Source organism: Lytechinus pictus, chromosome 18 (assembly GCF_037042905.1).
Source record: "Lytechinus pictus isolate F3 Inbred chromosome 18, Lp3.0, whole genome shotgun sequence".
Lineage (NCBI taxonomy): Eukaryota > Metazoa > Echinodermata > Echinoidea > Temnopleuroida > Toxopneustidae > Lytechinus > Lytechinus pictus.
Window position 1 is genome coordinate 26,118,091 of NC_087262.1, and position 72,089 is coordinate 26,190,179.

The 72,089-nt window shown below is 36.2% G+C and overlaps 2 protein-coding genes and 2 long non-coding RNA genes across 4 annotated transcripts in view; all 4 read right to left on the bottom strand.

Moving 5' to 3' along the window:
• The window catches only part of LOC129281298 (uncharacterized), a 15,458-nt gene extending 9,866 nt beyond the window's left edge, over positions 1-5,592 (bottom strand). Inside the window, exon 1 of the long non-coding RNA XR_008586510.2 lies at positions 5,429-5,592. This is a non-coding gene — a long non-coding RNA (uncharacterized LOC129281298). The remainder of the gene's footprint in view (positions 1-5,428) is intronic.
• A 20,855-nt stretch (positions 5,593-26,447) lies between these two features.
• Positions 26,448-31,406, bottom strand: LOC135157482 (uncharacterized). The gene is made up of 2 exons (XR_010296482.1): positions 28,907-31,406; positions 26,448-26,781 (listed from the first exon to the last, which is right to left on the bottom strand). It is a non-coding gene; the product is annotated as an uncharacterized LOC135157482 (long non-coding RNA).
• A 1,238-nt stretch (positions 31,407-32,644) lies between these two features.
• LOC129281268 (putative deoxyribonuclease TATDN2) lies at positions 32,645-46,227 on the bottom strand. The gene is made up of 2 exons (XM_054917208.2): positions 46,045-46,227; positions 32,645-36,829 (listed from the first exon to the last, which is right to left on the bottom strand). Exons 1-2 carry the CDS (start codon positions 46,184-46,186, stop codon positions 34,617-34,619), a joined length of 2,355 nt encoding a protein of 784 aa, XP_054773183.2. The 5' UTR covers positions 46,187-46,227; the 3' UTR covers positions 32,645-34,616.
• Positions 46,228-68,109: 21,882 nt separating this feature from the next.
• LOC129281781 (cell division cycle and apoptosis regulator protein 1-like) overlaps positions 68,110-72,089 on the bottom strand; it is a 15,210-nt gene continuing 11,230 nt past the window's right edge. The window contains exon 4 of the mRNA XM_064113134.1: positions 68,110-72,089. This exon is cut by the window's right edge and continues 308 nt beyond it. The gene's annotated coding sequence lies outside the window, so the exon portion shown is untranslated.

Genomic DNA, 72,089 nt, shown 5'->3' on the forward strand with positions numbered 1-72,089 from the left:
ACAAGATATGGCAAAAGTCTAATTGTTTACATATTAAGGTTAGAAGTTAGAGACACACTTCATAACTGGTATTCTGTATAATTTTGTAATTTTTGAGGGGGCTTTTCTTACAATATTTATAAAACAAAAAAAAATTAAGAAATTGTTTTTCTACACCAGATAACAATAAATGAATATTTATCAGTTACTACTACCCACCACATCTAATCAAACACAAATAAGTTGATAGTAAAGGTTATTTTTATTCATGGCTTTAGTATTTGACATTACACTAGCGTAACGGACATGACACCCTTATGAAGTGAACGACATTGGCACTTCTTCGTTTCAAAATGAAAGAAAATAATATGAATGATGAATGTAAAAGTTCAGCAAAGTGCTAACATTCTTAAGAAAAACATGCAGATCTTATTGGCAGGTTTTCTAATAGCTAGCCTACAGGGGAATAGAATACAATGCTTATAAGTTATAGTACCACTATGGCACACTAAATTGAGAAGACTGAATCTCATTTTTTGGTGAAGCAAAAAAAAAGGAACAAAACATGCATAAATCCATGTTGAACACATCATAAAAATGTGTTTTATGATAAAGAGTATGTCAGTTGAGTTTTTTTTTATATTCAATAATGATATTAAAATGCACTTGAAAGTTTAAAAAGCAGTACATGGAAACCAGTCTTTCATTAGAGTTGAAAGGAATTTGGAATGTTTGTAAATCACTTCGGAGAATTTCTTTTAAGAACTAATATCATCCTGAGTATAATCATTTTCGCATCAAATATTGGACGTTCTAAGATATCTACTACTTGATTATTCAAAATTTTTTTTTCCTTTTCATGACAGTAAGAGAATGAGTTCCCTGTTTTTCTGAAAATTTCACACCATGTCCATCTTCTTGTTAGGTGGTCACATGGGCAACAAAGTATTTTTGTATTTTCTTAGTAGAAAATTCAATTCACACAGAGGTATTCACTTGTACTTCCAAAGAGAGGATGAGGTTGATTGTGGCTCATCATCATCAATGTAAACATTAATCAACTATTTAAACAAGTGGAATGCCTCTGGCGGTCTCACCTGCATCACACGATTCAATATAGCAGCAGTGCTGACTTTGAAAACTACTATAAAATAATTGTTCACAAAAAACACCATTCATATGATACAATACTACGTTCATTGACATAAATTGACCTTGATCATGTGACCTAAAAATTGTCAGTGATACTTGATTACCCCTATATCCACATTTTATACACTATATCTATAAACTTTGGAAGTTATGACAGCAATCTAATAATTACCTCTAAAATGGCCAAAGTTCAATGACCTTAAATGACCTTTGACTTTGGTCATGTGACCTGAAACTCTCATGAGATGTTCAGTGATACTTGATGACTCTTATGTCCAAGTTTTATGAACTAGACCAATTGATTACAGATCATGTGACCTGAAACTCGCACAAGATGTTCAGTGATACTTGGTTACTCTTATGTCCACGTTTTATGAACTAGACCAATACACTTACAGGGATATGATGGTAATTCAACAAATACCCCCAACATGGCCAAAGTTCATTGACCTTAAATGACCTTTGACCTTGGTCATGTGACCTGAAGCTCGCACAGAATGTCTAAAGATACTTGATTACTCTTATGTCTAAGTTTCATAAATCAGATCTATAAACTTTCAAAGTTATGATGGTAATTCAACAGATACCCCCAATTTGGCCAAAGTTCTTTGACCCTAAATGACCTTTGACCTTGGTCATGTGACGTGAAACTCAAGCAGGATGTTCAGTAATACTTCATCAACCTTATGTACAAGTTTCATGAACTAGGTCTATATATTTTCTAAGTTATGATGACATTTCAAAAACTTAATCTTAGGTTAAGATTTTGATGTTGATTCCCCCAACATGGTCCAAGTTCATTGACCCTAATTGACCTTTGACCTTGGTCATGTGACCTAAAACTCAGGCAGGATGTTCAGTAATACTTGATTAACCTTATGGCTGAGTTTCATGAACTAGGTCCATATGCTTTCTAAGTAGTGCTGTCATTTCAAAAACTTAACCTTCGGTTAAGATTTGGTGTTGACGCCGCCGTCGTCGGAAAAGCGGCGCCTAGTCTCACTCTGCTATGCAGGCGAGACAAAAAAAGGAAAGAGACCTCTTGGACTTAATTTGCTTTTTGTAGAGACAGGAAGGATGAACTGTTTAAAATAGCCACATTTTTTAATTGTTTGCAATTCACTATTCTATTTTTTAAGTGATGGAAAAAATGCCAAATTTGATCAATATTGAGATTTGTCTATTGAAAAATCAAACTTTATAGATTACTTCTTAAGAAAATTTGACTGCTTAAGGCAAGCACATAATAGGCCCGCCTATAACATGGAAAATGGAGTTATCTGTCAAGTAAGAAAAGTGGAAGGTGGTGACTTCACCTTTGACCTTCTAACCTCAAAATCAATAGAATTCCAGGGATCCATGCCAGTATCATACACACCAAATTATATGAGCCTAGGTAAAGTTAAACTAAAGTTATCACGTTTACAAGGACAGCAGAAGGGTAAGATGAAAACATGTCACTGTGACCTTGACCTTTTGACCTCAAAATCAATAGGCTTCCTGGGATCCATGCTAAAATCATACACACCAATTTATATGAGCCTAGATAAGGTTAAATTGAAGTAATGGCATTTACAAGGAAAAGTTAACGGACGGACAAATGGACGAACGGACACCGAGCGTGATACTATAATACGTCCCGTCTAGGACGGGCGTATAAAAACGTGATATATGAATACCATTTGCATGTATTATCATAACTGATTTAAACAAAATTGTGAAATCTAACACCTCTTGATCTCCATGTGCGATTTCTGAGACGCCTGCTTGCAATTTTTTTTGCGGAGATCGTCCGCGAAGGTGACAAGATTTGAGGTGGGGGGGGGGGGTTTCCCAAGCCCCCCCCACTGCCCAGTATTTTCATGGAGCAAAAGAGCCCAGTTCACTAAGGGTTAATTATGCACATTTTTTTAACGTGCAGCTCACTGAATTTAAAAATTCAGGTCTTGTGCTTTTTTTTTTGACCAAATTTGTGACGTTTTCACGGTTCCGAATTATGCAACATTTTATTTTGTAAGTATATGTATGTCAGACCCAAAATTGGTCAAAAACATGATTTTGTGCGCAAAGTCAACCCAAATATTGTAGTGTTCTTAGCCAAAATTCATAAATGCATCATTATTTCTCCTTTTACTGATTAAACTAAATCCATTTCATCTTGTTTATGGTCAAAATAAAGTTCTCGACAATTTCCATTGAAAAAAACAAAGACATACATAAGAAATTTAGAAAACAATAAAATACATACACAAGACTAGGAATTTGACGTGTCCAAAGGACACATATGACCCCACTTAACGCGATCAGAAATTCATTCAATATGATTGTACTTAATATCGTGTGCAGAAACCAATATAATTTAGACCTTTGAACCAACTCGCATATTTAATGAGCTGTGACTTTTGACCTTTGACCTACGGACTCCGAATTCAAAATTAGCCTGTATTTTGGTGTCATCTACCTACACACCAACATTTTTTAAAAATCCATTAAACATTTTTCGAGTTATGGCGTGGAAACCAACTCGCATATTTAATGAGCTGTGACCTTTGAACTACGGACTCCGAATTCGATATTAGCCTGTATTTTGGTGTCATTTATCTACACACCAACAATTTTTAAAATGCATTTAATATTTTTCGAGCTATTGCGCGGAAACCAACTCGCATATTTAATGAGCTTTGACCTGCAGACTCTGAATTCAAACTTAGCCTGTATTTTGGTGTCATTTACCTACACACCAAACTTTCAAAACCCATTAAATATTTTTCAAGTTATTGCGCGGAAACCAAGTGGGGGACGGACGAACAGGGGGCAACGCTTAATGCCCCCTTCTGACTTCATCTGTGGGGGCATAAAAATGATTGCGATATTGAAATTTATTTAAAGTACATTTGATCAGAATCCTATACAGAGTTTGTTAACACAAAATTAGCATTTTGGGGGCCTAATTCAATTAATTAGAGCAAACTTTTTATTTGACACATAAATTAGCATAATTAATTAGGAATGAGATTTTACAAAGAATTTGATATTACAATTTTGTAGATTACGCCATGGGCAATGCATGTGAAGATTTTTGTCGCGATCACGCGATTGACAGCTGAGATCATAAGGGGGGGGGGGGGACTGAATCAGCTCCCCAGTCTTAGGCATTGAAATAGCCCAATCATTTAAGGGTTACACCTCTCCCGAGTTACAATCTTGAAACCCAGAATTGAGACCCATTGAGTTAGAAATCCTTCAACACACGTGGAAGAAACCTCATCTGTCTCCCAGACCACAGAATGCCCTCATGTGCGAGGGAAGGCTGATAATCGCAGATATAAGCAGCCACTGAATTGCTTTAAAGAAAGGACTATGCTGGGTAAATGTTACTCTCCTTGACCAAAATTGTCTTTTGTAAATGGTTCAGTTGAAAACGAGCCTTCGTATCCCAAAATAAACTTTAAAGCATGAAAATTGGACTGGTGACAGTCGAAATATTAAAATGAAATATAGTAAATAACCCCCTCAAAACAAACATGATCGACTTGTATTTCGGAGGGAGTAGCAAAGATATATTGTTTACACATAGCCAATCACCAGTTCTTGGCTGTGGTTTTATATTTGACTGCAAGCACAGATTAATTCTGACTGGCTTGAATTTCTGGTCATTGCTGATTCATTTTCATGTATATCATCTTTATTTTGTTAATAGGACTTCTTATATTGATAGTTACCCCATATATAACTTTGAATGGCTTACAAAGACGGAGTATAAGCCAAGATGATTTATTCAGTGTCGATATGTCTCTCGATCTGGTGAGCTGCAAGCACTTTTTTGTGTGTCTGCATGAACAAGCGCATATGGTCACATTTAAATTGAAACCCTGACTTCTGAGTTTAAACTGTGTGCAAACTAAAGAAACTCGGAAGTCAGTGTTTCAATTTTAACATAGGCACATACATGACATATCGTTATTATTCACTGGTCTTATTCCAAGACCACTGTTTCTGCCCCATTTATTTTCTTGGGGTTTGGCTGTACCTTTTTCTTTCATAGAAGATTTGGTACTTCACACTGGGAAATCAGGTTGGGGTATAATAAGTGGATTAATTTTGATTATGCTGTATTTTCAATGATATTATGTGGTATTAGATTTTGGGTTTAAATTTTCTTTAAATTGGTGATTAATGAGGTATACATTTTTTCTCACTCACTCGATAGGTAGATGAACACCAATGATGTAAATGATCTCTTCTAAATCTTTCTCTAAGATATAACCACAATGATTCTGATCAAAGATCAACCTACCTGAGCTCTTGATAGATGAACACCAATGGTATACAGTATCTCTTCCAAGTCTCTCTCTAAGATATAACCACAATGATTCTGATCAAAGTAGATGCAAGATAGAATCATCACTCTCGGCTTGCTCTTCTCATCTTTACTCTTCTTATCTCCTTTCTTCTTTTCATCTGCAAGAGACACATGAGCAAAAAGGGTCTTAGACCATACGTTGTAATGTTAACAGATTGATGTTGATTATAACCATTTGTAAATGATTATATGTAAAGCTGGAGCCTAAAATGTTTTAAAAATTATTCTTACTGAATAAATTTACATAGGTATTGACACAAAAATATTTGAATAATTCTTAAGTTAACAACAAAGAAAGCACAATTTTTGTGTACCCTGCATAATATTATGAATTGCTTGTACCCTTTCAAAGTTATGGTAATTCAACATATACCCCCATTAGGCCAAAGTTCATTGGCCTTTGACCTTGGTCATGTTACCTGAAATGCGCATAGGATGTTCAGTGATACTTGATTACTCTTAGGTCCAAGTTTCATGAATCAGATCCATAAACTTTCAAAGTTATGATGGTAATTCAACAGATACCCCCAATTTGGCAAAAGTTCATTGACCCTAAATGACCTTTGACCTGAAACTCAGGCAGGATGTTCAGTAATACTTGATTACAGTTATGGCCAAGATTCATGAACTAGGTCCATATACTTTCTAAGTAATGCTGTCATTTAAAAAACTTAAACCTTTGGTTAAGATTTGGTGTTGACGCCGCCGTCGGAAAAGCGGCGCCTATGGTCTTACTCTGCTATGCAGGTGAGACAAAAAAAATGAAGAAGTAGGGGCTTGATTTGAATGGATTTTCATCTCTGTTGACACACAAAAGAATCATGTTCTGTATTGACCCTTCATGACTATTTCTGCTCATTTTGCAGCTTTCAATTCAGACCTCATCCAACACTTTTGAATCCTGCTTTTTTGTGATGGCATGATCATGACAAGCATGGTATCATTTTAAAGAGAATTAAATGATTTTTTGAATGATGTCAAATATGCATTGTGTGAAATTGGGTATTGGGAGAAATTAATGGCTAAACTCAGATTTACAAACTTTTTTTGAGGGGTCTATCTATCTATCTCTATTATATCCCTCTTATGAATACTCTAGATAAACGATTGGTCAATTCGTGATCATGTAACAAAGTATAATTTCAATAGGAAAACACATCGCTGCAAATAGCTCCGTATATTTTTTAATATACTTTCATGGGCAGAACTGCAAATGCTCCTCGATATTTTATCTCAAAGTTGAACTACGCATGCTCCCTGACTTGACGCAGATCATTCGCAATCAATCATAAATGAAGTAAAATACAAGCTCTCGCTCAAATTACATGTACTTACCGAAAATTATAAAAAAAACTGTGGAATTGGGTCTACATTACAATGCAGAAAATTTTAATTCCGACGGCCATTCATATAGGATCCTGAAAGGGAAATGAAATTTTTGGAACAATTGGGCCTGTGTTAAAACAGAAAAAAATCAAAGAATAAGATCAAAGAAGGTTTGAGAAAAATCAGACAAATGTTGAGAAAGTTATGAGCATTTGAATATTGCGATCACTAATGCTATGGAGATCCTCTCATTGGCAATGCGACAAAGGTGTGTGATGTCACATGTGAACAACTTTCCCTTTAATGGACTATAAAATACCATCAAAATGTCTCTTTTGGCTCTTTCTTCTGGTGATACCAACTCTTTATCCATAATGTATTCTTTGAAAATCTGTATTGCATGCCCTCCTATAGAAAGAATATATGATCTACTGATAGAAGTGATAAAAGAGGCAGTTGGAGTGAAATATATACAAAAGTAATGGGAAAGTTGTTCACATGTGACATCACACATCTTTGTCGCATTGCGAATGGGAGGATCTGCATTACGATAATGATCTAAACTTCAAATGCTCATAACTCTCTAAACATTTGTTTCATTTTTCTCAAACTTTCTTTGATTTTTCTGTTTTCGCACAAGCTATCTTGTTCCAAAGGTTTCATTTTCCTTTAAATTTGGAATAAACATACCTAACAAGGTGAGTCAAGAACCGATACTAATTTTTAGAGCATATATTTAGCCTGCGTGTATTTATTTACATTTTGAGTGCAACTGCAGCAACGGTCCACGCAGCACAGCGGACCTCTCATTAAGTGCAGTTGGGTAGAAGATGTGCGCAGCCTACCCAGGAACTGTTTAGCATTAGCTCGACAGGCCTAGAGTAGGACTAAGTCCGGCAACGTTAGATTTGGTCTAGGTTGGTTAAACATCAGCAAGGACTAGGTCCACAAGTTAAATAGGGATATAAAACAAATATATCAAGCGTTTCTTTCGAAAGCATAGTGGGAATTACTAATCCTCGGTTGGACTGGCAATGTGACTATTGTTCCTTCGAGGCTTCGCCCCTTGGGAAAAATAGTAATTGCCAGTCCAACCTCGGATAAATAATTCCCACTATACTTTCTCAAAGCCTGGTATATTTGTATAATATCTATCTATCTGTTTAAACATATCTATCTATCTATCTATCTATCTTTTCGTTTTTTTCTTTCTTTGAAATCACCTTTCTTTCCTTTTCTCTTTTTTGAGTCTTTATTTTTGCTTTAATTTTCCTTTCATCTTTTCTCTCTTATCTTTCTTTCTTTCTATCTCTTTCTTCATTTCTTTGTTTCATTTTCCTTTTTTCACTCCGGTTCCTTCACTTTTTAATTTTTTTATTCCTTTTCTCTTTCTTTCTTTCTTTCATTTGTTTTTTCAAACTTTTTCGGTTCTTTATTCCTTCATTATATCTTTTTTAATAGGCCCGGGACTTTCGGGTATTTTTGTCTCTGGGTACCTGCGGTAATTTTTGGGCGGGTACCCGAAAATCGTGTCGCATGAAAAAGACTGAACAACCGCCATAACACAGGTAAATTCATCCAGCCACTGCCGGAAGCCAATTTATGAATGAAAATACAGTAAGCATGCGCAGTGCAAGCCTCCCGTGCCCCACACAGTATTCCATCAAAACAAGTCTGCAATACTCTTATTACCTCGTACATAAATCGACCTAGAATTCCACTTTCCTGTTTTTATATGAATTATGAAAGGTTTTTCTCGCAGGATCTGTTTTTTCACTGATATCACACGGGTAAGCAAATTTTTATTTCTTTTCCATCAAAATCTTACGAAGTAGCGTCGTATTGCATCGTGTTCGTGAGTTTGTAGAATCTATAGCCACGTGCGCAAAGTCAATAGATTTCCGGGTTTCGGAGCGTTAAATGCGCCAGCTAATCACAACCATGTTACCATTATCAGTTAATGATGAACTGAAAATGGTAACAGGAATGTGGTTGGCTGGCGCTTCGTATGCTCAAGCTGCAAAAGAAACATGGCGATGATTGAACAATCTCAGTCACTTGAGTAATTGGTGAGATTCAAAATGAGACTTGTGTACTTTTGTGATGAGGTACAATCATGTCGTACACTACGCAATACAAATCATATACATTTACGTATACTGGTATTAAAGCAATTTCGGGTATCATGTATTGATTTTTCTACCCGAGTACCCAAGACTTCAGGGCGGGACCCGGGTACCCGGGTTTTAGTCCCAGCCCTACTTTTTAAACTTTTTAATCTTTTCTATTTCCTTTAAGTTTTTTTCTTTCCTTTTCTTTCTTTATTTTTCCTTCATTTTTTTATTCCTCACTTTATCATTGATAATCATTCTATTTCTTCCTTTTCTTTCTTTTATTCATTCTTTTTTCTTTTTTAAAATTTTCTTTTAAGTTCTTTTTGCTTGCTTTCTTTCATTTACTTTTTCTTTCTTTCATTATTTTCTGCTTTGTTCCTTTCCTTTTTTTTTATTTCTGCATCATTCTGACCATTTTCTGTCTTCTTACTTACCTACTTACTTTTTTTCTTCCTGTTTATTCTTTATTTGTACCTGCTTTATTTACTTTTTTTCTTTACCTTCTTTTCTTTATTTGACATATGTGTAGATCATTTCAAATACGTTGATGATCTCACCTTTGTTGAGACCCGTTCTGTGAGAGCACTGTCAACGCTCTTGTCTGCACTTACTGAACTTCATGAATGGTCAACCGCAAATGGAATGCGTTTGAATTTACAAAAGTGTTTCACAATGGACATAAGTTTTTGTAAAAATGTACCAAACCCGACGGTGCTCTCACTACATGATGTGTCTCTGCATCGTAGCAATACTTTGAAATTACTTGGTGTCTATATCCAGTAGGATTTGAAATGGTCTACACATGTTGAATATATGGTCAAGCGCGCAAATAGTCGTTTATATGTTCTTCACACTTTGAAATATCATAGTCTGTCAGTTCAGGACCTTATAGTTGTATATACTAGTTTTGTGATACCAGTTGTTGAATATGCTGTACCTGTATGGTCAGGAGCACTAACAAAACAACAAGTACAAGTCATCGAACGTATTCAGAAACGTGCCCTTAGAATCATTCTTGGAGCAGCATATTCTTCATATGAGCATGCTTTACTCCAGTCAAAACTGATCTCTCTTGAAGATAGACGGGTCAAACTCTGTCTTGCGTTTGCGAAGTCTATGCAAATCCCCACGTCTAAATTGTATCACCTTCTACCTCAAAATAGGACTTGTCAATATCAGACTAGACGCTCGACCGGAATAGTAGAGATGCGATGTCGAACTTCACGATATAGAAATTGTTGCCCTTGTTGATTCGGCACCTTAACTCTAAAAGAATTGATTAAAAGGAGTAGTTTTGTTTGTATATATCTTCCCCTATCGTTACATGTATAATAATATAAAAATAAGAATGGCTGAGGATTCAAGAACTCATCATGTTCATTGGACTCTTTAAATGTGATATCATTACAAGATTGTTGTTTTTTGTAAAATGTAGATTACATAATAATTATAATGTTGAGTTCTTTTTATGTTGGCGAACTAAAGTATCATTTCATTTTACTTTGTTAATCAAAATATTTTTCTTTCATATGAGCAATTATTCACTGATACATGTATCTAGTCATAAACTTAAAATTTTAATTGAAATCACAAAAATTGCCAAAATATGTATTATTGCAGTTTGTATGAAAAAATGTGACCTAATTGCTTCTTCGCCCTTTTCTCTCTGTTTCCCTTCCACCATCAATTTCTTCTCTTCTCTCTCTCTCTCTGTCTCTCTTCCACTATTTCTATTCCTTTCTGCTTTCCAATTCATTTCCTGTATCCACTCATCTCAGTTCGGATAAGTTTATTCTTAGCTAATAAATGTGAACATTATATGCATGTATTTTTTTATAATTCTAAGTTATCATGCCTTGCCATTTGTCACACAAATCATTAGGACATTGTTGAGCATAGCCGGGTGTGATCCCCTCTCTCTCTCTCTCTCTCTCTCTCTCTCCTTCTCTCTATTCTCTTTCGATTTTTTTTCTTCTATCTCCCTCTCCCTTCCTTTTTCTTGCTTTTCTTCTACATCTCACATTCCATCTCTCAGCTCTATCTTTCCCTCTTTACAAACACACTCACTTAAACCCATATTCTTGTATTTTTTTACAATCTAATATCAGGTATAAATTACATATTTTTTTTACAAACGAGAAAATCTAAAATGATCATCGTAACACATTAGGTATATTTACATGTATTTTGCATATTTTCAAATTTTTTTATCGATCAGTGAGTATCGATTTTAATTTATTTATGATATACTTTGTTACATATATGTCTATATTGAAATTTGTTCGTAGTACTATAAGTTATCTTTACCTTGTTACTGATGATTTTGTTTGAAATGTAAACTTTCGCAATTCGGCTTTTGCCGCAAAGAAAGTATTTTTAATAAACCATTTTGAATTTAATTGAATTGTGCACGTGTCTCAAAATAATAATCAATCATTGCATATAAAATGCCCATTTTGTGCAATGCGTCAGAAACAGAGTACGCACAGCGCCCATGATATTCTCATGACATAAGGAAAGCTTCTATTGGTTAAACTGCTAATATATAGTGCATTTTGATTGGTAATATCTTAAAAATGGGCGTGTTGAAGATAAGAAGGGGGCAGTCCTTACAGAGATAAGAACGCGTTAAGAAGATTTTCAGTATACCGATTTGCAATGATTTTAGCATCTTCTCTCAATGAGATAAGATAAAAGATATGAACAAAGATAAGAACGTTTTCAGAATACCAGCCCAGGTATCCTTTCTTCGGAAGACAACAAGAATACACTTGTCGAAATGTCGAGTTTCAGTGGTCCTTTTGTAGGACCAACAATTGCCCACAAATGAATACATGGTGTACTGTGAAACCCACTACACTTAATGCACAGAGCGAAGTTGGCTCAGTGAAGTGGGCTCAGTCAGTAAAGCGTCAGTCCGTCGAACCAAAGATCATGGGTTCGAGTCCACCCCGGGCGGATGACTGAAGCCAGTGTGTTGTGTGTAAACGTCTCTCCCCTGTTTCTATGCAGGTTATGTTACAGTGGAAAACACTCCGTCTCTCGGATAGGACGTTAAATGGAGGCCCCGTGTAGAGGAGAATCACCACCTTTGCACGTTAAGTGCCCACTGCACTATTCGAATAAGAGTAGGGGAAACCCCGGTGTAGTGGTCCACCTGCATTCCCCCAACCAGTTATATCGGGAGGAGAGACCTGCGGGTCACAGTTCTGTGTGCGCGCCCTTCTAGGCGACCCAGATTGGCTGGCTCCTCCAATGCGCCTTTGAATGTCTTTGACAGATATATGGCGCTATACAAATGCTGTGCATCATCATCATCATCATCATCATCACATGAGTGTTATGGTGATGCAGCGCACCCAAGGATATTTACAATATGTGACAAGCACAAGGCACTAGTGCTGAGTGCTCTTGCATAATATTTTGAAACCTGAGATGTCTGCATTGTCACAAACATCACAAGAGAAGCAATCTTATTGGAAAGAGTAAAATGAGAGGAACAACTTAAAAAAGTTTCATCAAAATCGGTTTTGAAATAAGCAAGTTATGGACTTTAAAAAAGTCTTGTACTTTCTATGGGGATCCTCAAATTGGCAAACGTGCTTCAAAATGGCTGATTTTGTGGACAACCCTGCATTTGTTTTGTACACAAATTTTCTGATATTCCCTTTATTTTACATATTTCACATTATCTCCTGACCTTGACATATGTGGTGTGAATTATATTTTCCCACGATGCTCAGAAGGAGGCAAGATGCAATTTGAAAGATAATGAGGAAAATCTGAAAATTTGTGTACAAAACAAATGGAGAGTTGTCCACAAAATCAGCCATTTTGAAGCACGTTTGCCAATTTGAGGATCCCCATATATTTTGATCATTTCATAGGCGATTTGATGATACTTTTTTAAAATTGTTCCTCTCATTTTAACCTTTCCAATAAGAATGCTTCTCTTCTTGGGTTTTGGTTTCCTTTAATACTATATGGTTCAGTCAAGTTGGTCCTTAATGTCAAATCTGTAAAAAATGAAATAGTATATATTTCAAACAATAAAAACAAAAGAAATAGTGAGTGAGAGATATCATCGTTTGTCTTATTTGCAAGTCATTGAGTTGTGCATCTCACTGTTTTGTGAAAAATCAAAACTTTAAAATGTCATAACTTTCTTATTTCACATCCGATTTTGATGAAATTTTCAGTGTTGTGCTAGTTTGATTTTTCTCTATTCATTCAAATCAACATTTTTCTGGGGTGGACTTGACCAATATAGCAGCAGTGTGCAGTTTGAAAACGACTATAGAATAATTATCCGCAAAACACACCATTGATATGATAATGGAATACTATGTTCCTTGACCCTTGATAAAATTCGACCTCCATCATGTGACCTAAGACTTGTGCAAGATGATCAGTGATACGGGATAACCCCTATGTCCACATTTCACCTATAAACTTTCAAAGTTATGGCAATTCAACAAATACCCCCATATGGAAAAACTTCATTGACCTTAAATGACCTTTCACCTTGGTCATGTGACCTGAAACTCAAACAGGATGTGAAGTAATACTTGACTATCATTATGTCCAAGTTTCATGAACTAGTTCCATATATTTTCTAAGTTATAATGATATTTCAAAAGACCCAGACCGAATCCAAAATTGAAATTGACAAATCATATACCAATACCAATCTAAATCTAATACCCCTTTCAAACTAGCCTCTTCATTTTCCCCGGCGAACTTCTCCGGCACGCATTCCTCACTTCCCCGGCAAAGAAAAAAATGTACCCTTTCGCACTGACACATCTTTCCCAGCGAAGGTTGACGGGTGATTTGCTTGGGCGGAAGTGCAGACCTGGTGTCAACTCTTTCCTTATTAATAACACAGATACCTAATCAATTTCATCAGTGAAGTTTTGGACATGACGGCTGGTAAGCACTTCTCAGCTGCTGCTGCTGAGTAGCTCACTCGGCACATCACGTGCATGCAGAAGAACGAACAAAAAGAAAATTGTAAACATTGCTTCTTACCGATTACAAAAAGGTGTAAAAAAAAAATTTCAACATATTCTAGAAATATTAGAAGTAAAAAAAAACAAATAATGTTTATATTTTAAGCGCATTTTCAGCATGTAAAATAATGCTTTTATAATAAATATCATTAGTGAAAAAAACACTGTATGTTCGAGGGTATTTACCTCTATGGAATGATCGAAACGCTTTATAAAGCGTGGCCTTCTACATTTAGCCACGGAAATAATAGCTAGCTAGCGCGCGGAATCTCAGTTCAGGGGATTTCGGGGAGAAAAAAAATGACCTCTGACGTCATTAAAGAGGAGAAGTTCTCCGGCTAGCTTTCATACTGGCTGTTTCACCGGCGAAGTTCGCTGGGGAAACAGTTTCGCCGGCGAAGTTCGCCAAGGAAGTTCTCCTGTATACCTTTCATAATAAACTACTTGATACAGAAATGCAAACTATATGCATTTTCACCACTTAACAGCTGGATATTTGGCTTAACAATAGCTTCAATTATCAGGCTTTGAAATACACCTTGTAAATGCTTTCGCTGGCCTCAAGACCGAGTTGTACACATAAAAAGTGGGTGATTTTACCCTCTTTCAGATTACGCATTTTATTTCTTCACTTCTATCACATAGAGATATCATAAATATCTTTTTCTAAACTAGCTTGAAGTGATGAAATCTATGGCTTTTGACTAGCTTTCATCATATTTTATTTCCTGCTCATTTGGCACAGCTTTTTGAAATATATCTGCAATCAGAATATGTGTAACCAGTTTTCCTGACATAGCAATATAGAAAAGAAAAGAAATCACAAAAATCTAGTGAAAAGTTGTAGGTTCCCATCCATTTGAGCACTGAATAATTGTCATCGTCATTTCTTTCTGCAAATTGAAAAAAAAATCGAAATCAGAATCTGAAAAGCAGAAAAATAACCCCTTTTTCAGTGTACAAGCCTATGGAATCAAAATACTTCTCACACAACATGATGTCTCAGTCTTGAAGCAGGAGAAAGGCAATGGAAAGCCATTTGTCCTATTCCCCGCAAAGCCGTTAAAGGACAAGTCCACCCCAACAAAAACTTGATTTGAATAAAAAGAGAAAAATTCAACAAGCATAACACTGAAAATTTCATCAAAATCGGATGTAAAATTATGGCATTTTAAATTTTTGCTTCATTTCACAAAACAGTTATATGCACATCTCGGTCGGTATGCAAATGAGGAACTGATGACATCACTCACTCACTATTTCTCTTGTATTTTATTATATGAATTATGAAATATTTTTATTTTCTTGTCATTGTCATGTGAAATGAAGTTTCATTCCTCCCTGAACACATGGAATTCCATTATTTTAACATTTTGTGCTTCAGGCAAAGAGGTCCTAATCGTCAAATTTGTAAAAATTGAAATATTGTATAATTCAAACAATAAAAAACAAAAAGAAATAGTGAGTGAGTGACATCATCGACTCTCTCATTTAGATGTAACTGGCTCGTTAATATAACTATTTTGTTAAAAATAAGCGAAACTTTTAAATGTCATAACTTTCTTATTTTACCTCTGATTTTGATGAAATTTTCAGCATTGTGCTTGTCTGATTTTTCTTTATTGATTCAAATCAACATTTTTCTGAGGTGGACGTGACCTTTAAGCAAAATACTCAGCTGTTAAGTGGTGAATATGCATAAAACTTACACTGTTGTCCTATGCTTACATATTTCCCATTTGTCAAATTGCACTTTTAGCTTCGGTCTGGGTCTTATACCTTCGGTGAAGATTTCAATGCTGACGAGCGCCTATAGTCTCGCTCTGCTATGCAGGCGAGACAAAAATTAGCATTCTAGGAGCTTTATTCAGTGAATGAGAGCAAAAAGTATGATTTCATGAATGAATTACATGTAGCATAATTCCTTCATATGAATTAAAATGCATGAATTTAGTGAAATTTACAGATGCAACTGCTTAGATCATGCCATTCTCTACCATCATGCAAAATTTCCTTGTGATCATGCGATCTGCGGCCAAGAACTTAAAGGAGAATGAAACTCTTGGAGCAAGTAAGCTTTTGTGAAAGCAGAAAAATCAAAGAATAAGATCAACAAAAGTTTGAGTAAAATAGGACTAGCAATAGAAGAGTTATGAGCATTTGAATGTCGAGATCACTAATGCTATGGAGATCCTCCCATTGGCAATGCGACCAAGATCTATGATGTCACAGATGAACAACTCTCCCCTTTTGGACACTGAAAATATATCCGAAAACATCTCTTTTTGCTCATTCTAATCATATGACAAACGATTCATCAATGATATAATGTTGTGAAACCTCTGTACTTGTCATCTCATAAAGAGAACACCTCACCTTGTGATAGACTCTATAAAAGTGAGAATATAAGTGAAATTAGTACTAAAGTAACACAGTGAGCCAGACTGGTTTGGGGGATTCGCCGTTTTTTCTCCCTTTTTCCCCACAGGAAACGGCTAGAAAAGGGCTAGAAAAGGGCTAAAAAACGGCGACAAAAAAAGTGTACCGACTATGGAAAGCTAACTGTATGCCACAATGATTTTCATCAGAATAAAATAACAAATACCTCCATTCGGGAAAACGGCTACAAAACGGCGAATAAAAGGCGAGTACTTCCCTCGTGGAAAACGGCTAATAAATGGCGAATACCTTCCTTGTGGAAAACGGCTAATAAAGGGCGAATACCTCTCTTGTGGAAAACGGCTACAGAATGGCTAATAAAGGGCGAATATCTCCCTTGCGGAAACGGCTACAAAACGGCTATTATAAGGGTGAATACCTCCCTCGGGGAAAAAGCCTTCAAAACTACTAATAAATGGCGAAAGGCACAAAAGTAATAATAAATAAGACTAAACAAGTACAAATCAGCAAATTGCCTTACGGTTTACTTACATTTAAATGATGAATACGTATGCATATTGGTTTTTTTTTTCTTCTCCCAAACTCAACCAAAATCACATTCCATCCTACAAGGGCTTGTCTCCCAAAGTAGGTAGGATTTAAAGGCGTCTTGTCCCCGGGAAAGATCGAGACTTCACTGACGTTGATGTTCACATCAACTGGACAGACGTATCCCCATACTCCGGTACGGGTGTAGGATTGGAGCTGTGATTTTCCCCATTTCTTTCTCTGTCATCTCAATCCTAGGTTTTTACTTGCATACTAGTCAGCCTATATATTTTTTCAGTAAAAGCCCTAGTTTTAAATTGTGAGACACACCTACTCGACTTAAAATCCTAGTAGATTATTAAAAAAAAAGACATAGAAAAGAAAAAAAAAAAGGAAAAAGAAATAAATATTTGAATTTTACTTTATTCATTAAATTTTTGTTTTTCAAAGAAAACAAACGTTAAAAATAAAATATTTATGATGGCGAAAATAGTCAAATTTGACTGGTTGCCAAATAAAAATAAGAACCCCCCCCAGCAAATAATGTTGTACCACACAAGCGGGTGAGTGTACAATTGTGACAACTTGGAATAACATGTACGGTAATATATGGTGGTGAATATACCAAACAATTTCCATTTTTTTCAATCATATCAAACCTTTCTTAAAATTCATCAAACTTCCACCATAAAGTAATGACAATACTAAATATTAAGATTTTAAAATGGCTGAAATCAATCGGCCTATATCTGAAAAAAAAAGCTTCTCAGCTTCCGATTGTGCCCCTCTTCGCATGTGAAATGATTTGTCACTTGTGGTTTGATACCAAACATGTGTTTCTGCTGTCATAAGAGAATTAACAAAAATCTGTAATTAACTAATTTTCACCATTTGTTTGTTATTTTTAGAAAATAGATACTTCATAAATATGATTTTTTTCTCCATTTTTCTTTTGGAAAGATGTTGCAGTATACATGTACTATACTGTACTGTATTTTTTTCTATATCTTCTTGGGCTTGTTACAATCGTTTGCTTTTTCGGAGCGGGGATGGCCGCACCCTTTCGAGAAAGCCAGGATAGCTTTTCTCGAAAGGGTGGGTTGAGGGAGGGAAATCAAATAAACACACCTTCTCGGGACAACCGGGGGAGCTTTTCACGAAAGGCTGTGTTTAACAGTTTTCTGAGCCAGTCGTTTCTACGAGAATTATTCATCAAATAATAACAACAACATAATGCTATTGGTAGAAGTGCACATATGGGGGAGGGGGGACTTGGGGCGCTTCCCCTTAAAATGACGACTAAAAAAAGGAAAGAAAAGAAAAGAGAGAAAGGTGAAATTTATCATTTTCTAAATACCTTTATGTCAAAATCTACTTTACAAAATTTGATCTTTTTAAAATGAAAATATCGATTTTTTTAAAGGCTTCCTCGCTCACAACGTTTAGTATATTAGCATTTGCATAGAAGTGTGACGAAACATATCAGTGGCGTAATGAGCCAAAGATTGTGAAGGGGCTAAATATGGCATATCGGGCAAATTTTTTTTTTTTAAGTTGTGAGCGAGCAAACATTAAGACTTTTTTATCTTAACGTTTGATGTAAACGAGAAGGCACCCGTAGCACTTCATACCATTTGAAAACTTAGATGCTGTAATTATATTTTCGTTAGATAATCCATTAATCAATAAATATCACATCAGCTACATCGGCACTCTTCATGAAGCCAATAAGGCGCCAATTGATACATGTTTGTAACAAGTAAATTGTCATTGATTCGTCAAGTATGTTTTTTTTTGTCAGAAGCCTTGAAGATTAAGCGATGCTTGAGTTTTATCATATGACCATGATCAAGGAATTAAATACATGGTAACTAATGTAAGGGAACTTAGATGCTGCATAAAGGAGTTCGGAAATTGTCTCCTCAAAAATTATGTTAATTTAAAAATTCAGTAATGGAACAGGTATACATGTAGGCTATTGTTTAATTGCTCTTACTTTGTTTAAGTGTTCAGTTGCGTGCATGTCACCTGTAAGCTATATGCACAAGCTCTCTTGGAGAAGACATGCACGCAACTAACCGGCGGGGCAATTAGCGTCTGCAATTAAAAGCACAATACATAAAGATGGCTAGAGAGGAACCTATATATATACTGGCTTTCAATTACTTATCAGTACATATAAAAGTTAATTATTTTGTTGTAATCGTTGTTCTTATCGTCATTATCATTAATAATATTAAGTTTTACTTGAGAAATTGTTGTTCTACTCGTGCCATTCTTATTCTAATTCATATATTATTGTATTATTATAAAAGGATAATATTATACTTTATTGCTTTAATTCATACAGTCCTGACAAAGATCTTCTTACAGATCAAAAGCTTGACCAAGAAAGCAAAAGAACTTACAACGGCCTCATGGTCAACTTTTCTTTCAAAACATTCCTTCGTCAACAAAACGAATAAATGACTGGCATTGTTATAAAGCTCACAGTTTTTTTCACTATATTATGATGATTATAACGACGTAATACTCATTGAATATGCTATTCAGTAACATATTACCGAACATATTAAAAAGTATACAGCTTGTAAACATTAAAAATAATTGATTAAAAACCAAAGCAATAATTAGAGATGATTCAAAACAATAAAATACATTATAGTTTATATATATAGAGGTCTACATGACAGTCACTTGAGTAAAGCTATAACCTCACGACTGGGATCTTTTCTCGATTTTGTTTTTCTAATGAAAGATCTATTGAGTACTTTTCATTTGTCCCATTAAGCCCTATGTGCTTGGATACTTTATTGAGTTAGCTACAATTGATTCATTGTACATGTTATGTCAATTCGTCTTAGTCCAAGTGGGTCTTATTACCAAAATCGTCTAGCGTCATTTTGATAACCAGCTTGTGCAAAATCGTTAACCATAACGCTCATTGTATAATCACTGTATAATATATAATTTATTTTTGTGTTTTATTGAATTAACAAAGGTATTAACGAAATCACGATATATATACATGCATATTGTAATCAGAAGAATAGAGACAAATCAAACACAAATATCAGAAAAAAAAACAAAGATAATAAAATATGCATCTTATCCACATTCTTACAAAGAAAATTTCCCCTTTAAAAAAAATAAATTTATACACATATGTTTATTAAGAAAAAAAAAAATTATGTTATCGCCATCATCATCACCGCATCAAAATCATTACCACCACCATCATTCTCGTCCTCTTCTTCCTCTTCATCCCCCTTCATTATCACCAACATCACTATTTACATTACAAATACACTATCATCCTCGATTATCATTCCATTTTCACAAACGCTGACTACTGTAGTAGGTCCTTGATTGGACAATGTGGTTTGGGGGATTCATCCGGGTTGAAGAAACACAACGACAGATCACAAGAGATCATTTCGTAACTTTAAGTTGAAACAGATTCTTCCTATTGTTAGGTGTTAACTGCAATTTTCACACCTTCATTCACACCTTCCATTGTTCACAAAACGTGCGAGACGGTGTAATTAATTGACCCCATTCAAGTCGTGACAGCTACTAGGGCATTCACTCCAAAGCTTCTGTTATACATTTTAAGTTATCTTTCCTAAATAAAATGAAGGAGCTCAAGTGCATTCTTTAACACTATAAAACACAGTTTTGACCAATACACCAACGGGATCGAACCAGCTCATGTCATCATGGAGGCTGATGCATGCCTCCCCAAGAATTTAAAGTATATCGAAGTGGTTTGTTGGATACTACTTAAATGAGCAATGGCCCAGTCACATTCCCCTTACGGCGGGTCGAAAACATCAGTTAAGACTTTTTTGTACCACCTACACATTAATAAAACGGCTGTTTTTTTACTCGCCGTACGCCGCGGTAGGGGAAATGTGACTGCAGCATCAGAAACATGAAAAGTGCCTTTCTGCATATTATTATGCGAGTATTTGAATAAACATAAAATGGCAAAATACCAAGTGGGAGGCAAGTGCATATCGGGGGTGATGTTTTTAAGAGGGGTCAGTGTGTTCGTAGATGAAAGGACAGAAAGCGCAATAGAGAACCACTGGAGAAAGATGCAACATTCAAAATTCTGAGCCAAATTCATAAATGTAATATTTATTATAGGATGTGATTTACAGTTCCCTTTATAATAAGCATATGAAATAAATTATTGGGAATTAATATTGCTGCCCTTATTTGCCTCTTTGTTTCATTAACGACATTGATTTGGTCAATGTCATCAGTAACTCATCGTACACTTAACTTGCGAGGGTATGGCTATATATATTTGTACAAAATACCCCCATTTACATGCGCGAATCCATGGCTGGCACAGGGGACACGTGCCCCCCCCTTTTTGATAAGGACAATTAAAATTTGTAAAGTAAAAATGCCATTTGAAAGCAAGATTGAAGACTTTTTTTTTTTGGCCTGTCAAAATCGTTCCCCCGAAAGATTCCCCCCCCCCTCCTCCCTTTTGGAAAATCCTGGATCCGCCCCTGCCCACTCCCATACAGATTCTTGGATGTGCCCCATCACTTCACGCCAGTTTATTCAAAGGATTTTATTGGTTCATGATTAAATTTGTAATACATTTAAAAGTCATTGGCAGTGGCGTACCGTGACCCGGATCGAGGAGACAAAGCATTGGAGGGGCACTGTATTGTTTGTGAACAATGCTGTGCCCCTCCAATGCTTTGTCTCCTCCGGGTCACAGTCCTCCACTGGTCATTGGTATCAGAGAATAATCCATTAACCCTATCTAGGCCGCCCCCCCTCAACGATTCATGCAATATTTTTGCCGCTCGCTATATTTTTACTTTCAAGTCTTGCGCAACTTTTTAGACCAGTTTTGCGTCACCCGTGTATGCAGTTCCGAAATAACGCAACATTATGTAAGTGCATGTCAGACCCAAAATTGCTCAAAAATGTGATTTCGTGTACAAAGTCAATGCAAATTGTGTTTAAAAAAAAAAAAAAAAATGTATGATTATTTTGCTGGTCCAGATGTAATGCTGTTTATGATATCAGAAGAATCCCAAACAAATTTAATTGAAAAAATATTGAAACACAAAATGTAAAAAACAAAGAAATACATAAGAAATTGCAAAAAACGATATACGACATAAGAATTTGATCTGATATCGCAATTGTTCATGTACACAAAGAGTTCTTATACCAAAAAATAGAACATTCTGAGCTTTGAAGGGAGTTGCATGAAATAAATTACGATACAATTTTGTAGATTATGTCCCAGAAAACCTGCGTGCCAATATTCGGCGCTATAAATTTTTCATTTTTTTAGTAAATAGGGCAAATTTAAGCTCTTTAACTACATTCGAATTTGAATGATTTATTGTTCTCCATCATAAATGATCACAAAGAGGGGGATTTGATATCATGCCCCCCTTTCCAAAAAGTGAGGGACGCGTCCCCCTCGGGTTCCCGCCCATGAAGCAGAGAAAATAAGAGTAAAGAATGAAGTATTAAAAGAAGTTTCAATCCAATTCAATTAAATTTTATTTTCATCTGATTGACATTTTATCAAAGTCCACATGAAATATAAAAAATGTTGAAATAAAACAATGAATGTAGTAGGCCTATACAATATGTAAATAAGATTTATGAAAGAAGGCGTAACCCCCCCCCCCCCGAAAGTAAAATAACAATTTTTACATGAATGAAAATGAGAATTATTATTAAATATTACCCATGAAAACTAGAGCTTATATTTCCAAAAGGAGTTCTTAAGAAAATCTTAAGTTTATAGAAATATTGCAAATATATACTTTACGTTTTCTAGTCGCTTTTTCTCAATGCATATCACACATTTTTCACATTTTTAAAGCCATTTTATGCAATGCACTTCTTACTCATTCGCCATTTCGTCTCATTTTCTCGCCCCTTTTCTCTGATTTATGCAATGCACTTCGTACTACCCATTCGCCCTTTTCTTTTTTTTCTAACCTTTTTTTTCTCTGTTTCATACTCTCACCTCTTACTACTCATCTGCCCTTTCTCTCTGTTTTTTTACCTTTTCTCTCTGTTTTCCCGCCATTTTATCTCCGTTTCTTGCACTGCACTGCTTAGGAACCATTCACCCTTTTCTCTCCGTTTATGCACTGCACGCCTTACTACCCATTCGCCATTTTTCTCTCCGTTTTATACAACACACGCCTTACTACCCATTCGCCCTTTTGTCTCCGTTTTCTAGCCCTTTTCTCTCCGTTTATTAGCCGTTTTCTCTCAGTATCTTCACTCCTCTAACAGGATCCTTGTCCTTAACATTCGCCGTTTTCTCGCCGTTTTCATGGGGAAATCAATAGCTCCGCTTATATTGAACAATGATGGCACTCCATAATAATTCAATGTTTACATAGGAAACCTAATGTAGCCGTTTTTTCTCAAAAAATTCTCCCTTTCTTCGCCCTTTTCTAGCCGTTTTCAAAACGGCGAAAAAACTGCAACTTTGAATTTCCCATAGGTTATAACACACAAAACGGCGAAAAAACTGCAGTGGCTCACTGTGTAATGAGGGAGTTGTACGTGTGTGACATCACTGATCTTGGTCGCATTGCCAATGGGAGGATCTACATGGCATTAGTGATCTCAATATTCAAATGCTCATAACTTTCTTATTATTCATTCAATCTTCCTCAAACTTTCAACAATATGTTTCTTTGATTTTTCTCTTTGATATGGATTCAGCTGGTTTCAAGGGTTTCATTCTCCTTTAAGAAGGACCATGGTGGCCAAACCCCCACCCCTGGGAGTGACAAGAATAAAAATACCCCAGGACTTTGAAGGTAAAAAGAAAAAAAAAAGTAAAATAAACATAGCAAATTCAAGGGACGGTCCAGGCTGGAGATATCTACACAATAAATAGAGTAAAATTCAGAAAATTTGATCAAAATCGGATAACAAATAACAAAGTTATTGAATTTTAGAGATTTGCATTATTCCGGTGAAACAGTTCTACATGTAGGTATGTCTTCATGAATATTCATTAGGTGGGCTGATGTCATATCCCCACTTGTTCTTTTGTATTTTATTATATGAAATTAGGCTTCTTCAAAATTTTTCTACCAAGAACTAAAACAATTGGATTGACAACTGATCAAGTGCATTTTTAGTTATTTATTGCTGCAACTTATTTCATCATAATGGAGACACATCATTTACACTGAAAAATGAAATAATTATATGATTTCATCTGATAACATAAGAAAAAGGAAAGTGGGGCTGTGACATCATCAGCCCACCTAATGAATATTCATGACGATGTGCATGTAACTGTTTTCACAAAATACGGATAAACTTTTAAATTCAATAACCATCGTTATTTATTATCCGATTTTGACGAAATTTTCAGCATTTTGTTCTGTGAATTTTACTCTATTAATTTAGACATACCCGGTAAATATTTTCAGCCCGGACCATCCCTTTAATCAATATATTGCTCATTACAAATAGGTTACAAAGAAATGATATTAGACAAATAAAATATGGTGATGATAACAGTCACATAGTGTTTAAGAAAAGAAAACATACGGCGCATCCCCCCAAAAAAAATGTCCCTCTGACCTAGGGCTGAATTAATCCTAAAAGGTGATAGTATTCTCAAATAAATGTTCATGAGTAGAAAGCTCATTTCATGATCTAACTTCAATGAAAATTTCATCGGTCATGCTTTAGCGGTTTTGAATACACACTGTTATGTAACAGTGGTGCATTTTCGCCCATTGAAAGTTTGCAGCGTTGATGCATTTCTGCATTGTCTGTGGCATGTTAACCCCATTTTACATCCGGATTTGAGTAGGGACATTTTTCTAATTATATATCCAGGCTTATCAAATCATAAACTTAGGCATGTTCAGAAGGACAAGAAACATGAAAAAATAAGTTTGATAAGGGGAATCAGTGCATAGCAATTTGAAAGAAAATGTGAAAGATGGATGAGTAAAATAAGCTGAAAAATAAAGGGAAATCCACAAGTTGATCACCCTAAGTTGCGGAAAGGAACTTTACCAGAGAAGTATTTGTTTTTCTTTTCTTTTAAAAAGTTACATAGAATCAACTTGACCTCCGTAGCTTATTAACTAAAAAAAAGTAATGAAAACAAAAATGCACTATTGTTGGAATTAGGCATGAAACAGACATGACCCGTTGTCTCAATCATTATGCATCTCCCATTATCAAACACTGTTTTTGTCCTTCTGAACATGTTCAAGGTTGTGATTTGATGAGCCTGGTTAGATCATGGAGATCATGGAGGGAGGTAGCGTAGCTCAGTCGGTTAGAGCGCCTGTTCCGGATAAGATCGTAGATCTCAACGTGCGTGGGTTCGAGTCCCGCAGCATGCCGGAAGACGTCTAACAAAAGAATCTGATGCCAGCGTTGTGTGTTAGCGTGCCTCATCGCGGGTGTTCAGTGCGGGTGTGAATGCAGTTGGAAAACACTCCGTCGAAAAGGACGCAAATGTTGGTCCCGTGTATAGGAGAGTCACAACCTATGCACGTTAAAACCAATACACTAATCGTCAAAGAGTAGGGTATTCACCCGGTGTATTGCACCTGCCGGTCCCTGGTACTACAATACTGCAAGAATCTTGAGGATTGAAGGAGGCAGTCAGTGTAGCTTGAAACCTTGATCTCCCTGATCAGATCAGGGAATTCCTTGGTGAGAATGGTCAAAGGGGGTTGATTTGCTACAAAGTGCAGAACGCACAGCAGTGCTGCATGCATGCAAACTTGGAATGGGCTTAAAACACCACTGTTACATAATAGACTGTGTATTCAAAACCACTGAAGCAAGACCAATGAAATTTTTATAGCAGTTAGAAAAAGAGATGAGCTTTCTAGTTCCATACATTTCATGGAGAATAATTTTTATTTTTTTGAAGTAATTTAGCCACATATCAAAGGGACATTTTAGGGGGGACGCGCTGTATAGTAATTCAAATAGATTCTCCATCTTAAGGATACAATTATTGTAGCGATCTCGTAAGGTCTAAAAATGCCAAATTCTTTTGAATGCGCAATTCTTAAGAACATCCATTTGTGTGAACTTTGAACCTCTATATATAGCAAAAATCAAGCACATGGACCCATGTTAATTTTTGCATATTTGGAATTTTCAGGTGCTAAAGTATCAATGTACAAAGTTTGGTGAAAATGACAAGGATTTCACTTTAATTGTGAAACGTCCTTAAAGTAAACTGAGCTGCAGACAGTTAATACATGTGTACAAATACATACATATATATATGCAAGTTGAAAAAAAATCCATTCTATACAATGGATGCAGTGCAGGTAATGATTTGTGAAATTAAAGTATGATGTTCATCCTTCATACCAGAGGTGAAAGTAGGATCTTATGCCTTCCTGCCTTGAAGCCTGTTACCGGGCACACATGCATTCGAATATAGAATACATGTATGTTTTATAGCACTTGATGAAAGTGCAGCAAAGCTGAATCGGCAGTTATCTATAAATCATCCCTATCATTATGTACAACAAAAACAGTTATAAGAATAAAGGTGTAGACTCACATATCCAGAGCAAAGCATGGGATCTGAACACAGTATCGTTGTACTACTCTCTTGGTATGCCTTGGTGATCTTCTCGGCGACTTGGATTGATGTGGAGACCTGGATCGCTTCACTGGAGACTTCTCCCTTTCCTTCACCCTTTCACATTCACGATGTTCCCTCTCTCGTTCGTGTTCCCTCTCTCGTACTTCCTGTTCCCGTTCCCTTTCTCGTTCTCGCTGGGCACGATCCCTCTCTCGTTCACGGTCTCTATCTCTACTGCTTCCACTGCTGCTGTAGTCATGTTATCTAATGGACTGCTGACTGATCTGCCTTGATGTGTATAGGCACCTATAGAAAATCAATTACAACCAAGCAGAAGAATATTGACAATGTACTTTATGCTTTTCAAGTATCATTAAGACGATTATTTCAAATGACTAAGATCGACTGATCCTTGAATCTACTATGTCGCATCATTTGTGAACTCGTTATGGTCTCTTTCTGGGTTATGACAACTTCCATGAAATGCCTAAATTTTATTGGCTGTTTAACATCGTTTCCCTGATTAAAATAGGTAACTGGTATTGGACACTAATAGAGCAACTTGCAAGAGGAAAGCCAAATACACGTATCTGGTAAATATTTATGACCAAAATTGAAGCCCCCCCCCCATTTCAAGCCTGCATATCTTTAATATTAGCAATCATTAGGTATTGTTTTGCCAATCAGAATTGATAATTGAAGTGCGATTGCTTATTCCCAACTTGAATTTATAACCAAAAATGAGGTTTCAATTCTTTAAAAATGTCCTCTCCAAAAATATGGTAATTGACAGAACATGCATTTAAAAGGTTGAACCCCTATAAAAATAAGTGGGTGACCTTATTAACGCCTCACAAAAAATGATGAAAAACAAAACAATTTATTTATTAGTCAGTTTTTTTCATAAGACAATTTGGTCACCCAGATTATAAAATGACCCACAATGCAAAGTGTCCAGGCATGCCAGAATATGATGACCTCAGTACTGATAAAGAATTTAATTGAAAGATTTACTAATATTGCGCCTCATAGTCATAAAGGCTAATTGTGTGATACATTTTCATAAGACAAGCATAGTGACATGAGATGAAATGTGAAAAAAGGAAAAGACAACGGTAAATTAGGCAAAAGTAAGCTGGAGGTGGGGGCGTTGCATTTAATTACATGTTTGAAATTGAAAATTAAAAAAGGAACAGGAGACAATAAGCAAGGATGAGCGAGCAAAATCAAAGTCAATGCATAGCTCCATTCAGGAATCACTCAGCGTACACCATACCATTCAATAGAACAATTAAAATGGTGTGTTAAATCAATTGTCTCTGGCAGAACAGAGATAAGTGAGGCCAGCTATAAACACTTTGCATTAAATAAAGTAAGTATGGGACATACATGAATCTGTAAAGCAACCAGTAGGCGGTGCTGCACCATCCCGAGTTTGCTCAATCTCGAGATTTTAGCCCGATCGGCCTACTTCGCGATTAATCTCGAGATTCAAGAAACCCCGTCTCCACCATCGCAAGAAGAGCGATTCCTGCTCGAGCGAGGCAACAAGCCCGATATTCCGAGCATGCGCACTTTCGGATCTTGGAGTTTCAACGGCCCGCGCTTTTGAATAACTTCCCGCGATATGCAAGCAATGTACTCCTTTCACTAGCACTTTCGCCGAATTCGACCGGTGTTATGCAACAATCCTCTCAGCTCAGCGAGTGAAGAAGTGATGTATTCTTCGTTAAATATGATGGCGGAGTAGGAGGCAACGACAGAGAGAGAGAGAGGGAGAGAAGGAGGAAAGAAATGCTATTTGCTCACATTTTGCGAAGGAATAAGACGACACTGCTGTCAGTGTTGTTATTGAATATGACCATCATCGATGAGCGCCTCCCCCTTCGGTCTGGTCTCTCCCCAAATCCATTCACTGGTGGGACACCATCGTTGCTGATTAAGCAATTGATGAACGCTATTCGCGATAATATCTATTCGCATGTATAAAGTTGACTTTCGCACGTGTTTATGTTTTGACCAAGGCGGAAGTGGAACGCGAATTGCATTATGGACTGTCGTCATGAATAAATTACCCCGAGTCCAATCTCGAGTGCGTCTGCACCTACGAATTAGCGGGATAATTCGTAAAATAGCGCGCTATTTTGCAAATAAACCCGAGTTGACTTGGGATTGCAATCTCGAGATTAATCCTACGAACTAGCACGATAATTGCGTCTCCACTGCAAACTATCTCGAGATTTTTCAGATCGGGATAATTTGCCGGATCAGAAATAGCGCGCTAATATGAAAACTCGGGATGGTGCAGACAGCCCTAGTGACTTCAATAACATGGCATAGTTATTAAGTCCAACATTAATCAGTCTTAGTCTAAGTTGTAAGATACTAAGGTGTTATAAAAAAGTATTATTAAAAAGAAGTTTTGACTTACCAAAGTACAGTTACTCAGAGGGTTGTTGTACAGCAGTTCTCTTGAGAATGTCAGCTTATCTGCTGCGTTTTCTAAATCATGGGATTGTGGGTCTGCACAGGTATGTGCACAAGACCCTAACAAGTGCATTACTATAAAGTGGACATTGGGCAAGGGGTCCATCGTACCAGAGAGTCAGATCTTGATAGAGAGGCAGACATTTTTTTTAGCACATACACTGCCGAGTAAGACTTGTTCTTGTTTCCTACATGTATGAACTCTATAAAGCATTTTATGATTTATTCAGCAAAATTATCAATATTTTTAAAATCTCCTGAGAAAAGGGTTGCATTGCTATGCTAAACCACTTTGGTATCATTCATTATTGTGTAGTAAGTAAATACACTGAATCTACATATCCTAGATGTTTTTCAGGTAATTAGGCAGAGATTTGCTTACAATACAAAAAAAAGTGAAGAAATTAAATGAAAGAGGATGTGCGAAGATAATTCACAATAAATCACTAACCCTCAAAGGATAATTGTGACATGATTGTAGATGGCGAATGATTCACAAATCTCATAAGGGTCATCTGCAAGATCTTGGGAGCATCATAGCTCTTTCGGGTAAATACACCTTCATCCCAGTCACCTGTTGGCACATAGGTCTCACAGGCAAATTTCTGGGGTGAAATGCTGATAGACCGAATAGCAACACCAATCCTCATCCAGAAGTACGAAGTAGGAGTAGAGGACTGTTTTACTTCCAAAACATGACTACATGATCTCTACTCTCATTTCATTTTCAAAGTACAAGAACCTTTCGTATATTAGGTCCTATAGGTGAATTCCTGGTGTAAATACCAGAAAACTGTTTGGAAGTTTTACCTCCAAACCATAACAATGGCAAAGAAAATGGGTACTCTTATACCATTTTGAGGTTATCAGTTTTTAAACCTACATGTAGTCACTTCGGTTTCACACTACGTTTTACCAAAGTGGGCTAGCATAGTTAATAGTACGATACTATCTGACCCTGCGAACAAGCAGGGTGAGCCAGCTATGGTGCTCAGAACTGCAGTATGAAATCAAACCGGGCTTAGGAAAAGTGATGAATATGTGGCATGATAGTTGACGAGAAACCTGTTTCTTCTCGGTCTGCCACATCCAGCTTCAAATATTTTACGAGGCAAAGGTGATTATTAGAAATCAAAAACATAAACAAGTGGAGTGCCTCTGGCAGTCTCACCTGCATTACACGATTCAATATAGATGATGATGATGATGATCCACAGCATTTATATTGCGCCATATATCTGTTCAAACATTCATAGGCGCAGGCTCATCCAATAAGTTAATCACTACACATCTGTCGAAATAAGTGAGTTTTGATAGACGGTTTAAAGAGTTCTATGCTGTCAATTTCATGAAGTGAAGAAGGGAGGGAGTTCCAAAAGCGTGGAGCAATAGAAGAAAAGGCACGGTCTCCAAATCCCTTTAGGTGTGTGATGGGTACATGAAGAGTGACACCAGTTGCAGATGAGCACAAGCCAGGACGTACACCAGGACGTTGTTCTATAAGGGAGGTCACGTATCTTGGAGCTAAACCATGCACAGCCTTGAAAGTAAGGAGGATTTGAATTCGATTTTGTACTTAATTGGTAGCCAATGCAACTGATGTGGCCATATTTCTTTGTACCAGTTAGCAGTGCTGACTTTGAAAACTACTATAAAATAATTATACACAAAAAACACCATTCATATAATGATACAATAGGCTACTACGTTCATTGACCCTAATTACATTTGACCTTGATAATGTGACCTAAGACTTGTCAGTGATACTTGATTACCCCAATGTCCACAATTCATATACTATATCCATTAACTTTGAAAGTTATGACAGCAATTTTATGATTACCTCCAACATGGCCAAAGTTCATTGACCTTAATGACCTTTGACCTTAGTCATATGACCTGAAACTTGCACAGGATGTTCAGTGATACTTGATTACTCTTATGTCCAAGTTTTATGAACTAGACCAATACAATTTCAGAGTTCTGAAACTTGCACAGGATGTTCAGTGATACTTGATTACTCTTATGTCAAAGTTTTATGAACTAGACCAATACAATTTCAGAGTTCTGATGGTAATTCAACAAGTATCCCCCAAATGGCCAAAGTTCCTTAACCTTAAATGACCTTTAACCCTGGTCATGTGACCTGACACTCGCACAGGATTATCAGTGATATTTTATTACTCTTATGTCCAATTTTTATGAATTAGATCCATAAACGTTCAAAGTTATGATGGCAATTCAACAAATACCCCCAACTTGGCCAAAGTCCATTGACCCTAAATGACCTTTGACCTTAGTCATGTGACCTGAAACTCAGGCAGGATGTTCAGTAATATTTGATTAACCTTATGGCTAAGTTTCATGAACTAGGTCTATATACTTCTTAAGTTATGATGACATTTAAAAAATTAACCTTAGGTTAAGATTTCGATATTGACTCCCCCAACACGGTCTTAGTTCATTGACCCTTAATGACCTTTTACCTTGATCATGTGACCTGAAACTCACACAGGATGTTCCGTGATACTTGATTACTCTCATGTCCAAGTTTTATGAATCAGATCCATAAACATTCAAAGTTATGATGGCAATTGGACAAATACCCCTAACTTGGCTAAAGTTCATTGACCCTAAATGACCTTTAACCTTGGTCATGTGACCTGAAACTTGGGCAGGGTGTTCAGTTATACTTGATCAACCTTACAGTTTCATGAACTAGGTCCATATACTTTCTAATATATGCTGTCATTTCAAAAATTTAATCTTCAGTTAAGATTAGATGTTGACACTGCCGCCGTCAGAAAAGAGGCGCCTGTACATGTAGTCTGATACTGCACACTTCAACTTATTATTTTAAGTTTTAGAAGAATACCTGTACAACCAGAACAAAAGATTTTTTTTTGGTTTCAGACTGTCTTTCTTTACCTCATATTATTTTCTTAGCCGGGTTACACTGTACATGCCTTAACCCTAAACTCTAACACTTACTGAAGGATCCTGTTCATAGTTAAAAGACTTCTCAACTAATATGTTTATACACTCACCTACTCAATATTGCTTTTCACACTGTACTTTTTTCCCTTAACCCCGGGAAATTGGTGGGGCTAAGGGGGGGGGGGGGGGCCTTAGCCCCACCAATTTCTCGGGGTTAAGCTTAGCCCACTTCGTTTACACACTACGTTTTAGCAAAGTGGGCTAGCACGGTAAATAGTACGGTACTATCTGGCCCTGCAAAAAAGCAGGGTTAGCCGGCTTATTGTGGTGCTAGCACCACAATTGCGGTGCTAAGAGATGCAGTGTGAAACGAAACTGGGCTAAGGAAAAGTGGGGCTAAGCAATAGCCAATCACAGAAGTCGAAATTGCACGTTAATCACGCTCTGTATGGTAAAATCATCAATATTCATGAGCTGTGGGATATAGTCTGGGGTTAAGACGTTAACCCCGGCTATTAAAGCAGATAGTATGGGGTCAGTCAGACCGCAGGTCCCTATGCTAATGAGCAAAAAGGCCAGATTCATCCAAATCATCTCGTGGCTGAATCCTCCTCCTTGCAAAATCTCGTGATTCGTGAGATCTTCTTTCTCTAAGAATTTACCTGTTTTAACCTCAAGTTAAATGAAATATTATTGCACCATCAGATAGAGTGAATGTTATTCTTTCATATTGGTCATTTATTTTGTATACAATATTTTGATAAATAAGTTATTTTCTGGCCTGAAAGTGTGCCACAAAACTGACTTTTCTTCCTGTTTTCTTTTGCAAATTGTGCAAAACTTTTTATTTTGAGCCTCAATTATATATATATATCACCACAAAGCTGAACTTCTGTACTTTCTCACAATGCCACTCTTGATATGCGGCACATTTTAATCGGGTCAAGATCACACTTTTCCCACCAAGGTACAAGACGAGATTTCTGAAATTTTGTACTTGCATGAAATCCAGAGTTCTGATTGGCTGGATAAGGTTCACAGAACAACAGGCACAGGTAATTTGAGGAGATTACCACATGGGAAGTGTGACCTTCCCATGAACCCAGGCACTGGAACCGTTGGAATTTGCCAGTGTGTGGTCTCTTTGACCAATCAGAGTGCAGTATTCTTGTTTTCAAGCTGCTTTATGTACTTGGCCAATGAAAAGTGTGATCTTGACCCGATTAAACCAATTCTTATTTTGAAACCTATACTATTTTAAAGCATACATATTCAGCTTTATCATGATCTAAAATCATTTGGGCTCAAACAAAAATAAAGTGTGAGAATAGCAGCTTTTGTCAGGTGAAAATAATTATTTTGTAGCATATTTTAGATCAAAATTTTAACCTATATTACTAAATCTTTGAATAAATTCAAACACATGACCTGAAAGAATGATTCTTCTTCTTTACAATGATACCAAAATCATGAAATTCGATGCACACTTAGAGCAGCAATGACCGAATGAAAAGAGGTGTTTTGGTCCATATCAAGCTCATTAAATATGCAAAACATCTCAAGTCATGAATATCACTTGGATGAAAGAAGCCACTTTCTTGGGACCTGCCATCCGACTGGGGTTAAGAAAGACGGTTTGAATCCAAAAAAAGATAGTATGGGGTTAAGGATAGTCCGGGGTTAAGGATAGTATGGGGTTAAGGAAATGCAATGTGAAAAGCATATTAGGTGCCTGCCTTGGCACAATATGGGGTTCAATAACTGGCAAAGAACTCATGCCCTAATGCAAGGTATTAAATCAACATTGCCTTTTTATTTGTCATGTACAAAACCTTGGAAGTTAGCGGAAATAGGAACAATACTTTTTTCATACATTTATCCATTATATATTGAAAGCAAAATACAAGATCTTTCCGAGGTTCAACCGTGCATCACATGTGAAGCAACAGTGCGCAATTTGCCGGTAGGCCCCATGTGGATTGCACAAGTCTGCATTAAGCGCAATGAATTGAATCATATTGCGATCACTACAACAACTCAACAATACATTTTGGACGGTACATGTACGTGCGCAATGGTATGTTCTTTATAGGTTTTTCACCAAGAGATATCAAAGGGGGACATCTTTCCTACATGTATACTATTGAGCTGGTTTGAATAAAAATATCATCATCATAAAAAAGTTTTGGCACAAAAGCAATCTACGAAAACAGATTTCTAATTTTTAAATTGTCACCAAAATGTGATTTCACTGTAAGCAGCTCCAAATGTAATATAACAAAATTTCTATTAATTGCTCCTTTTTTTATTATTCTTGATGATTGATCATCTAATAGAAGCATGTCTGATTTACATACAAATCATTTTCAACATTCTATATTAGAAAATGGCATTTAATGGATTTTATTTTACATGGCTTATGGAGAAGAAAAGCTTGAATGAGACATCAAAAAATAAAAGTTGAGAGCTCATCACTGATACATATAACCTTACTTTCATAAAGACGTTTCTCTCATTATTCTGCTTTTACTAAAAACACTAATGAAAATGTGCCTCAGAATAGAGGATTTCTAGATAGATGGTGCCACATAAATGCCTATGATTCATATTATTTAAAACAACTTTAATTCAGTGTAGATAACCCCGTTACCCAACTCCCATGGTCTTTAGAGTACTTAAAAATATACTAGTAGTCTCATCCCATTGGTGATATCAGTCTATCTGCTCACATAAAGTCGTCTTGCATTTGTCAGAGTCAATGACATTAAAGTTGGCAGGGGGATTTCACGTAGACCAGCAACTATTGCACCCACATCTCCCAGGAAAGCTGGATAATTTGCATCCAATTCTGGGTGGGGAGCGAAATGAGGGGAGTCTGTCTCTAGTAGCAGACGGTCTTGAGGAATCGCCTTCACTGCCTCCTCTTGCTCTGGGGTGAAGTACTGGGCCAAGCCAGTGATGCCAAAATAACAATGTGGAAAGCTTCTAATCCAGCTTTGCACTTGGGACATGTCGCTACTAAAGGATTGCAGATGCATCCGTTGCATCTTGTGACAATGTTTCTGGAGGAGACAGCGAGCCATGTTGTGCACCGCCCTACCTTCCAAATCCTCAGTGGTACCCCGCAAGTGGAGAATGAGCACCATTCCACACAAGCCTACACTGAGAACACGGATTAGGAGAGCTTCTTGATCTGGCCATCGTTCTGGAGGCACAGTGAAATCAAGTCCTATCTCACTCACACCCATCACTAAAGGATGATTGATGTGGCACATCATACTATCAAAATGCTCCTCAGTGAATTCACTGGCAAATTTGGGGTGGACACCAACTGCAAACCGCCAAGTGCCTTTCTCTGGTAGTTCATCCAAGACCTTTTCCATGAAATTAAGGTCCTTGTAATACTCAGGATCACTGAAGTTTAAGATCCCTCCCACTAACTGTATAGAGTGCTCTGGGTCAATGGTAGGGGTGGGTCTCTTCCCACTAAACCAGCCAATCATGTCTGGATGAAAATGTGAATCAAACCCAGACATGAAAGGTAAATGGGATGTGGTGATGGGTTTATGCCCTTTAAATGAACTTGACAATTGAGTGGGGGTTTCCAAGCCCTTTTTTAGGCTAGTAAACCAGGTATTATCCTTTCCTTCAATGGGGGTAGGTAGAAGCTTTGATGAAGTTGTTGTTGATGATGGAGATGAAGAATATGCATGGGGAATGACTGGTAATCTAGATGTCTCAATCTGTATATTCTCTTCAAATGAATCTTCCGAAATTTGGTGGATCCCCATAACCTTGTCAGTAAGGGATGACTGTTTGGATGGACCTACAGTTTTAGACAAAGAAATCCCTATTTGGGAACTGCCTGTGGCTTCAGTCTCAGCCCATGTTATTGGGATAGATACTGAACGCTCAGCTGTGGACCTTTTCGTCAAGTGAGAATCCCCAGACATACTTTGGCTAAATTGAGGTGACTTTTTATTAGATATTGCCCCATCTCTATCTTGCCCTTGATTTCTGTGTATTGTCTCGCCAAAGTATTTAGGATCAGGCCTGCCTTGAGTCTTATGGACAGAGTCCAAACGCTCAGCTGTGGACCTCTTTGTCGAGTGAGAATCCCCAGACATACTTTGGCTGGACTGAGGTGGCTTTTTATTAGATATTGCCCCATCTCTATCTTGCCCTTGATTTCTGCGTACTGTCTCACCAAAGTATTTAGGATCAGATCTGCCTTGAGTTTTATTAACAGAGTCCAAACGCTTAGCTGTAGACCTCTTTTTAGAGTGAGAATCCCCAGACGTATTTTGGCTGGACTGAGGTGGCTTTTTATTAGACATTGATCCATGCTTATCTTGGGGTTGCTTTTTGTGCTCTGTCTTGCCACCGTTTATGAGTTCAGCTCTACTTCGAGTTTTCGAGTCCAATGGCACAGTTTTGAACCTCTTGGTCGAGTGAGAATCACTGGATGAGGGTCGGATGGATTGAGATGGCCTTTTATTAGGTATAGCTCCCAATTTGTGTTGGTCTTGCTTTATGTGCTTGATCTTGCCATTGCTTGTGGCTTCAGCCCTGGTATGACCCACTGGGATAGGATTTGTATGCCTAGCTTTGAGGCTCTTTGAAAATCGTGAATCATTGGATTTGGTTTGAGGGGATTGAACAGACTGTTTAGAAGATTTTGTCCCCGATGTGTTGAACTTTTTCCTTACGCGCCGCAATTTTCTGAGCCATGTGCGTTTTGAGGGTCCATGGGGTGGGACAGGACCCATTCTGAGCATTAATTCAGATGAAAGTCCACGTAATTGAGACTCTGGGGAGGAAGAACGCTCTTCTGGTTCAGAAGATATCCCTTTTTGCCCAACATCCATGTCAGTAGATGCAACTATTTCAATATCTTTGTCTTCATCTATATTGTCTTCATTTTTATCAGCTGTGAAGAAACAATAGAAAATAGATATATCACAAAAACAAACCAATGCATATTTACTCTGAAAATGAAAGGTTCTTGAAACCAAAGTGAATGAAAAATGATAAATATTAATCATTCAAGAAAGTTAGTTATGCTTGATATCATGATCACTTGACCTTTTCTGAAAACCAAAATTGTCATTTTCAAAAAAGGGAATTACACTTTATCATAAATAAATCTTTACACTGAGGTACAAAACACCAAAACAAAGAAGCCTTTCTGCAAAACACATATATGAAAACTAAATATATTGAGTGCACACAGTAAAAAAAAAAGATTCCTTAGCAATTTCCAGAACAATATATACTACAAACCTAACTTCTAATAATTTAATAATCAGTACAGATAAACTCGTTAAACGTGTAGTCTGGTTACCCAAACTAGATGGATTCTCCACTGAAGCAGTCAAATTTATGCTTGATCATAAATAGATTTAACACCCGACTTCTAAAATTGTTGAATAATGACCTCTGTGACCTAAAAAGTGGAACGCCTCTGGCAGTCTCGCCTGCATTACGTGATTCAATGCAGCTGAAGTGCTGACTTTGAAAACGGCTATAGAATAATCATTCACAAAAAACGACATTCATAGGATGATAAAATACTATGTTCATCAAATGACATTTGACCTTGATCGTGCGACCACAGACTTGTGCAAGACAATCAGTGAAACTTGATTACCATCATGTCCACATTTCATGAAATAGATCATAAACTAAATTTCTCAATTTGTTTATGTTGCCTCTGTATTACCTAGTGACCCATCCCCCAGAAACTAGTTGTTGATCTTAATAAACTGATGTATAATTTTTATGGAATTCGCAATGAGAAAAAGTCAAGAGTGCAGTCTTGATTCATGATATAATAAAGGGGAGGACTTAGAATGATAGATTTAAATTCTATATTTCAATCCTTACATTTCTTCTTTGAAAATTAAAATGATGTATCAGCGAAATTTATGTTTAGATATTGGATTGAAAACTATGTCCTTTTTGATTAATTTTGAAAATAAATTGTTTCAGTAAAGATATGTTGAAGCTGTGCGTAACTAAACAAAGGTACACAACTTTTATATTGACTGTCTCATAACTTGAAGTGAACTTAAATATATTCAGTTTCTAGATATTGTAAATATGAAAAACCAAGTATTGTGGTACGATAGTAATATTACACATGATACAAAACCTGTATTGGTAAAAGAATGATTAAAAAAAAAGGCATTATAATAAGGCCCATTTTGGGTACACGTGTACACGCACGGTCAAGTCAGTGCACGTGTACTAAATTCCATCACCGTGTACACGGTAGCATCTGCATAAAGCTTGCATGGGACTGTAAAGTCAGTGAACAAGCTCACAGCCTCACATTAAATCTTAGTTCTCAGACACTGCACATGTTTTAATCACTAATATGTCAATATATTTCAATTAACCTAGAGTGAGTTTACTTCCAAAATCGCCGATTTAATCCACATTTATTCTGGAGACTCAAGTTTTTGTACCACGAAATGGGTCTGCTCCGGTCTCGAAAGCTCGAAAGCGTTGCTCAATCGCACTCAGAGCCAATTTGAGAATCAACAATTGCGACAGCGATCATTGCTACAACTTACGTGTTATATGCTCGTACACATGTGCTACAAGCCTACGAACAAACGCTCCTCAAATTGGCAATAAAATAATGAAAATCAATTGGTAACTTCAGTTACACTTAATTCTGCAGCGATCTGTGCATGCACGTACGGTACAGTATACAAAATGCGCATCCAACAAACGTTGGCGCTAGCTAGGGCCCTGCACTGATTTCCTTTTGCATTCTTTATTAATTTAATGCGCTGCTAAGCTGAGTAAACTTTTTAATTGCACCAATTTTTGTGGATTGATACTTCTAACTTCTCAGGTAAGCTTTAAAATTGTGACTTAGGCTATATAGACCCCTTTTTATGTTACATTGACATGTTGATGCGGGTCCGTGTCGACATGAAAACATGACTCGCTCTCGCAGTGTTTACAACGTGTACACGACCGAAAAACACGCCGTGTACACGTGCATCAAAAATGGACTTTCAAAACGGGCCTAATTATAATGATTAATGACATTGTGGAAAATGGACGATTTCGGCTAAGAGAACATATTTGTGGAGTGCTTGGCTCAAATTCTTTGTTAATTGACTTTATGTATTCGAAACTAAAAATGCGATACCAAAATCTTGGATCGAAAGAACTTGAGATATAAATTGTACAGATAACGATGAAACAATTCACGATACCAAAGCGACGTATTCAAAATCAGAACACATGATTTTATTAGACTACGATCAATGAAATCTCGCAAATTCTATAGCTTATTGTGTGAATTTAAGAAAAGAGATCCAACTGTTTTAACAATTTGGGAAGGTAAACTGAACCTTGCAATTGATTTTGACTGGAAAGACACATTGAAATTTAAGTTTAAGCCAGTGAAAAACAATGAAATAAAGCAACTCAACTTCAAATTCATTGCAGGATTTTAACGTTTAGACACAATTTGTGGCTTTCGTGCAAGTGAAAATTGTAACAGACAACAGGTATTTTCTGTAAAACAACAGAATCCTTTTTTCATGTTGCTTTAGAGTGCCCAAGTGTAAAGACTTTTGGGGAAACTTATTGTGGATTCGATTCATTTAATGCTTAAAGACAAAATTATATTAAAAAAAAAAAATCTTTAATAGTCAGTTTTGATTTCACACATGAAAAAGCAACAGATATAAATACAGTCCTTGTCTATTTGATGTAAACTTATCAAAATTTCACAAGCGCATTACACAAATTTTCACACAGGCTAGCTTCCATAATCTTTACTAAGCACATGTCATTAATCAAGATATTGGTTTAATAACAGAGGCATGTAGCCCTTCAAATCAATTGGTTTCGGAATCAAGAGTCACGAAATGGCAAAAGAAAGACCAATGAAAATGAGATGGGATTTAACAAATTTACCTGTTTATTAAAGTTTACAGCATGACCATTGGTATTTTTATTTGATTGTCTCAATATTTACGAAGTTAGAGAAGTTGAAATTAACATTTTAACACACGTATTGAGGTCAAAGAAGCATAATTCATGAATGGACTCAATAGCAGTCTTGAAAGCAAAGAATGAGAATGACCATATGGTTTAATCCCATCTCATTTTCATTGGTCTTCCTTTTGCCATTTTGTGACTTTCGATTCCAGAACCAATTGATTAAACCAATCTCTTAATTATTGACATGTGCTTAGTAAAGATTATGGAAGCTAGCCTGTGTCAAAATATTGTTCATTTTGACTGAGCGGAATTTGTGTAGTGCGCTTGTGAACTTTGATAAGTTTCTTTTGGAACCCAGTTGATATGAAAGGGGAATCCAACCCAAGTAAAAACTTGTTTTTATAAGAAAAAGAAAAATCAGGCAAGTTGATAGGTGAAAGTTTGAACAATATTGGACAAACAACAAGAAAGTTATGAATTTTTAAAAGTTGTAAATATTGGTAATCACTATACCCATGGAGACTTCAAATTGGCCGCATATGGGATGTCATAGTGATGTAAGGCAAGGACTACTCTTCCATGTACTCCAATACATATTATGGCTGAAATGTCATTTTCCCCAAAAGTTTTATTTCAAATTACATTTTTCTTTCATGAGGACATAAAACAATATACTACCTGGGTTATATTTAGATTACTGCCCCAGGGGAATGGGTACTTAGGAGAAAACCACAAATCCCTGATAATAAAGTACATGGCCTATGGGAAAGTTGTCCTTGCCCTTGTCATAATTTACTTACCCAGTTGCCAATTTGAAATCTACATACTATTAATGATCTCAATTTTAAAGCAGCTATAACTTTCTTATTGCTTGTCCGATATCTTTCAAACTTTCACCATTCTGTTCAATTTATTTTTCTCCTTCCCAACACAACATTTTATGGCCAAGGCTGGATTCCCCTTAAAGTTATTCAATATGGCTTGTGTTTAAATTTGAAATTCTTTTATATGACATAGTCTGATGTTGTCTTGAGGAATAATTTACATGTTGGCTATTGAATGAATCAAGAACCTCTAATACGAGGGGGAAAAATCAAAGTTATGATGGCAATTCAACAAATACCCCCATCACGACCAAAATTCATTGGCCTTGGTAATGCAGAAATGCAAACCTTTCACTTAAAAAAAAAGGATCTTCCAGCTTGAAAAAAAAAAATTTTAAGTAAAAAAAAAGGATTTTCCCTGTTCCAGTATTTTTCTTTTTAAAATGCTTTTGCAACAATGTTTCCTTTATAAATAAACATGTGGTCGGTGTAATAAAGTTGCGTTATAAAGTCCTGTAAATGAATTTTAATTAAAAACACTGGGTAATACTGTGGTTGAGTGATTTGAAAAGTTGAGCGCACAAAAGGGGGGGGGGGGGGTTGTCCCCCTCCCACAGTAGGGACTTAAAAAAAATAAGCTGAAAAGAGGGAAATTTCCTGCATATTTTTTTCATTGTTTTTGTAATTTTCTCCACAAAAAGTCCTTGATACATCAGACTATGTCATATAAAAGAATTTCAAATTTAAGCACATGCCACATAGAATAACTTTGTATGGTCTGCCTTGAAAACAATTAATCATATAAAATGGGTTCCAAAAGAAACTTATCAAAGTTCACAAGCGCACTACACAAATTACATTCAGTCAAAATGAACAATATTTTGACACAGGCTAGCTTCCATAATCTTTACTAAGTACATGTCAATAATTAAGAGATTGGTTTAATCACAAGGAGGCTGTAGCCCTTGAAATCAATTGGTTCTGGAATCGAAAGTCACAAAATGGCAAAATCATGATAAAAATACTAAGTTCGTTGACCTTGATTTGACCTTAAATATCCAAGTTTCATGAACCAGATCCTTATACTTTCAAAGACAAGTAATATGACATTTCAAAAACTCAATTAAGATATTGTGAAATTGTTAAGATACTGACAAATAACTTAGGTCTACATGTAGAAATTGTGTTTTGCATCATTAGAATGCTCCATCCTTTTGTGAAATTGTTAAGATACTAACAAATAACTTAGGCCTACATGTAGAAATTGTGTTTTGCATCATCAGAAGCTCCATCCTTTTTTTATTTTCATTCTCATTTTCAATCAAATAACTACCTCATTTATGCTCAACGCGGCCATGGCCCGAAGTGCCATTACCATAAAATGCAACACACAAAAGAACCACGAACAACACGAAGCCAGCGCACTGGATCCCTAGGCAGCTACATGTAGGCCTGGCGTCTGTGACAGGTATGCACCGTACGGTACATCGCTCACGCTTCGCCCGTTCAATCACCGAAGCCTTACATGTATCTGCTTGAATGGATATTGTGCACGCCTCGAACAAGATTATCCGCAAATCTTGCTACCCCCGACATGCATAGCCATGTTTTTATACGACATAAGATGGCGGCAGAACGGCTATCCGTGACCGAGTGGGTGATTATGGCGTGAGATAGCGCAAGTGCCGATCTATGGCCAAGGAAATACATGTACATTCAGTTCCGTGTGTTGCTGCCGTCTACATTTGTTTGTTCATACAAATCACTCTTGACACTAGATTAAAGGCACACACATGAATTAAAGGCATACTAAAATTTTGAAAAAACATTTTATTGCTGGGAAAAACGTACACGTATTTCAAACAAAACAAGTGGATAGCCTCTGGAAGTCTCGCCTGCAGTGCTGACATAAAACAGCTATTGAATAATTATTCACAAAAGAAAACATTCATATAATAATAAAATACTATGTCCATTGACCCAAAATGACCTTTGACTATGATCATGTGATCTCAGATGTGTGCAAAACAATCATTTGTACTTGATTACCCTTATATGTCTATTATGAACTAGATCCATAAACTTTCAAAGTTACGATGGTAATTCAACAAATACCCACAACATGGCCAAAGTTCATTGACCCTAAATGACCTTTGACCTTGGATATGTGTCTAGAAACCAAGGCAAGATTTTCAGTAATACTTGATTACCCTTATGTTCAAGTTTCATGAACTAGGTCCATATACTTTCTTAGTTATGATGCCATTTGTCACACAAATCATTAAGACATTGTTCAGCATAACCGGGTGTAATCCCCCTCTCTCCCTCTTCCTTCCTTTTTCTTGCTTTTCTCTTTTTCTTCTACATCTCACATTCCATTTATCAGCTCTATCTGTCTCTCTTTACAAACACACCCACTTAAACCCATATTCTTGTATTATTTTTTACTATCTAATATCAGGTTTAAATTGACATATTTCTTACAAACGAGAAAATCTAAAATGATCATTGTAACACATCAGGTATATTTACATGTACTTTGCATATTTTCCTATTTGATCAGTGAGCATCGATTTGAATTTATTTATGATATACTTTATTACATATACATGTATGTCTATTTTGACATTTGTCCGTAGTACTATAAGTTATTTTTACCTTGTTATTGATGATTTTGTTTGAAATGTAAACTTTTGCAATTCGGCTTTTGCCGCAAAGAAAGTATTTTTAATAAACCATTTTGAATTGAATTGAATTAAAAAAAATTAACCTTAGGTTAAGATTTGATGTTAACGCCGCTGCCGCCGCGGTCAGAAAAGCAGCGCCTAGAGTATTGCTTTGCTAAGCAGGCGAGACAAAAATTGACAAAATGTTATTTGTGAGCTCTGGTCATGTAACCTGAAACTAATGCAGGATGTTCACTGATGCTTTTACTATTATGTCCATTTATCATGAACTAGATACATTAACTTTCAGAGTTATGATATTAAAAAAAATTAACCATGGTTATGATTTCGTTTTAATTTCCCCAACATAATCTAATTGGCTCATTGACTCTAAATGACCTTTGACCTTGGTCCTGTGACCTGAAACTCATAAGGGATGTTCAGTGATACTTGATTAATCTTATGTTCAAGTTTTATCAACTAGGTCTATGTACTTTTAAAAGTTATGGTGATATTTCAAAATCTTTACCTTAGGTTAAGATGTTGATTCCTCAACATGGTAGGATGTTCAGTTACACTTGGCAACATTTACATAAAAGTCCAAGTTTCATGAACTACATGTTCATGTACATGTAGACTCATATACTTTCTAAGTTATGATGACATTTCAAAACTTCACCTTTGCTTAAGTTTGATGTGGAGGAGGCTGACATCCCCATCGGAAAAGTGGCAATTATAGTCTCGCTCTGCTATGCAGGTGAGACAAAAATCTAATCAGATCAGTATTCCTCTTACATGCATCAACGTGCAAAGTTTGAAGTTGATTCGTCAAACGTTCTCAAATTATCACCAGGCTGATAACAGGGCAGACAACCAAAATCATAACAGCTCCTGCCTCACCTACAATGGGTGAATGGTTCACAAACATTCCTTTTCAAACCATGTTTTTCATTAACATCCAATGCAATGGTAGAAGTATTTTTTTCTGCAATACCCTGCTTCTTCACAGTAAAAACGGTGTTTAAGATTTTATACAACGCTGTGAACCTTACAGTATTTGCTTAACCGTTCAAACAATCATGTTTGATTTATTGAAAATTAAACTTTGTTGCTTAAGATTTAAACACTTGTTTAAACTGTTTAGACAATTACTGTAAGGTTCTTATAGTAAAAAGCGTTGTATAATTTTTTTACTGTGTTGACCTACATAAATACATGTATATGTCTAGGGGAGGGCTGACAAGCAGCCCTTCCCATCTTTTCATGTGCTATGCGAATGACAGAACTTACCATTTCACAAAATAAAGAACCCACAAATTCTTGAGCCTCAGGATCCTTGATGGATTGAATCAAATTGGTCAGCCAATATCATAAAACTTCTTAAAAATTATATCAAGAAGTACTTCTATGAGAACCCCTTGACAGAAGACCAATCACAACAAACAGCGCCCTCTTATAGCTACTGATGAAAGGCACATAGATGGGCAAATACACCAGCTGATATCATAGTCTGATACATAGTTAATGTACATGTAATAACACAATGGATGCTAATAATAACCAGGGGAAGTTTCACAAAGATTTTAATCGAACTGGAGATCTCAAGAGATTCTCACATGTCCATGTCAAACCAGATTACAAGCATTTGCATATCAATTGCGCAATATTGGCTTCATAAGAAAATATCTCACTCGCTCAGCAACAGAGAAACTGGTACATTCACTCATTTCTTCACGATTCGATTTTGGTAATAGCTCCTTTACAACTTACCAGATTCTCAACTTGGAAAATTGCAAAGGTTGCAAAATACAGCTGCACGTAGTGTAACGCTATCTAGCTAGCAAGCGCAGCCACATCACCCCTATATTGAAAACTCTTTACTGGTTGCCCCTGAAGGAACGCATAGTCTTTAAAATACTTATTTTGATTTTTCATATAGTCAACGGAACTTTCCCAGTTACAATAAGTCTTTGATGCATAATTACCAACCCTCAAGATATTTACGATCTTCATCATCTAATCTCTTACAAATTTCAGTTGCTAAGAAATCATGCGGGGAATGGGCCTTTGCTCATGCAGGGCCTAACCTGTGGAATTCTCTTCTACAAAGTTTGAAAACCCAAACTTCAGTGACCACCTTCAAGGGCAACCTGAAAACATACCCGTATAAGAGTGTTTTTTGATAGACATTGACTTATTGTTCAGACATGTATTATAATGTAAATAGTTTTTGTTGTTCTGCTCTGAAACGCCTTGAGCATCTAATCAAGATGGAAAGTGCACTATACAAGCCTCAAGTAGTAGTATTATTATTATTGTTTAAACCACAACTGTATAAACATAATAAAGTTATGTCATTGACCAGGGCTAACGAGCACTATTGGCAGAGATGATGCATACCGCCCAAAGGTCTGGACATGGTTACATTCCATTGATGAGGCCTTCAAGCTGAGTGTGTACTCCTGTTATAGATTTTGACGGAAGGACGGAAGAGTCTGTTTTAAAACATCACCATAAAAATGTAACAACCATATATAGTTTAGAGTTTTTTCAAAATACATTCAAAGCACTATGACATAAAGAAAGATTATAAATGAAAATGGGATTCAGAGTTAAGGAGTTAAAGAGCAAAAATATTGATGAGATACTGTACATAATATTACATTCCTGTTGAGAGCACTTACCGGCTAGATTCTGCATTGCCTGAGTGTTTCCCTGTAGCAAAGATGGTTGTTGAACCACTCCCTGGAGAGGTTGCCGTAGCAATGGGGGTGGGTTGCCCAGGAGGCCTGGGGTTGGGGGTTGCTGATTGTGTGTGGGTATCATGTTCCCTCCCTGAGGGGTTTTCAAGAGGGGCTGCTGACTTTGCTTAATATATCAGGAGAAAACAGAAACAAATATCACATAATTATTTCATTACAATTTTACTATCTCTATACAGTGCGTCCCACAAAAAACGAAACCGAGATTTATCGATCATTTATCATAACTTAATCACAAATATAATAGACAAATGACCTATAATTGTAAAGCTTAGAATCTCCTCTTTCATCTGAAATTACTTAGATTATTTCTCATTCACGCATGAGTGAGCAAAAACAATTTGAAGAGGGGATACAAAAAAGTCATTTGGCGGGCTGTATCTGGGTTTCAAAAAGAAAACCACATTAAAAAAAAATTCAATATCTGCTCTTTAATTTGATACCTCAATTACAGAAAATGGTCAAGAAATAACAAAGTTCTGGTTATTTGAAATAAGGCTTAAATTTCAATAATTTCATAAAATTAAGAGGTTCTACAGGCTAGCGTTCAAACGCACTTGACACTCCGTTTTGTTGACGATCAACCATGCATTAAGTCTTTTGTTAAAGTAGAAATATATTGAAAATCATAAAAATGAAGAATTATATATCAAATTAAAGGGGAAAATAAGAAGATCACGATGGTGTACATCATTTATCATGGAGACTGATGAAACTCACTTAATTGATAGTTTAAAGTTCTCTCTCTGAATGCTTCAAACACGCTCAATTACGTCCGCGAAATTGGGTTTTTTTGATGACGTGTATAAGTGTATGAGAGACGTGATTGGCTCTCCCACGTCAAGCTCCACTTGCATGCAATACCTGTTGCGAGGGTACGTTTTCTCCACACTGTCACTGAATACTTCGATCACGAAATGAAAGAAAACCCAGAAGTTTATCTAGATTTTGGATTTTCAAATTGATGATTTTGAAGATGAAGAGAATGATGATGAAGTTTCTAGCTCTAGTGACGTGGATGGAGGTAAATTAGGGGAATTACGTCTATGATGATGAGTCGGACAATTCAACTTGCATGCCGATTCGCTACCAACTCATGCAGCTGCTAGTGCTAGCTGCACGTAGGCCTACCGCGGGCCAAAATAAATCCATGAAAATTCTAGCCTGACCAGCCATACAGAGTCTCTTCCCTCTGTCAAGGCTCTAAAGAAGGAAAATAATGATATAACTGTACTTACAAACAAGTGAATATATCCGAATCTGAAGGCAACTCAACGAATAGCTGCAGACGATATTCACCGACGATAAACTTCACGTAGCTGGGATAAATTGTCACTCGTTCTGTTAGATATAATCTCATTATTTTGACAAAATTACGAAACTCGGGGAATTATTTATCTATATAAAAATATAGTAACACCTCGTACTATTTTTAAATTACGATAAAACCTTTTTGAAGCAAAAAGTTGAGGTAAATTCAAATTAGATGTAAGAGATCATCCCCAACATGCATAGCTCGTATGTGATTGTAAACAAACCATCAAAAATACCGATTGAGAGCTGTGCAACACGTGCATCTACTCTCTCAGCCAAGGCGAGTAAGCAATGTGTGTTTGTGAAGGTTTGTTTACAATCACATACGAGCTACGCGTGTTGGGGATGATCTTTTACATCTAATTCTAATTTACCTCAACTTTTTGCTTAAAAAAAGGTTTTATCGTAATTTAAAAATAGTACAAGGTGTTACTATATTTTTATGTAGATATATAATTCCCTGAGTTTCGTAATTTTGTCAAAATAATGAGATAGAAATTATATCTAACAGAACGAGTGACAATTTATCCCAGCCACGTGAAGTTTATCGTCGGTGAATATCGTCTGCAGCTATTCGTTGAGTTGCCTTCAGATTCGGATATATTCACTTGTTTGTAAGTACAGTTATATCATTATTTTCCTTCTTTAGAGCCTTGACAGAGGGAAGAGACTCTGTATGGATGGTCAGGCTGGAATTTTCATGGATTTATTTTGGCCCGCGGTAGGCCTACGTGCAGCTAGCACTAGCAGCTGCATGAGTTGGTAGCGAATCGGCATGCAAGTTGAATTGTCCGACTCATCATCATAGACGTAATTCCCCTAATTTACCTCCATCCACGTCACTAGAGCTAGAAACTTCATCATCATTCTCTTCATCTTCAAAATCATCAATTTGAAAATCCAAAATCTAGATAAACTTCTGGGTTTTCTTTCATTTCGTGATATAAGTATTCAGTGACAGTGTGGAGAAAACGTACCCTCGCAACAGGTTTTGCATGCAAGTGGAGCTTGACGTGGGAGAGCCAATCACGTCTCTCGTACACTCATACACGTCATCAAATTTGAGTCAATTCAGAGACCGATGGGAGGCGTATTTCGGAGAGGCATTTTAGCGCTTTTTAATTGGCGATTTCCACCTTATGTATTACTTTCGTTATTTTTGAATGACCAAAATGATAATCCCCACATCATGACCTTTCCACTTATATATAATAAGGCCATATTCATAATCAATATATTTCTCCTTTAACCATGTGATAGCTTCTGTGGGAAACCGGTGAAAACACGTTTATTTAATGAAATTATGGAAATACAAGCATTGTTTCGAGGGAACATAACTTTCTTACTTCTTGACCATTTTTTGTGATTATGGTATCAAATAAAAGAGCAGATATTGAACTTTTTAGGCATGTGATTTTCTTTTTGAAATTCAGATACCCCCCGCCAAATGAGTTTATGGTATCCTTTCTTCAAATTGTTTTTGCTCACTCATGCGTGAATGGGGAATAATCTAGGTAATATCAGATGAAAGAGGAGATTCTAAGCTTTACATTGGTAGGTCATTTGTCTATTGTATTTGTGATTAAGTTATGATAAATCATCGCTTAAACTCGTTTCATTTTTTCTGGGATGCACTGTATAAGGAGGGTTCATTCTCTGTACACAGATATGATTAACTCTAACTAGTATCACATCTACATGTATGAATTTCACGACATACAATATAGTTGGCTGGTTAGAAGAAAGAAACATGTATCAAGTGGAACGCCTCTGGCAGTCTTGCCTGCATTACGCAAATCGATTAAACAGCAATGCTGCCTTTGAAAACAGCTATGGCATAATTATTCACAAAAGAAAACACTAATATGATAATAGAATATTATGTCCATTATTGACCTTTGACCATGATCATGTGACCTAAGACATGTTCAAAACAATCATTCACACTTGATTACCCTTATGTCTAAGTTTCATGATCTAGATCGATAAACTTTCTAAGTTATGAAGCCAATTCAACAAATACTCCCAACACGACCAAAGTGTGTTGACCCTAATGACTTTTGACCTTGGTCATGTGACTTGAAACTCGCACAGGATGTGCAAGGATTGCTGTTATGTCTAAGTTTCATGAACTAGATCCATAAAACTTCAAAGTTATGATGAAGATTTCAAAAATACCCACAACATGTCATATACGTCATGAAACCTGCCTGATAGCACGATGCGCGCTACCATTTTGATTTGCGGAAGCAAAGAAATTACAATACTGCTCCTTTAGACACAACTTTTCGACTATGACCACGGAATGAAAATAATTCTGTGACTTCTACTTGGGTTTTATAATAAATGCGCTAATTTGGATTGTTAGATTAGTACATGTACTTTCGCTCCGAAATTATGTCTGAATTTTTTTTTTGTTTATTGTGAGATCACGATTCATTGAGATTTGTTGATGTTGGAATTAATATCGTACCCCCTAGGCATACCGCCACCCCCCCCCCCCCCCAGAAAAATAACCTCCACACTGCAGACGGTAAGGGGACTTGAAATTCGTTCATTCTGGTAAATCAAGGGGTCAAGCGAGAGGAATGCAAAGTGAGTAAGAATGTGGTGCTAATTTTGGTAGAGAGGAATGGATCTTGCTTCCCGATTCTAAGCTCTGCCTGTCCATGTTTACCACATCTTGATCTGACTGACCCTCACTAATTAAGAGCCCTCCCAATATCATTTTTTTGGGGGGGAGGATTTTTTGCCTGTCCATTATGCTTTTCACACTGCATTTCCTTAACCCCGGACTATCCTTAAGCCCATACTATCTTTTTTTCGATTCACACTGTCTTTCTTAACCCTGTACTATTTACTTAGCCGGGGTTAATGCCTTAACCCCGGGCAATCACACAGCTCATAAATATTGATGATTTTACCATACAGAGCGCGATTAACGTGCAATTTCGACTTCTGTGATTGGCTAATGCTTAGCCAAACTTGTGCTTAGCCCTGTTTCGTTTCACACTGCATCTCTTAGCACCACAATTGTGGTGCTAGCACCACAATAAGCCGGCTAACCCTGCTTTTTTGCAGGGCCAGATAGTACTGTACTATTTACCGTGCTAGCCCACTTTGCTAAAACGTAGTGTGAAAACGAAGTGGGCTAAGCTTAACCCCGGGAAATTGGTGGGGCTAAGACCCCCCCTTAGCCCCACCAATTTCCTGGGGTTAAGGGAAAAAAGTGCATTGTGAAAAGCATACATGTTTACCACCCCCAAATCCTGATCTGACTGTTTTAAGTATCTGTTATGTTGATATAATTATAGAAAATAGGGCAGTCAGACCGCAGGTCCCTATGCTAATGAGCAAAAAGGCCAGATTCATCCAAATCATCTCGTGGCTGAATCCTCCTCCTTGCAAAATCTCGTGATTCGTGAGATTTTCTTTCTCTAAGAATTTACCTGTTTTAACCTCAAGTTAAATGAAATATTATTGCACCATCAGGTAGAGTAAAAGTTACTCTTTCATATTGGTCATTTATTTTGTATACAATATTTTGTTAAATAAGTAAATTTCTGGCCTGAAAATGTGCCACAAAACTGAATTTTCTTCCTCTGTTTTCTTTTGTAAATTGTGCAAAACTTTTTATTTTGAGCCTCAATGATATCTATATTACCATAAAGCTGAACTTCTGTACTTTCTTACAATGCCACTCTTGATATGCGGCACCTTTTAATCGGGTCAAGATCACACTTTCCCCACCAAGGTACAAGACGAGATTTCTGAAATTTTGTACTTGCAAGAAATCCAGAGTTCTGATTGGCTGGATAAGGTTCACAGAACAACAGGCGCGGGGTATTTGAGGAGATTACCACATGGGAAGTGTGACCTTCCCACGAACCCAGGCACTGGGACCGTTGGAATTTGCCATTGTGTGGTCTCTTTGACCAATCAGAGTGCAGTAATTCTTGTTTTCAAACTGTGTTATGTACTTGGCAAATGAAAAGTGTGATCTTGACCCGATTAAACCAATTCTTATTTTGAAACCTATATCATTTCAAAGCATACATATTCAGCTTTATCATGATATAAAAATCATTTGGGCTCAAACAAAAATAAAGTGTGAAAATAGCAGCTTTTGTCAGGTGAAAATATTTATTTTGTAGCCTATTTTAGATCAAAATTTTAACCTATATTACAAAATCTTTGAATAAATTCAAACACATGACCTGAAAGAATGATTCTTCTTCTTTACAATGGTACCAAATTCATGAAATTTGATGCACAATTAGAGCAGTAATGACCGAATGAAAAGAGGTGTTTTGGTCCGCATCAAGCTCATTAAATATGCAAAACATCTCAAGTCATGAATATCACTTGGATGAAAGAAGCCACTTTCTTGGGACCTGCAGTCTGACTGAGGGTGACCAGTCTTGACTGGTCTTTGGCCTCTGTTGATTTCTTACGTACATCCACTGCATTAATTCTGTTTGTTCATTTATTATAAAATTAATTTTAATAGGGCCATTATGTTTCAATTTGAACTCTTTATGTTTACAATGTGAATGCACTGTATGCTTTTTTGCCTCTTTTAATGCATGTGAAGAAAAGTGATTTTTTCAATTCATTTTAAATTGATCGTTCATTAGTCAGGAATGTTGCATGAACATCCATCTGCATTTTAACCTCTTTAATTCGTCATCACTCCTTTTAACAAATACTTGGAAAATATGTCAAAAGGTTAGTTGTTATTTTGATGGAACCTGTATTAAAAGATGTAAGGCCAACCCAATATAAGAATAATGGGTGAGGCATCATTGGTCTAAAAAAGTTAGAACATTTATAAGTGTTCTATAATTCCATTAGTATTCATTTACCTTAACTTGTTTCTTGTTCTTATTGATTTTACTTTATTTTTTTGGTGAGTTTTCATTTCATACCAATTTCAGTGGTGCATTTTTGTCATCATTGCATGATTCACCATTGGTCTTCACTAAGACCCTATGATGGATCATTGGTCTCAACTAAGGGACGCACCATCAGATACCCAGGGGGGGGGGGGGACTGGAAGTTTGGGTTGATGCAATTTTTTTTCTTACTCCATTGAGACAATTTTTTTGCACCTTTCAGATGATTTGTCAGTGGACCAAGTTTTCTTCTTTTTTTTACTCTGATGGTGAGTCAAGTTTTTTTTGCTCATATAGCAAGTCAACTTTTTTTGGGGAAAAACTTCCTGCCCCCCTGGATATCTAATGGTGCGTTCCTTACAGTCCCTAAGACCCGTCGATGGAGCATTGGTCTTAACTAATGCCCCAGTCACATTTCCATTACGGCGGCGTAAGGCGAGTCTAAAATCAGCAGTTTTAACATTTTTGTACCAGCTATAGCCTACATAGTGGTTTGAATAAAGATAAATAAACCTGGTGGGTGTTTCATAAAGCTGTTCGTAAGATAAGAGCGACTTTAAGAACGACTGGTGATCCTTTCTTTTGGTAAATGGTATACACCATTGGCGATGGTTTAGCGCGTAAGAAAGGTTCACCAGTCGTTCTTAAAGTCGATCTTAACTTACGAACAGCTTTATGAAAAGGCCCCCTGCTGTTTTTCGACTCGCCATACAGCGCCATAGGGGGAATGTGACTGTGGCATAAGGCCTGAAGAAGGATCAGATTGGTATTGATATTAAAGGTAAGGTATCTAATGACCGGGGTGTCAGTTGCATTAAATGAGACTTTAATGTTAAGGGGGGCAGACATCCCCAGGCAGCAGACATGGAATTCAGGGCGAAATGTACAAAAAGCTTTGAGCGCGCGATAATCACAATCACAGCCCCTCATCATCATGACCATAGTTTATTATGATTCATCATATATACTACGATCGTCTGTAAATTATTTTTGGGAAATGATAACACAGGCCATCCCCCACAATAAGATTGGAAGATCGCTAGTCATAATAGTAGAGGGTCGCCAATAGTTGAAGAGGGTCAGTAGTCATAATGAGAAGAGGCTACTCATAAGGTATGATGGTTGTTGGTCAAAATATAGAAGAGGGGCGCTTGTCATGATAGAAGAAGAGTGTTGCTAATCATTAAGTAGCAGATGGTGGCTAGTCATAAAAGCAGAGGAGAGTCACAAGTCATAATATTCAAGGGGGGGGTGACGGAAAATATATTCCTCCGCATTTTCCCCAATAAGATATATTACTAATGTAAAGTTGAAGCTTGAGCTCTAATTTTAGATAAAATTTTTATGTATTCAGACCTGAAAATGTGAATATTCTGAACTGTTTTTTATAATGAACAAAATCCTTATTCATGCAACTTACCTATTAATGTAAGCGCAAGGCACGAGCTGCAAATTCTTATTCTCCAATCTGAAAACTGGTATTCTTTTAAAATCATGAAGAGGATAACTTAATATATTATTGATGTGAGCACCAATAATAATTAGAAGAATATGCTCTTAAAAAGGCAACTTCAAATCAGCATATTATAAAATTCTGTTTGTGCTTCATGGCGCTTGCATATTTCTTTTTCTTTTTTTGGGGGGTTTTATTTTGAAAAGTCTCTAGAAGAAGACATCAAATATATAGGGGTCAAATGTGTTTATTTAGGAACAAAATATATAAACAGAGATAGACGTCGAATATATTCATGGTATTGCAGAAATACCTTGAAATGACTTGACAAACCCTCACGCCCTTCTCTTATCATCTTCATGATGTGATAAGTGCAACCAACTCTCTCTGAGTTTCTTTTTTTTTAAGGAATTCAATTCAAGTTCAATACATTTTCAATTTACTAGTCTTTGATATGTAAAGAAACATTTCCTTCATTTGCTTTGTACAGAATATTTTAATCAACAGAAATTATTGTAAAGTTGTAGGGTATAAGTGTAATACTAACTAACAGAATAAACACATCGATTGGTAAGTGCTCCCAGCTCCTAGGAAAAAGGCCAATTAACTTACAAATAAGATAATGAGGTTAGGATTGAGGATGATATGATAAGTTGGGCTCCAATTGCTCCTGAATTAATTCTAATATGTTACGGCTTTATTATTTCTGACAAAGAGGCAACAAAGTGCAGGCAAGCTCATTGTCATGGATGTCCATTATGCTATTGTGGTATATTCTGACCATTACTGGACTACATATCTCTGGAGCTGTGCTGTTCTGAGCTTCTCATTGGGGCCCTTTTGCATTTTGTATAGTGAAATTTAAGAATTCATGCATACTTTTGGTCAATTTTAATCTTTCAATAAAAAAGTTTTCACAATTTCTGGGGGAAGCTGCCCAATTCCACATGTTCAGGGAGGAATCGTTGTTTCACTTTAATTAGGAGAAAATAAGAATATTTCATTCAATAAAATACAAAAGAAAGAGTGAGTGGATGACGACATCAGTCTCATTTGCATACTGACCAGGATAACTGTTTTGTGAAATTAAGCGAAACTTTGAAATGCCATAACTTTCTTATTTTACATCCAATTTTGATGAAATATTCAGTGTTATGCTTGTTGAATTTTTCTTTTTTAATTCAAATCAACTTTTGGTTGGGGGGATTTGTCCTTTAAGTTCTTTTTATCTGAAAGGGGATTTCATGAGCAATTTTAATATGGCAAGTATGGTAAAAAAAAAATAATATTGACGTTTGAAATCAAGTATTCCAGGGGTCCTAAAATGCAAATATTTTCATTCATTACATAGTTGCCAACTCTACTGCTGTCTACCGCTTTTCAACCATTTTGACCACCTACCGCCTTTTTACTCTCTTTTCAATAGAATCTACAGCTTTTTCAAATATCTTGATAGACAAAATATTTTTCACCCATTTTACTATGGTAATGCTCACAATCTACTTTTGATTGTCGATACGCGTGCATGTATCACTGTGTTCCTCCAATCTGTATACTAATACTGCAATGGGAGGCGTGGCGGGGGCACGGCTAAAGTAGTCGAGACTCGAGACTGTTACAACTTCTCACTCACATTTGGGGAAGGCCTATGTTCATTAATTGTAATTTCATATAGGCTTTACAGTAGGGCATACGTGTATACCCTCTCAAAATATAAATGCTTTTTAGGGCACTTCCGGATATTTCAAGGTTAAGTCCATCCCAGAAAAATAATGATATGAAAGAATAGAGAAAAATCAACAAGCATAACACCTGAAATTACTTCAAAATAGAAAGTTAAGTAAGAAAGTTATATGAAATTTTAAGTTTCGCTTATTTTTTAATGAAACATATTTTTTTATTTCCACAACTCACTGACGTGCAAATGAGAGAATTGATGATGTCCCTCACTCACTTTTTGTTTTCATTGTTTGAATTATGGGCAGGTCCAAGCTATTGTCCCCTCTGAAGTCAAAATTAAATCTTTGCCTAAATTTAACATATTGTATGTCATTTTGAAGCTTATTTTTTGCCCTCTATTCCAAGGTCATGATTCTAAGAAATCGTTAATTAGCGTGACGTACGGGACAATACATTTTTCGATCTGCAGATAATGCAAATTATATATTTCCAAATATTCCTATGGGGACATGTAGTGCTATGTTAATGCAAACATTTGAGAAAAAAAATGATTTTGAAAATTGATTATGTTAATTATCTGGTGTCCAATAGGCACTGTCCCGTATGTCACTATTTAGCATGTTTTTTAGATTCTAATTAAGGAAAAGTTGAACAGTTTTCTTCACACTTTGGGGAGTTCTAATATATATTACTATACATCCAAAAATGGAAGTGAATTTACTGAATTAATTTCATGTTTAATTGTAAAAGATCAGCTAATTAAGCTTTGTGATGAACCAGACAAATGTGTAACGTAAGGGACACACCACACTTTAAACATAGTATTTCTATGTATTTCTAATTAGGGTTATTATTATTTTTTTTTTTAAACAAAGATAAAGTTAATTGAGATAAATTATGTATCAGTGGTTGAATATTGGTAAAATGCTGATAACAAAGTTATCATTAGTATTAAATAACAAGGGTGCATATATTAGCATACTTGTTAACATATGTCTCACGTTATTAATTAAATCTTTCATATATAATCACAAGGTCATAATGTGTTTATGTTTTGTTTCACCATATACTATAATAGAAATATATATATCAATCATAACAATATTCTTTATACTCTTTATTTCTTTATTTTGGTTTACATCTAGTTAATTATAAATTTTGATGAAATTTCACTTTCCCATATCTTTTATGATATTTATAAGGTCATAAAATGTTTGCTGTTTTGTTTCATTGTATACTATTATAGAAATATACTGTACAAGCTGTTATTTTCAAATCGCGGGGGTCCCAACATTTTAGCGGGTTGTTAAATTCACGATCGGAAGATGTACAAAACACTTCCATGGCATTTTAAAGAACAAAACTGGTGCAAATTATGTGCAAATCAATGCTCATCAAAATCATCATGCTGATGTGTCTTTTGTACATAAATACGTTCCTGTAAAAACAGTTACAAAATGTGGAAAAAGGTGGCTTAAATTTCACTTTTTTTACCTTTAGATCTGAAAATTCATCATGTCACAGTTTGATCTGTAATCCATATGGTTAAGCAATCTTCGGAATTTGTGTTTTGTTAGATTCATTTTTTCAAAAAGTTAGTAATAGTGCAAAAATGTTGAATTTTGTGAAGAGATTCTTACACCTTTAAAAGCTCTGGTCATGTGACTTATGAATATTAATGAGTATGCAAATACATGTAGCTGCCACTACGTGTGTATAGAGCCCATCAGATGACAATAAAATCAAATTATTTCATGGAAAATACATTGTAATATTACAGGTAGTGAATAAATAGCCAACATTTTATAGAGCGCTTTTCCCAAAATGGCTCAAAGCGCATTACAGCATATTATTACCCCGGTCATTGGATTCATTTCAATCCCGCACGAAAAGTGCACAATTTCCACTCCCTGGGGAGCATTCCTTGCATTCATCGCAGCCTCATTATGGCGCTGGCAAAATCAAACATACAATATCTTTCGCATCCTACCGGGTACCCATTTAGCACCTGGGTCAAGAGTGGCAAAGTGTGGATTAACGCCTTGCCAAAGGACGCTAGACCACAGTGGGATTCGAACACACGACCCTCTGTTTACAAGGCGAGAGTCAGAACCACTACACCACGGCTCTTCCACATAAATAACAAAAGAATTATGTGAGAAAATAGTTTAGGCTCTGATTTTGTTTGAGAAAAAAAAGAATTGTTTGAGAAAAAAAAGAAGTGAAATTCTAGCTAACTTTTTAAATCACTAACTGTACTTTCTAAACCTTATTTTATGTACATATATAGAGGTGCATACCTCAATTTTTTACTATACAGGATGTTTTCAATAGCAAAGCTCTGCTTTTGAGGATATTGGCACTGATTAATAAGTGTGCTAATATTTTCGCGTGCTGTTAAAGGTCAAGTCATCGGATGTAAAATAAGAAAGTTATGACATTTTAAAGTTTCACTTATTTTTCACAAAACAGTGATATGCACAACTAGGTGAGTCAGTCGATGATGTCCATCACTCACTATTTCTTTTGTTCTTTATTGTTTGAATTATACAATATTTCATATTTTTTAGATTTGACAATAAGGACCAACTTGACTGAACCATATAATATTAAACAATGCTAATTCCACATGTTCAGGGAGGAATTGATCGTATCACTTGACAATGAGGAGAAAATTAGAATATTTCATATAATAAAATACAAATGAAATAGTGAGTGGATGATGTCAAAATCTCCTCATTTGCATACCAGCCAGGATGTGCATATCTGTTTTGTGAAATTAATACCTTGGTCACATTTGCTACGGCCGCCGTAGATTCTAAAATTTCTACGGCGAGTAGCAATTTTACGGTCGCCACAGAATTTCCACGGCCACTTACTCTAGCGGTCACATATGTTACGGTCGCCGTAATTTATGGAGAAAAAAATCTGCGGCTGACGTATGTCCTTGAAATCATGACGTATGGTCGCCCTAGGACGACCCTGCGCTGACCGTAGGTTTTTGACAAATACTACGGCAAACGCGAGGTAGCCGCAAGGCGCCCTCACGGCGGCCGCAGGGGCACTGTACAGTGAGTATACCATGAATTGCTTGTCACATGATATTTTACATTAGACATTTCATTTTAGAAAGTTTTCAAAGTGTCGCACCATGCCCATGCGCGTATTCTGGGCGGGAGGGAGGGGGTGGGTTTTCTGGGTCCGGGCCCCCAGGTAGGCGAAAAGGGGGCGCCAAAAAGATGGAGGAAAGAAAAGGGAGATAAAAAAGAGGGGGAAAGAAGTGAAAGAGAAAAGGGAAAAAGAAAGAGAGAAGGAAAGAAGAAAAAAGGAAGAGAGAAGAGAAAAATAAGGACAAAGGGGGGAAGTAATAAAAGTGCAGGGGGCGCCAATTGTTCGACCTAGGAAGGGGGGCCGCCAAATTAATGTTCGACACTGATCTGAATATCATACGATTAGTAATGTTCGACCTAGGAAGGGGGGGTGGGCAAATTCGACCTTTTGGGGTGATTCGCGCTTCGCGCTCGCATCAAATGATTAGTTAGATGGACATCCTGTTAATGATTACCTAAATTGCTTGGAATGTCTGGTTTTGGAACGGAATATAAAAAAGTTCAGCTCGCGCTTTGCGCTCGCATCGAATGATTTTTAAGTGCCCATCCTGTTCATGATTACCAATAATGCTTAAAATTTCCAAACTTTGGGTCATTTTGGAATATAAACAATTTTCAGCTGACAGATAGATAGATACCCATCCTGCTCATGCTTACAAAACTTCTCAGAATATTTTATTTTCAGGTCTATACAGAAGCTATCAAAAATCGCGTTCGCATTATTTGTTTGGACTTATGAAATAAATCTCCCTTAACCATGTTAACTTGTTTGTATGAATAAAGTTAAGATGTTAATAAACGCGTTAGTCTTAAGTAAGAACTACACCCTAGGAAACAACAACAAAAATCAGCATTTAACTCCTCATAATAATAATAAATAATAATAATGATAATAAGGTCATATTTTACTCAGGTTAGCCGCTTTAGATATAAAAAATGTTCTCCCAGCGGGCCCTGTTTAACATGATAATGTTATAATTACCCCGGCTTTAGCACGGCTATACCTTGATCGAGAGCTCGAGCATTCGAGGAATTTCTTCCTACTGGGTACCCGTTCACCTGACCTGGGTCGAGTGCAGCACAATGTGAGTAAATTTCTTGCTGAAGGAAAACACGCGATGGCTTGGATTCGAATCACTCTGATTGAAAGACGAGAGTCGTAACCACTATACCATGACGCCCGATCGGGAAAATATATTGGATGAAAATACCCCCTCCTCCCTATTTGCGAAAGCAAAATCCACCCTTGGTAAAGAAATAAAAAGCGCCCATCCACATAATTCTAGTAGGGCTTACTCCGATGAAAGGGCAATATCTGTGCTCCCTGGTCACATTTGTTCTTAAAAAAAGTGGTATTACATCATATTCATGGATAGTTTGCTTTTTATCAAGTCATCATTAACAAAGTGGTCTGCAGTTGCCCTTTTTCATGTGATTATGAAATAAGATAATTCAACATGCATTCAAGGCACCTGTTTGCCTAACGAGGAGGGGTTGCCATTTATTACACAAGTACACATGATAATCCATATAAAACTTAACTTACTTTGGCTTACATCAAGTTAATTATAAATTTGATGAAATTTCACTTTCCCCATTCATTTACACATGGACAATTGTCCCGTACTTTTACATTTTGAGCTATTGCATAAAAACAACAATGAGTTCTATCATATCATTTATGGCTAATAAACCTTGACAAGATAAAAGATGAAAACATGATAATGAGCGATTTCCAGCTTATTCCAATTCACAGAGTTTTAATGACATACTTTTACAAAAAAAATCCCTATTTGTCTGGTCCCGTACGTCACAGAGCTAATTAAAATATGACATTGTAGATTTTATTTAATAAAGAAGTCACAACAGCCTTCCAAAATCCTTTAAAGATTCTCTATTGTGCTTTTATTTTTTAATGTTATACTTTAAAGTCTCTAAATGTCCCATACGTCACAAGTCAAATAGCTTGGACCTGCCCTCATATGATATTACATGTTTTTTTTTACAGATTTGACATTAAAAAGCAATTTTACTGAACCCTAAAATGTTAAACTAATGGTAATTCCACGTGCTCAAGGGGGAATATTTTTTTGTTTTATTACAGGACAATGCGGTAAAAATGGTGTATCTCATATTTCATACAATAAAATGCAAAAGAAATAGTGAGTGGCATCAACAGTCCTCTTGTATGCATATATAGAACAGGATGTGCATAACTGTTTTTTTTCTAAACTAAGCAAAACTGGAAAAAACAAAATTATTTCACATCCGACTTTCATAAACTTCTGTGTTATGCTTGTTTCTTCTCTATCAAATTTGAAATACGACTGATATTGATTTTAGTTAACAAAATTCCTGTTGAATTCACGAGAACCAAGTAAAGAGTGTGTTAAATGCCTTAATAACAAGATATTTAAAGACGTAATATCTTCTAAAAAATAATTATATAATATTGACTGGCATAGAATGAGATACAAACCTATATTGCCCGATGTGAATCCAATATTGTCCAAGCCGAAGGCGCGGGCAATATTGGATTCAGAGAGGGAAATATAGGTTTGTATCTCATTCTATTGCCAGTTAATATTATTATTATTACCTATATAGTAAATTGTTTCAAAAAATTTCCCCAAAATCTGTGTTGATAAATTTCCCCAAAATCTGAACAATAAAATTTGACACATATAATTTGCCCAAAATCTTTCCAAGGGTCTCTATCCAATGTCGCGAAATCGCTTGGAAGAGATTTTTCAAGCAGATACTCACGGAATACAGCAACGGCCTGTTTCGTAGACTTTTTGGTATTTTCAGTGTCTTTGTCACTATATTTTCAAATTCGTCTGCACCATTACTAGCGAATCTCTTAGAAGTAGCCATTTTCTCACGTCACATACCGGTACACACTGCGCTGCGCTGTATAGAGCCTCGCTGCGCTACAACTGCGGTCTCTTCACAAACTGGTTCCAACCGGATTTCGCGAATATTGCCCGCTGTTAAATTTACACACAAAGTCAATGGGAAAACCGGAAGAGAGAAAATACGGCACGATATTGACCGCTGCGAAATCAGAGAAAGCAAAATATTGATAATGATTGCCACGGAGAAACACTTCGTATAGGTAATAATAGTTTATATTTTGAAGAACGTCTATTAAACTGATCTCTCTGATTAAATCTGACAAAATAAACATACCATTTTGTTATAAATGCCTGCAAGATATTTGGGGGTATATCATGATTAAAATATTACATTGAATTCAGATCTAAAAGTGCTTTAAAATGTGCACAAAATTTATTTCATAATTTGAAATGTCTCTAGCCCTACTTGCCCCCCTCCAAGACCTTACCCCCGCTCACTCGCTGCGCTCCCTCTCCGAGTCTACCGTTTTTGCATTCTTCCAGGTTGGCAAGTTTGTCATTTTTAGATATGAGTGGTTCAACCTACCTCATTTAATGCCATTATTAAAATTCTCATGAAATTTACTTGCAAAAAATTAGGCTAATTTTGTAAACATCAAAGGATCATTAGCTTTGGATGACCTAACAAAAACAAGGCATAAGCGATGTTGTGTCTCGCCCACTTGTGAAAATGACCAGAAATATCGTGATTTGCAAGGGCACGCAACAGAATTGTATCAAAGGTCATTGTGAAATAAATTGGTGGAATAACATTTGTCATAAGAGTCTTGAATGTAAACTTTAACGTTGACCACAAAATGACCTTTGACCTTACCATGTGACCTCCAAACACAATAACATTCAGGTCTCCTGAGTAAAGCTACATGTACAACCCAAATTTTATTGAAAAGTGGCTTACGGTTGCAGAGTTATGTGTCATAAGAGAGTCTTGCATGTAAACTTTAACATTGACCTGAAAATTACCTCTGACCTTCACATGTGACCTCTGACTGCAGCATTACATGTACATGCAGGTCCTTTATAAAGTACATCTACCATCCAAGTTTGGTTAAAAAGTGACTTGTATTTACGGTTGCAGAGTTATATGTCATAATGTTCGTGACAGACGGACGACAACAACATTTGGATCCTAAGTCTCACCTCCACCTCTGGTGGGCGAGACGAAAAACGGGGCAAGTTCAAGGTGCATGACCATAAGCTTCGATATACTTTGTCAAGTAAGTGGTGACATTGACATTTCTTTTTCAAAACATGCCAAATGTAGACTCTAAATGGTTTTATTGAAATCCAGTTTACATCAATATGGGTTGTAACATTTTGCATTGATAATGATTCTGGAGAGAAAGTTTTATAATATATTCGGACAACACAGATATGTGGTTTAAGGATTTTGAAGGGGGTGCTCAACATTAAATACAGGCATTTCGTCTCCCAAAAACTTGACATGCGAATGAAAAAAAGTGTTCAGCAAAAATGAAGGTTATATAGACCTAAATTTTGTTTCCTTAGAACAAATCTGACAAGCAAAACATAGAGGGGAGGGGGGTGTTACTCCCACAAATGTACTAAACACCCACAAATGTAATAACACTTTACCCACAAATGTACATGTAACAATGTCACCCACAAATGTAAAAATGCACTTTACCCACAAATATAATAACTTTTGATCGCCCACAAATGTAATAATGACTTTACCCACAAATGTAATAAATTTGAAGGGATTATTGGCGAATCTGTTCTCAAATAAAACCCTATAGTAATGTGTTCATATAGTGCAAAGTCACATTCTTTCTCCAGACCTGCTTATATAAAACATTTAAACAATCTTCCAAAGACCCCATAATCAATTCTTCTTAATGTTGAATAACTGTGTGTGTGTATTTGAGTTTTTTCAGATGTGTATCAATCTGATATGATTATTTACGTCTGGGATGGACCTTTAATGTCACCATCCGAAAGACGTGACCAGGGTTCGAATCTCGAACCTCTGCATCAATTTGTAACTTCCCTACGTAGCTTGGATTACAGGTGCACGCCACAATGCCCAGTTAACATAGAAATATAGCAGTCTTTACTCAAGACCCAGATATTTCAAATAACAAATCATAAAAAACAAAACAAAATATGATAATAATAAAAAACAGATCCACTGTCTTATTGATGTTGAATAACATGGAAACATAAAGTAGTCCATCCCTAGACCCAGTTATTTCAAAATAATTATCCTATCTAAAATCTTATAAAAACAAGTGGAACGCCTCTGGCAGTCTCGCCTGCATTACGCGATTTAATATAGCAGCAGTGCTAACTTTGAAAACTACTATAAAATAATCATTCACAAAAACACCATTCATATAATGACATAATACCACGTTCATTGACCATAAATGACATTTGAACAGTGACTTAAGACTTGTCAACTACACCCATGTCCACATTTCATTCACTCTATCCATAAACTTTCAAAGTTATGACGGCAATTCAACAATTACCCCAACATGGCCTAAGTTTATTGACCTTAACTGACCTTTGACCTTGGTTTTGTGACCTGAAACTCACAGGGGATGTTCAGTGATACTTGATTACGCTTATATCCCGAGTTTTATGAACTAGATCTATAAACTTTCAGAGTAAGGATGGTAATTCAACAAATACCCCCAATACGGCCAAAGTTCATTGACCTTAAATGACATTTGACCATGGTCATGTGACCTGAAACTCGCACAAGATATTCAGTGGTACTTGATTAACCTAATGTCCAAGTTTCATGAACTAGATCCATAAATTTTCAAAGTTATGATGGTAATTCAACAAATACCCCCAACTTGGCCAAAGTTAATTTACCCTAAATGACCTTTGACCTTGGTCACGTGACCTGAAACTCGAGCAGGATGTTCACTAATACTTTATTAACCTTATGCCCAAGTTTCATGAACTAGGTCCATATACTTTCTAAGTTATGATGTCATTTCAAAAACTTAACCTTCGGTTAAGATTTTGAAAATAATTCTCCCAACATGGTCTAAGTTTATTGACCCTAAATGACCTTTGACCTTGGTCATGTGACCTGAAACTCAGGCAGGATATTCAGTAATACTTGATTAACCTTATGTCCAAGTTTCATACACTAGGTCCATATAATTTCTAAGTTATGATGTCATTTCAAAAACTTAACCTTAGGTTAAGATTTGATGTTGACGCCGCCGCCGCCGCCATCGGAAAAGCGGCGCCTAGTCTCGCTCTGCTATGCAGGCGAGACAAAAAACCAGAACAACAGAATCTAAGACCCAACAATCCTTCAAACTAAGAACCTATAATAAAATCTCATTTGAAAATACATGATCTTTGAATTTGAAAATCAGATATTGCATTACACAAGAATTGAACAAAATTTAAAAGGTAATGTTTGTTGCGCATATATACATGTACGGATATAACAGACCCGTTTGATAACTCTTAAATTTGTCACTTTTATTTCAATGTACTTATTAATTGATGAACTCTAATGATCTCTGTGTTGTTTTCCTTTCCCTTCTTTGCAACTCCTTTCTTCCTGTTGTTTGTCTTTCTCTATCCATCTCTCTTCCTCTCTTTCTTTCTATTGTTGTAGATACTACTGCTTTTTTCCCCTTATGGCACAAGTCATGTTCTTAAAGGAGAACTATATTGATTATGAATGTGGTCTTATTATATGTCAATGGAAAGGTAATGATGTGGGGATTATCAGTGGGTCATAAAAAAATAACGAAAATAATACATAAGGTGAAAATCGCCGATTAAAAAACGCTCAAAATGCCTCTCCGAAATATGCCTCGCATCAGTCTCTGAATTGACTTGAATTTGATGACGTCACTTTCTGTACGACATGCGTGATTGGCTCTCCCACGTGAAGCTCCACTTGCATGCAAAACCTGTTGCGAGGGTACGTTTTCTCCACACTGTCACTGAATACTTCGATCACGAAATGAAAGAAAACCCAGAATTTTATCTAGATTTGGATTTTCAAATTGATGATTTTGAAGATGAAGAGAATGATGATGAAATGAACAACAAAGTGACGTAGTTGGAGGTAAATTGGGGGAATTACGCCGAAGATGATGAGTCGGACAATTCAACTTGCAACACGATCACATGCCGATTCGCTACCTAACTCATGCAGCTGCTAAGTGCTAGCTACACCGCGCGGGCCAAATTGAATTCATGAAAATGAATTACCACACTGTCCAGACAGAGTCTCTTACCTCTGTGACTATGAAGAAGGAAAATAACGATAAAACTGTACTTACAAACAAGTGAATGTAATCCGAACCTGAAGGCAACTCAACGAATAGCAGCAGACGATATGCACCGACGATAAACTTCATGTGGCTGGGATAGATCGTCACTCGTTCTGTTAGATGTAATTTTTATCTCATTAATTTGACAAAATTACGAAACTCTGGGAATTATTTATCTATATAAAAATATAGTAACATCTCGTATTATTTTTTAAATTACGATAAAACCTTTTAAAAGCTCGTATATGTGATCGTAATCAAAATCACAAACATGCCGTATTGCTTGCTTGTCTTGGCTGAGAGAGTAGATCTATGCACGTGTTGCACAGCTCTCAATCAAGCTACGCATGTTGGGGATCTTTTACATCTAATTTCAATTTACCTCAACGTTTTCCTTCAAAAAACGTTTTATCGTAATTTAAAAATTATACGAGATGTTACGATATTTTATATAGATGAATAATTCCCCGAGTTTTGTAATTTTGTCAAATTAATGAGATAAAAATTACATCTAACAGAACGAGTGACAATCTATCCCAGCCACATGAAGTTTATCATCGGTGCATATCGTCTGCTGCTATTCCTTGAGTTGATTTGCCTTCAGGTTCGGATTACATTCACTTATTTGTAAGTACAGTTTTATCCTTATTTTCCTTCTTCATAGTCACAGAAGTAAGAGACTCTGTCTGGACAGTGTGGTAAGTCATTTTCGTGAATTCAATTTGGCACGCGCGGTGTAGCTAGCACTTAGCAGCTGCATGAGTTGGTAGCGAATGGGCATGTGATCGTGTTGCAAGTTGAATTGTCCGACTCCTCGTCATCGATTCCCCCAATTTACCCCCAACTACGTCACTTTGTTGTTCACTTCATCATCATTCTCTTCATCTTCAAAATCATCAATTTGAAAATCCAAATCTAGATAAAATTCTGGGTTTTCTTTCATTTCGTGATCGAAGTATTCAGTGACAATGTGGAGAAAACGTACCCTCGCAACAGGTTTTGCATGCAAGTGGAGCTTCACGTGGGAGAGCCAATCACGCCTCTCGTACAGAAAGTGACGTCATAAGAAATCCCCAATTTCGCGGACGTAATTCTGCGTGTTTGAAGCATTCAGAGAGAGAACTTTAAACTATCAATTAACTGAGTTCCATCGGTCTCCATGATAAATGATGTACACCATCGTGTTCTCCTTATTTTCTCCTTTGATTTGATATATGATTCTCCATTTTTACGATTTTCAATATATTTCTCCTTTAATGAACGATGAGTATATACCGGTAAATGACAATCTGAAGTGGCTGCACAGAAGTGTTGTTAGTGAAGGTGTTATTAGCGCTAACAAGTCACTGACAAATCAGCCACTAACACCATGAGCAGAATTAACGCACAGAAAGCACTGTCAGGCACAGGTGTTGTTAGTGGGTTTGAGCCTTATATTTAGGCAAAATCTATTGTGATGTACAGTAGGCTCATTGTATTATTTCCATTAACAGGGGCTCGGATTTGCGACAGAGATTCTTACTTTGGGATGACATTGTACCATTGTGTTAATTACTGAATTCTGATTATCTTAAAGATCCAGACCAGACCCGAAAATGAAATTGATAAATTATATACCAATCGAAAGCTTATAAGCTACTAAATACACCAAGGTATGCTTTATGCATTTTCACCGCTTCCCAGCTGAGTATTTTGCTTAAGAATATTAAAATTATCGGGTTTCGAACCCTGCTTAGAAAATAGGCTTTATTGTGCTTTTCACCTGCCTCGAGACCGTGACGTCACGTTGTGTAAGAAGCGTCGTGATTCCATAGGTTTGTACACAGAAAAACTGGGTGATTTTTTTGCTTTCCAGATAACGCATTCCATTCTCTTCACTTCTATCACAGAGGGATATCACATATATTTTTACCCACAAGCTTGAATTTATGAAATCTGCAGTTTTGAACTAGTTTTTGCCATATTTTATTTCCTGCTTATTTGGCGCAGATTTCAATTCTATCTGCATTTAGATTATGTATAACAACTTTTCCTGACATAGCAATTTAGGCCCAATAAGAGCCAAACAAAGAAATCACAAAAAAGGTAGTGAATAGTTGTAGGTTTACAACAATTTGAACAGTGAATAATTTCGAGTGCCATTGTCATCTGAAAAAAAAAAAAAAATGGATTCATAACATGGAAATGGAAGAAAATACCCAATGCTTTTGTACACAAACCTATGGAATCACAACCCTCCTGACACAACGTGACGTCATCATTTCCAGGCGACGTGGGGGTGCTCAATCGAAGCGTACTTTGGAGGAGCAGTTTCTTTGATTTTTATTTAATATTTTTAACTATTGGAAGGAGATATATGTAATATTTTTGGTATATTCGTATTGTATGAATCATTACCTTTATTTTGATATATGATTGTTTTTACACCGGTCAGGGTCTTTAACCATAGTAGGTCCCCAGGTTCTGTTTTAACATAATTCATAGACCTTAACATCGATGAAAAATGATCTAATGTATGAACGGCAAAACTCAATTATTGTTTGATAGGGGGAGGCTATATAGGTTTGCTCGTAGAGTGAAAGAATGACTTCCATCTATGGAGGTGTGCATGTATATAGGAAAGCAGGATGTGAAGTATAGTCATACAAACAATTGAAGACTAATTAAAAAAAAAATGAATTGAAAATATATGATAGAGTTTTGCATAACTTCCGTAAAAATTATATATGACTTACTGCAGTCGAGGTGATGATTGCATTTGTAATTTTCCCACTTATTAATTTATATATATGAAGTTATGTTCATTTAAACTGAATTTGTCCTTACAGTGGAAATTAGATATGACCACTGCTTCAGTAATCATCATGACCATTGACAAGTATTACATAGGCCTACTTGTTGAAACATACATTTACCAGTTCATGGTAAAATCAGGAAAAGGGGAATGAGGTATGGGACCTTTTCTATTTATGGCTTTTATTGGTTTTGCAATCACAAACATAATCACAACATGAATATATCGTTGGTATACTTAATGGGGAAAACAAGGTAATAACAGCAGTAATAATAAGTTATTAATAACAACAATCATGAAAAAGGAAAATGGGACTTGGCTTCGTAATTCCATTCTAGGATATTCATGGTGGCATGGATAGGCATCAATGTTTTCAAAAATGCTGTACAGTTTCCACTTCATTCAGTTCATTATCTTTCTTCATTATTTTCCATTGAAGAATTCTCTTATTGATTGAAATTACAGTCTTCACATCTAATTCCATTCCGTTTTCTGTTTGCTCTCTAAAGCACTGGCGGATCCAAAGCAATAATGATTTTTTTATGTAAACATGCCAGCCATTTTTACCCATGTGTGTCCCCCCCCCCTTGGAAGCAATTAAGGACCCTTTTTTTACTTGTCAATTTTTGTTGGGACAATAATACCTTAAATATTAGATGTACCGTAAACCTTTTTTTTTTTGGGGGGGGGCTTATCAAACCTTTTCTCGGGAAAATGTGCCATTTTAGAAGAAAATGGATCTGCCCCTAGGCTGGACTACCCTTTTAATTCAATCTACGTATATTTTAAAGCACTTGATATAAAAAGGAGACTGGTTTTACACAAGACACCCAAGAGATATTCACTAACATTGTCACTATCGGTGCCCTTGGCACTGTGTTAGTGAATAGTTCAAACATTAGCGCTAATGTTAGCTTTTGTGCGACCTTGTAATGTTACTCTAACAGTGCTAGCTAGTGATTGGGCTAACATTATCCTTCTGTGCAAGCAAAACCTCGCTATCAGTGCTGTTAGTGCTCCCCTCTGCTCTCCCCCCTCTCTCTCTCAATCTCTTTCCTTTCTCACATTTCTGTTCTATCTCTGCTCTTCTTCTCCTTACACATTTCTGCTGAACGTACTCTCACGATTTTTAGTTTTGCTTGATAAATTTGATGTATATTTATGAATATTCTCATTTTATATACATGTATAATAACACCAACTGTTTATATCAATTTTGATTATGCATGGATAAAAAAATCCTGTTTCCATCCACATAGGCAAGTTTGTTTTAAATATTTTAATTTTTTAAGCACTGTGTCACTATGCAATTGATTTTCATATAATCTTGTACTTATTTTGTAAAATATTCTGCAATTCAGCCTTTGGCTGCGAATGAATTTGAATAAACCATTACCATTACCACTACAACATTCATTCACACAGTATTTGAAGAACACCTTCCAGTCTATCATCAAGAGTTAATATCAGAATATTCATGGTGTTAGTGGCTGATTTGTCAGTGACTTGTTAGCGCTAATAACACCTTCACTAACTTGCGCTCAAGAAACAAATCACTCTTAATAGTTCCTGCTACCAATACCCAGTCTTATTGTTCACGATCTTTTCATTCCACATCCCCTCAACTATGGAACAATCTACCACAAAGTATAAAACAAGCAGATTCAACAGAGAAATTCAAATCCATGTTAAAAACCTACGTTTTTGTTAAATAGCATTTGCATGTGGAGCCCCTCAACTGTCTACAGTCTACTGTAAACTATACAATTACTTATTCTTTGCTGAAATTCCTTCTCACTTTCTATTATTTCCTAAGTGCTCAGAGACATGTTTTGTGATAAGCGCTATACAAATAATGTTAATTATTATCATTAAGGGACCTAACCAAAAGGCATAACATTTCCCTCTGAAAATCTGAATAACAGCAAGTTCTTGCTGGCTAGTAAAGTAATCAACAGAAATCAAAAGTATAACAGCTTATCAATACAATTAACTTATAATATACCATTAAGATTCAATACTTTTTAGCATGTGCCTCGTAATTATATTTCCTTTTTTTTCTAAGTGATAATATCTAGTCAATCATGACCTAAATGTTGTCAATATGCTCTTTAAGTAATTCAATTGTGCATATATCTGCTTTGTGAAATTAAGCAAAACTTTAGAATATCGTAAATTTCTAATTTTCCTTCTATTTTTGATGAAATTTTAGTGTTATGCTTGTTAGGATTTTTTCTTTTTATTTATATCAACTGTTTGTTGTTAATAGAATAAAAATAGTAAATACGAAAATACAAAAAAATTGTCACAATTCATGAAAACCAACTTGAAAGTGCAGCATTAAAAATTAAGTCCCTTACGTTGATCCTCCACCCGATCCAGTACAGTTTCAACTTACAACTCTGGCTATATACAACCCATGCATAAAAAAATAGAATTATCACTGAAGGTGATTAATACCCTCGCTGTACGCCATTACCAAAGCAACAGTTTTAAACACATGAAAAAATATGTCTGCCTATCATTACCCCAAGACCAATGTGTGAGCTAAATATCACTTAAAAACAGATGAGGTAGTTCAAATTACAAGATTTTTGCCTAATTTTTTTGACATATAATATGTTGTTACAATGGCGACACAATTTCTAACACTTGGAAAAATATGCCCTGCACATCTTTACCTCAAAGACCAATGTGTGAGCCAAATTTCATAAGAATTGGTTAAAACCTGATAAAGTAGTACGAACCACAAGATTTTTACCTAATTTGGGCCATATATTATGTTGTTACCATGGCTAGTTGATTTCCGACACTCATGAAATATATGTCTTGCACATCTTTACCCTATCACCAATATGTGTGCCGAGTTTCATGAGAATTGATTAAAAAGTGAGGAAGTGGTTCGATGCGCAAGATTTTTACCTCATTTTTGCCATAATAAACACAATGTCTGACGCATACTGAAAATGGGTCTTGCACGTCTCTACCCTAACACTAATATGTGTGCCAGGTTTCATGAGAATTGGTTTAAAACTGACAAGTTTGATGCAAAAGATTTGCAACGGACAGACCGACCAACCGACCGTACACTGATTCCTAATGTATATACCCCCTTCAAACTTTGTTTGGCGGGGGTACAAAAATCATTTAGTCCGGAATTTTATATTTGACAAGTAGGATTTGGTGAAAATATTGATACTATTGATCAATGTATATCAATTTTCATTCAGCAGGTCGCCTGAATAGCAAAGTGACTTTGATACTCAATGGAAATTCTGTCAGTAAGAAAGTTTACTTTTCTGTCCTTTAACATTTAAATCGCTGAGAAACGCTTTCAATGCAACTTGGTTACTATTGTTGTTGCATTAGCTGTAATAACAAAGCAGGATACAAGGAGACAGTGAGTAGGGAAAATCAAATCAAATCAATCCGAACCATTTTAAAGCACAAATCCTTGGTTTTATATTAAGTCAAAATTTATGGATATTTCAGTTAATTCCAATGGAATTTTAAATTTCACACC

Excerpts from the sequence above, each read along its gene's own strand:
- LOC129281268 (XM_054917208.2), bottom strand. The coding sequence starts at position 46,186 with ATGATACCCACACACAATCAGCAACCCCCAACCCCAGGCCTCCTGGGC. Across the intron at positions 36,830-46,044 it reads GGCAATGCAGAATCTAGCCG|CTGATAAAAATGAAGACAAT; the intron begins GTAAGTGCTCTC and ends GTTTCTTCACAG.